This window comes from Podarcis vaucheri (assembly GCF_965113315.1).
Source record: "Podarcis vaucheri genome assembly, chromosome: 2".
Classification (NCBI taxonomy): domain Eukaryota; kingdom Metazoa; phylum Chordata; class Lepidosauria; order Squamata; family Lacertidae; genus Podarcis; species Podarcis vaucheri.
In genome coordinates, this window is record NC_138760.1 from 38,449,608 (window position 1) to 38,506,341 (window position 56,734).

At 44.9% G+C, this 56,734-nt stretch overlaps 2 protein-coding genes across 2 annotated transcripts; both read left to right on the forward strand.

Moving 5' to 3' along the window:
* The first annotated feature begins 2,016 nt into the window (after positions 1-2,016).
* LOC309525684 (5-hydroxytryptamine receptor 3A-like) lies at positions 2,017-16,873 on the forward strand. The gene is made up of 9 exons (XM_082211130.1): positions 2,017-2,377; positions 4,317-4,474; positions 4,791-4,835; positions 4,946-5,055; positions 6,492-6,658; positions 11,339-11,499; positions 13,465-13,675; positions 15,852-16,025; positions 16,595-16,873. Exons 1-9 carry the CDS (start codon positions 2,335-2,337, stop codon positions 16,861-16,863), a joined length of 1,338 nt encoding a protein of 445 aa, XP_082067256.1. The 5' UTR covers positions 2,017-2,334; the 3' UTR covers positions 16,864-16,873.
* Positions 16,874-19,110: 2,237 nt separating this feature from the next.
* LOC309527609 (uncharacterized protein) lies at positions 19,111-49,252 on the forward strand (the record flags this gene model as incomplete). Its single annotated transcript, XM_082214427.1, has 18 exons — positions 19,111-19,156; positions 20,015-20,172; positions 20,534-20,578; positions 20,672-20,781; positions 21,693-21,862; positions 23,076-23,236; positions 24,257-24,467; positions 26,299-26,472; positions 28,116-28,371; positions 36,212-36,297; positions 36,467-36,627; positions 36,826-36,870; positions 37,758-37,867; positions 40,412-40,581; positions 41,661-41,821; positions 43,437-43,647; positions 45,742-45,909; positions 48,913-49,252. 18 exons carry the CDS (start codon positions 19,111-19,113, stop codon positions 49,170-49,172), a joined length of 2,703 nt encoding a protein of 900 aa, XP_082070553.1. The 3' UTR covers positions 49,173-49,252.
* Between the last annotated feature and the right edge of the window lie 7,482 nt (positions 49,253-56,734).

A 56,734-nucleotide genomic window follows, 5' to 3' on the forward strand; every position in this document is an offset into this window, starting at 1 on the left:
ACAACGCGCTTATAAACGAGGAAAGGAACAACAAATGCTGTCCGATAATCGATCGCCTCTCCCTTTAAAAATTAAGTGAGCACCGCGGCTTTGCAGAATCCTAAACTGCTGACAATAATAAAAGAGTTTAGTAGCAGCAGGACTAAAATCTATAGATCCAATGCTCAAGGCCACGTGGGGCGAAATGTGCATTTCTGCACATGCTCAGAGGCACCGCGCTTTAAGGGTGGGGGGGGGAGAATCAACGCCGCAGCATTCAGCTTGGGGACCGACCCTACGCATAATCACAGACTGAAAATTCCTATAAATAAATAATTTCACTAACGGGGCGGTTGATTTCTAATGAGAAACTTTTCAGATCTTCCTTTGCTTCTCTTCTCCCGGGGTTCTTTTTTTTGCCTAAACGTGATGAGGGCCACTTTCCATTGGTCTGCACAAGAAGTACTCCCTTTATTCACGTTTTTTACACCCTGGCTCAGATGTTAAGCAGCTAACTGCCTGCAGAAGAAGGAGAAGAAAGAGATGACCTAAAAAAGTTAAAGGTTTCCTGGTTGAACCATTAAAAGCTGCAGCAAGAAACTCGCGAGCTAGGAGAGTTTCACCACCAGGCAATGCGGAAGGGAAAATGGAGGGCAGTAATAAACAGCGGGAGATGGCACGGAAATTAAAAGCAACCCGCCGTCGTCTCAGAAACATGTGAAGTTTAACTTCTTTTAAAAAGCCATCGTCTGCTACCTCCTGCTTTATACCTTCTGTTTACCAATACCGCCTTGTGTCTGCAAGTGACCGCGTGGCCTAATGGATAAGGCGTCTGACTTCGGATCAGAAGATTGAGGGTTCGAGTCCCTTCGTGGTCGATACGTTTTAGTGGTTCAATAATAATCCCGAGATATAGGACCAATAAATATCAGACGAAACAAACTGGAATTTAATTAGTTCCGTGTGCGAAACGTGCGCCCCAGTCCCACCCCGAAAGCGAGCTGCCCCTTCACGCGTGTTCATTCAATAGTCCAATCAGTTTTATGCCGAAACAAAACAGAAAATGATACACAGTCGCGGAAGGGGGCGAGTTCCATATTTACAGAGCACTAAACTAAAAAGACTTTCAGGTACAGTGGATCAGTGATTGCAAGCATTCCATATTTTTAAAACCGCTTTTCCCGCAGGTCTGTTTGCGCAAATAGCCTTCCTCTCTCGTAGGCTGAAATGAACTCAGAGCGCCTGCGAAGGACTACAACTCTGAAAATTAATTCTGCTCATCACATAAACAAAGATAGTATTTATTAGACAGTTGCTCTGCGAGATGAAGGAAATAATGAAGCATCTTGCAGCATAAAGCCCCAGTGGCCTAATGGATAAGGCACTGGCCTCCTAAGCCAGGGATTGTGGGTTCGAGTCCCATCTGGGGTGGGGAAGAATTAGAAATTTTGCTTTTTAGGGCAGCAGAGATCTTGACATCGTTCAGGACTCATCTCCCCTTTCTAAAGAGGTGGGGCAAGCTCACACTTCACTTTACCTGGAAGTCTCAGCTTCATATAAAAGCTTTCACATTAAATCATATTATGTCACGGTATACAAAAGGAGCAACACCATGTGTTTACAAATGTTTTATTTTTCAACCAATAAATAAGTTCCATTCTTTTATATTATAATATCTATATTTATTGTATCTATACCAAGAGAATTCTTTTCAAAGCAGCCATGCCGAGCTCCTCCTCAGGGCCAGTAACCACCCCTCACTTTTCGTTTACCTTCCATAGAATGGCAGCAACTGCTTTCCTTTCCTTTTTAAAGATGTACTTTATATTACATGCCAGTGTCTTGCAGTTGACTAGACTGGAATATACAATTGTACACAAGTCAATGTATTGCCATCTACCAGCAGTAGAAGAAACCAAGGAAGAATATGGTTAAATATCGCATTGCAATTCAGAAAAAGATCTGTACCAGGAAACAGTAGTAGGGGGAAAGTCTTGACAGACATTTGGCAGAATGAAACATTGCAGTGACAGTGGATTGACACTTTAAACCAAAAGTCCTCCCCCGCCAAAAACCCTCTTTTTTTTCTTCCTTATACTCACCAGCTAAAATCATTTGTCTTCTTACCACAGTTCTGCTGAAGCATCTCTCAGCTGCTGATATCCACTATCGCAACCCCTAAAGAAACCGCTTCAGGGTCCATGTGTGACTTAGCATGCTTGGGCCTTAATTCCGGCTTGTTCAGGTACTATAAGAAATTTGACTCATCACCAATATGGCAGGCAAGGTCTTCACCAATCACCTGACACAAGAAATGATGAGGTCGTATAAACCCAGATTCCAGGAAGTGTAAAAATGGAGGCTAACCTCAGGTCTTGGACTCTAATCATCTTCCAAGGTTGGAGTGTAGTACTGAGTCAGGAAAACCACATAACAACAACATACCTAACACTACAAGAGACCATATAACACCGATCCTGAAAGGCCTACATTGGCTTCCAGTATATTTCCGAGCACAATTCAAAGTGTTGGTGCTGACCCTTAAAGCCCCAAACAGCCTTAGCCCAGTATACCTGAAGGAGCCTCTCCACCCCCCATCATTCAGCCCAGACACTGAGGTCCAGCTCCGAGGGTCTTCTGCTGGTTCCCTCACTGCAAGAACTGAAGTTACAAGGAACCAGGCAGAGGGCCTTCTTTGTAGTGGCACCCTCCCTGTGAAACACCCTCCCATCAGATGTCAAGGAAATAAACAACTACAGTGGTACCTCGGGTTAAGTGCTTAATTCATTCCGGAGGTCCGTTCTTAACCTGAAACTGTTCTTAACCTGAAGCACCACTTTAGCTAATGGGGCCTCCCACTGCCGCTGCGCCGCCGGAGCACGATTTCTGTTCTCATCCTGAGGCAAAGTTCTTAACCTGAAGCACTATTTCTGGGTTAGCGGAGTCTGTAACCTGAAGCGTATGCAACCTGAAGCGTATGTAACCCGAGGTACCACTGTATCTGACTTCTAGAAGACATCTGAAGGCAATCCTGTATTGGGAAATTTTTAATGTCTAATGTTTTACAATTTTGTATGTGTTGTAAGCCACCCAGAGTAGCTGGGGAAACCCAGCCAGACAGGCGTGGTATAAATAATAAAATTACTAGTAGTAGTAGTAGTAGTAGTAGTACAGACTTATAATAAAAAATAATATTTCAATACTCTTGAAAATTCAAATAAAATAATGAGGGGAGTTGGATGGAAGTGCTGTGTGGGATTTTTATGTACAGTAATCTAGAAGGGGGCGTGTGTTTAAAAAGGATGAGACGTATGGCCTTAAACCAAGAGTGGCGCGAGTACCAGTAGCTCTGCAGATATTGTTGGACTTCAATTCCCATTAGCCCCAGGCAGCATGGCCAATGCTTAGGAATAATGGGAGTTGCAGTCCAGCAACATTTGGAGGGTCACAGGCTCCCCATTTGCACTATAAACTGTAGTTTTATGAAGTACGCAAAGCATCTGTCATAGAGTTTTGGCCATGCTGAGATGAAATGGATATATGTGGCCAGGGTGGACATACCCACAGGTTCTATTCTGCATTTCATCAAGACAAGCGCTTTGCATTTTCCAAGAGGCAGGTGCATGGTGCCTGATGTCTAATTACAATATTTGTCATCATAACAGTGTTTGCAAAGAGTGCATCAAAATAACATAATTATCTGGAAAGCAACATCCGGATCACAAAGGGGAAGAAGTAATGGACGCTAATGGGTAACCAGAACTTTAATTAAGCACAAAGATCAAGATGAAGAGAAAGAAAATGTTTTAGGGAATTTGTGTTCACTTCAGGCCAACAGGGAGGCATGGGCAGATGTGCAGAGCTGATAAAGTAAAGAGCAAATGCATGGAAATGACATTCAAAACCAGAGATGTGAAATACATTACCCCACAGCCACGGGAGGTTTCCATTTCATACAAGAAATACTGCTGCTCCTCATTTCAGTAAACCTAGCAGCCTAGAACATTTTTGATTCTACTATTAAAAAGCATTTGGACCTACTCAGAGAATGTGGAAAGCTGTTATGATGAGTTTTCTTCTCTCCTGGGTGCCAGGTAAGAGCATTTATTCTCTTCCCTCCAGCTCTACTAGCTGACAAATCAACTAAAATACATGATGGAATGTAGGATGGATGTTGGAATGAAGGACAGTAATTTCTCCAGTTCACTGGCTTTCGAAATGATGGTAGACAGCAAAGCAAGAGGAAAGGAAGGATACTGTGGGACTCTGCCTAGAACACAGACTTTTGAATCTTACCGTACTGAGACATTCATCTTCTCATTTTGTTCCTATTCCAGAAGCCACCCAGAAACAGATTTGTGGTTACTATGATGTGGCCAAGTACCTCAACATCTCTTCTAATAAGGATCTCTTCTCATACACCATCCCCAAGAGAAATTGGGAAGAATCTTTAGAAGTTGGTCTAGACTTCACCTTGGTGTCCATCCTTTCAGTGGTAAGAGAGAATAATCATTACATGTCTGGTCTCCAGTGATAAGACTAAGCAAAAATATTGAGGAGGGGGGAAAGAAAGGAAAGGGAAGTTGGAGCAGGGGAATAATTGTTGGGGTAGAATAACAAAACACTCATGTGCTAGTTTAGTAGCTGCAATTCCAGCAGGGCCACCAGCAGATCAGCCAGCAGGGGAGCAGGAATTTTAAAAGAGGGTCATCCATCTCCCTCCCACCCTCCGGTAGTGCTACTATCTGTCTTAATTTTCTAGGGCGAGAAGAAGAGAATATATTAATCTTTACCCTTTTGCTTCTTTGCAGCAAGAAAAATTGCAGGTGGTCACATTCTATTTCTGGCTTTATGTGGTAAGGTCCTCTTTCTTCTCTGCAAGTAACAAACAGATTCATCCTCCCATGAGAACCCAGAGGAGATTTAAAAAACAACAACAAACTAATATAATTTTTCCTTCCACTAGAGCTGGAAAAATGATTTCATCTCATGGGATCCCTTGGATTTCTGTAACATTACAAGGATCACTCTTCCTGTGAAACTATTTTGGACCCCAGACATTTACATAGATGAACGGTAATGCTGCTTTTAATCAATGTGGAATGTGGCATTTTGAGGGCAAATTTGCATGGTAGCCCTGAAACCACATTACAATTTCCATGCCCAGGCATCGAGAAGAAGGCTGCCTGCCATGATAGCTAGATGTTTAGCAGCACTGGGATAGAGAATGAGCACAAATGTGGGCAGCATTGCCAGGACTAAGCCAAGAGCTTGTGAATTTTGCATTGTGTGGCTGAGTTTAGGTTACCTTGGGTTTCCCTGGCACAGAGCTAAATGAAATATAATCTTCCCCAACCACCCATCTATCATGCAAAATAGCCACCATCCTACAAATGCTGTGGTAGATTGCTTGAAATACTTGGTTTTACTGGCTTAAATTCTTAAATGGTATTATTATTATTATTATTATTATTATTATTATTATTATTTAGTACTTGGGTTATTAAATAACATACCGCAAGTTCATTTTTCTCAGTTGTTTGAAATTGAATCTAACACCAGGATTTAAAGGTTTTATTTTTGTTCTGCCTTTCTTCCCCCACCTCTAGCTAAGGATGATATAATTTAGATGTCTGTGAAAAGAACCATAGATGGTTTCTGAGTGAGGGGGGGGGGTGCTAAGGGGGACACAGTGAGTGGAGCTTGGGTTCTGCAAGCCAATAGCATTTTGGAAGTGCTGACCACCTCTCTCTCTCGAGACCTGGTGTGGGAGCAGTGGACTTTGGAAGGTTTCAACCGTGCTATTTGTAAATAAACAGATATTACAAAATGCCACAAGCCTCCTTCTGGGGAAAAAAAAAACAGGTAGGGGCCACACACCTGGAACATCTCACCACTGAGAGAAGTGATGTGATCTAACATTATCATTACTGTTCCGATCCCCAGACATTTTTGTGACAGCTGCTGAATATTGCAAAATATTGGAAATATTTTGGTTGGAAAATTAAAAAATTACAGAATCCACCTGGGCTTTCCTATAAGGTGACATTGTTTATATGGGAACGTATTAATGTCTTATTTGTATATTATAAATGTTTTCATAACACCCTTTGGTTATATTTTATACTCTATTATTATATAATACATGCAGTCAATCTCTGTATGTATGTTTGTTTGGTTGTTGTATTGACAAAGAGGGTTTCAGTGTAGGAGCCAAACCTATAAATTGTCTCTTCCTTCTGCATCTCACATCCATCCTTTGAAGTACACCTCTTCAGGTTGTCCCCAGCATTCTCTCTTGTTTGCTTGCTGCATCCATGCAAACCCTGCTGTTAGTTTCAGATCATCCACCCATTGCATAGGTGGCTTTCCCCTTGGTCTTTTAAAATGGCAGGGTCTCCACACTACTACTCATCTCTTGCCACATGCCCTGCTTAAGTCCATTTTTACTAATGCAGGTTGACTAATATGTACAAAATGCTAAGCTTTCCTTACGATAACCGTATCTTTAGGGCCGATGAAGACAAGTTCACACTCAGCCCTATGGCATTTGTCACATCCGATGGCAACATTCATTTGCTTCAAACCTACCGACTCACTTCATCCTGCGGTCTGGATGTCCATGCATTTCCTTTCGATAAACAAAAGTGCAACTTAACCATGACCACAATATGTTCAGGTAACACAGCCAACCACAGCTGTATTTCTTTGAACTGTCATGATTGTTTGATTCTATCTCTCCATCCGTGTACTTCTGAATGCACACTCCCAATGGGTACCCCATATGCTCACTCTTCAACCTTCACAATTCACCCCTTTCCCACCTAGGTCTTGCTTGCCAAGCCTGCCAGACCTGCCACCCCTTGTTAAACCTTTACACCACTCCCGAATCAGCTTCCCAACACCCAACTCCTCTTAACTCCCCAACCCCCACGCCTCTTACAGCTTCCTAAATCTCCCAATTCTCCCACAGCTCACCCCACCCTTCCCTTTATACTGTTACAAATCTCTCCCTTTGCAACTCATCAACTTCACCACCACCACAAAGGGCAAAAAGACTTTCCTCTTCACCCCAACAGCAGTGGTGACAACAACAGGGTTAGCGTAGCTGTTGTTGTGTGAAGGAGAAACCCCTGCATTTCAAAATGCGGGCATTTTTCTCTCCTTCTCTGAGCAGCAATCATAGCAGAAACTTTGGGGTGGGGTAGATGTTGGAGAGACCTTTGCCCCTTTGCCCTCCCCACCCTCAATGACAGTGGAATCAGAGGTGGAATGTGGGGTAGAACTGTCCTTCCTGCTCCTTTGTGGCCTGATCACTCTACCCACTGCTCTCTCACTCTGCCTACCTGGCATATCCAACCTGCAGTTTGCATGGCTGCCTATTGGTGGCCATGAAAACTGCTACATGATGACAGCCTTACAATTTTATTATATAGAAAGATAAGATTAGGTTGCATCCAACTAAGACCTACTCAGAGTAGACCCGTTGAAATAATGGACCTCAGTTAGACTAGCACTGGGCACAAGGCAATAATAATAATAATAATAATAATAATAATAATAATAATTTATACCCCGCCCATCTGGCTGAGTTTGCCCAGCCACTCTGTGCGGCTCCCAATCAAGTGTACAGTACAGTACAGCAGTACAGCATTAAATATTAAAAACTTCCCTGAACAGGGCTGCCTTCAGATGTCTTTTAAAGATAGGATAGCTGCTTATTTCCTTCACATCTGAAGGGAGGGTGTTCCACAGGGTGGGCGCCACTACCGAGAAGGCCCTCTGTCTGGTTCCCTGTAACCTCACTTCTCGCAATGAGGGGACCGCCAGAAGGCCCTTGGCGCTGGATCTCAGTGTCTGGGCTGAACGATTGGGATGGAGACACTCCTTCAGGTATACAGGACCGAGGCCATTTAGGTAAATATAGTATGTTTACTAATAAATATATTTACTTAAATATGTTTAAGTAAATATAGTATTTACTTACTATATTTCTTATCTGCCCTTCACCAGGAGGTTAACACTGTACACTCAACTTGTGCCTTTCCAAATGTGCCTTATGTTTCCTGTTTTCCACATCTTTCTTCACTCTCTCCCTATTATCACTCTTTATTGTATGTTTGCTCCCCCTGCCAATGCCCCCAGGTCAAAGTCTTCTCTCAATTTTGAGAGTTGCTCCCATGGGAGGCTGACCATGTGTTTGCTATTGGTATATCACTACCAATTTGGGTGTGATGCCACACTGGGGCTTAATTCGCACACTGAGCAAGCTGTGGGACAAGATGGGACAATTATGGCACAACCTCAAAAGGAAAGCCTAAGAGGGGTGACAGACTTCACTACTGAAGTATATACACAGTCTGTGTTCCTAACGGGTTCATCAGCTTTATGTTTCATGTTGTGTGGGGATTGCACAAATCCAAACAACCAGTATTATTTCATATATATATATATATATATATGCAGGTTTTGGTGTCTTCGGGTGTCTTCCCGTGTAAGAGTCGGGGTGTCTGTGCGACGTTTCGACGAGGTCTCACTCGTCATCTTCAGGCTGGTGCTTTCGGCTTCTTGTTACTGGAACAGAGCAGAGTCTGGTGTTTGAGTTCCTATAAATACTGTTGAGGGGTGTGGTGTATAGCCTCCAACGTTCTGGGCAGAGAGGAAGTTCCTAGATTAGTGTGCCTTTTCTTCTTTTGTTCCTTAATTACTTGAGGGATATCTTGGGTGATTACATGAGTGATATTCTGAATACCACTGGGTGGGTCATTAAGTGTAGATTAGTTGCTAAAGCTTTCATGTCTTGACCTCTTGAGCTTGTGAAGAGTTTTTCTGAGAAGATGGCTGTGCTGCATTTAGTTGTGCTCTGGCTTGGCTTCGTGTATAGGGGCGAGCTGTGGTTTTGTGCCTTGTGCCAGCCAGATCTGTGTAGGGATTGCAGGGGGGTGCAGCATCCGGAGGTGCCACTATAGTTTGGCTACTGGATGGAGTCTGTAATATGTCTGTGGAGAGGGTCTGGGTTTGGGTCTGGTGTGGTTGATTGGTGACGACGTTCTGTGTGCCTCTGGTTCTGGTGTCGGTTTTTGTGGGGAGGGCTAATTTCCAGATGTCTGGCAGGCGGGACGTGTCGTCACGCTTGTTCATGTTGTGAGGGTGTTTCTCTATCTCGATGGCTTCCATGATTATTCTCTTGTGGTGATGTTCCATGTTAAAGAGCAATTTGGAATCTGCAAAATTAATTTCGTGTCCTGTTTCTTTCATGTGTTGGAAAAGAGAGGAAGTTTTTTCTTCTTTTTTGACGGCATTCTTGTGTTCTGCGATACGTGCATTTATTCGTCTGTTTGTTTGTCCAATGTACGTGGCTGGGCAGACTTTGCAGGGTATTTCATAGACCCCTTGGTTTTCCAGCTGGATTTTGTCTTTTGGGTTTCTGAGGATATTGGCTATTTTTTGGTTGGTGCAGAAGGCTGTTTTGATATTGTGTTTATGGAGGATTTTGCTGATTTTGTCTGTAGTGCCCTTGATATAAGGAAGGAGGGCCATGCCATTGTTTTCTTCTGTGTCTTGGTTTTTGGGGGGTGTTTCTTTTTGGATTAGCTTCGTAACCCTGTTTTTCTGGTATCCATTGGCGATTAACACATTTGAGAGATTCTGTAACTCAGTTGTCAAGTGGTCTTTGTCAGCCAGGCGTTTGGTTCTGGAGATGAGAGTCTTGGCTACGGAGTTTATTTGTGCAGGGTGGTGGTGTGATTGTGCATGTAAGTAGCGGTTGGTGTGTGTGTTTTTCCGGTAGATAGTGTGTCCTAGGGAGCCATCAGGTTTTTTGTAGATTAGGACGTCAAGAAAGGGGAGTTGGTTGTTGTCTTCTATTTCCATAGTGAATTGTATTTTGGGGTGTAGGCTGTTGAGATGTGTGAGGAAGCTATCTAGTTTTTCTTTCCCGTGTGGCCAAATTACAAAGGTGTCGTCAACATATCTGAGCCAAAGTTTGGGTTTGTGTTCTGACTTGTCTAAAGCATTGGTTTCAAAGTGTTCCATGTACAAATTTGCGATGACCGGTGAGAGGGGTGATCCCATAGGTGCTCCTTCTATCTGTTTGTATCTTTGTCCATTGTGGATGAAGTACGTGTTGGTTAGGCAGTGGTTGGTCAGGTCCAGGATGTATTTGGGGGGGTTGTATTTGTTTTGAATGGCTGTCAAGGCTTCATTAATGGGCACTTGAGTGAAGAGAGATACAACATCGAAGCTCACAAGTAGGTCATCGGGATGTAGGTATTGTTTCTTTATTGTTTCTATGAACTGGAAGGAGTTAGTAACGTGTGAAGCGATGGATTCTGCATAGGGCTGAAGTTGCTTAGCGAGAAATTTAGCGAGATTTTGTAGAGGTGAGCCTATGGAGCTGACTATTGGTCTGAGTGGTGTTCCTTCTTTGTGTATCTTGGGGAGACCGTAGAGTTTGGGGCATCTGGATGATTTTTCTCTGGGGATGATTCTTAGCTGGATTTCTTCACTGATAGGAGAGGCTTTTATTTTGGATTTGGTGGTTTTTTCCAGATAGGTGGTGGGATCTGTTTTTATAGGTTGGTAGGTAGGGTCTTGGAGTAGATTTGATAGTTTTGCTTGGTAGTCCGATGTGTTCATCACAACAGTGGCGTTGCCTTTGTCTGCTGGGAGAATGATTATGTTGTTGTCTTTCCTCAGGTTGGTGAGTGCTTTCTGTTCTTCTTTGTGTAAATTGCTTCTGGGTGGTTTGCTGGAGCAGAGGATGTTGGTGACTTCAAGTCTGATTTTATTGGCTTCATCTGGGTCGATTTTGGTCAGGCTAGCTTCGACTCCGCATATGATGTTTTCCGTGGGGATGCGTCTCGGGGCGACTGCAAAGTTGAAACCTTTGGAGAGTACTTTGGTTTCAGTTGGGGTGAGGATCCTGTCTGATATGTTATGTACTGTTTGTTTCATGGGTTGTTGTGGAGGGTGGCTGGGCTTCTGGCGTTTCTCTAGTTTGTAGAGTTTGTTGGTGTGTCTGTCTGTCTTATGTGAGGTCTCAGTTTCAGCTCTCCAGACGGCTAGTTGTTTGCATTTGTCCCAGAGTGCAGGGTGGATTTTGTTACATAGTTTGAGGTGAAGAGTGAGCAGATCTTTGTTGGTTTGGTTTAGTAGGTATCTTTTCTTATGTATTTCGTTTCTGATTAGGGATAGTTCAGTTCGTTTCAGGATCCTTTCGGTAGCTGGGGTTTTAGAGTGGAATTTAAAATCTACGAAAGCATATATATATATATATATATATATTACTGAGGATGTGATTGTGATTTTCTATACTGCCCTAAACTAACAACCTTCGTTTGTCTTCTGCTGAATCTAGATAAGGAAATAATATTGAAGAGCTCTAAGTCTTCCATGAAAGCAAACCAAGATAGTCACAAAAGTTTCTTGAGCAGTGGAGAATGGAAGTTTGAGGAACTGAGGATCATAGAGCACACCTTGGAATATGATATAAGCAACTTTAGTATTGTCACTTATGAGGTATTTGGTTTCTAATATATTTAGAAAACATGGGAACACTGAAAGATATCCCTATATATCTAGTGTTCGGTTTTATGCTTAAGACAGAGTTTGTGTTCGTTTTTATGCTTAAGCAAAATTTCAGGAATTCTGCTTAAATTTTTAGGGTAGTAAATTTACCTAGATGAAGGTCTACCAGGCTTGTATGTTGAGCACACTGCATTATGGGCAGCTTACAGGCATGAGGCGTGTTGCCTCAATGTCTTCCACATGCACTGCGTCAGGCAGATTTTGAGCCACACATGGCAGGACAGTGTCTCAAGCAAAGATGTGCTCTTGCAAGCCCACATTCTGAGCATGTCTACACTCCTGTCTCAGTCACATCTATGTGGGCAGCTTGGTCATGTCCACAGAATGGAATATGGCAGGACCCCCAAGGATGTGCTTTATGGGGAGCTGGCTTCAGGCACAAAGCCCATTGGCCGACCAACTCTGTGTTACAAAGATGAAGGCTGGCAACATCAACCCCACTGTGTGGAAATCCCATGCAGATAACTGCAGAGCCTGGAGACAAGCAGTCAGGTCATGCATCCACAGCTGTGACCAGAGAAGGAATGACTGCTGGGAGGAATGCAGAGAGAGGAAACGCCATGGTGCATCTGCAGCAGCACAGCTGGGTGCCTTCATCTGCCCCAGCTGCAACAAAACATGTCTCTCCCGTATTGATCTCTACAGCCTCAACAGCAGGCAATGTGCCTCTCCAACGGTTTGACTTCACTCCCCAAAGGCACATCCTTTACTGTCTCCTGAGACAGAAGGATGCCAACCAACCATTACTGGCTCATTTTCAAAAAGACAAATCAACTGTCCTTTGCAATATGTTGACAATGGACACTTTGATTTTAAGTAATCGTTCAAGCTGCAGCAATACAAACAGAATAGCATCCTGAGGTTGCAATCCTATGCACACTTATCTAGTAAGATCATTGAAGAAGCACCATATTTTTCGCTCTATAAGACGCACCAGACCGCAAGACGCACCTAGTTTTTGGAGGAGGAAAACAAGAAGAAAAAAATTCTGAATCTCAGAAGCCAGAACAGCAAGAGGGATCGCTGTGCAGTGAAAGCAGCAATCCCTCTTGCTGTTCTGGCTTCTGTGATAGCTACGCAGCCTGCATTCGCTCCATAAGACGCACACACATTTCCCCTTACTTTTTAGGAGGGAAAAAGTAAGTCTTATAGAGCAAAAAATATGGTAAGCATGCATTGGGTTAGTAGATGAGTTGCAGAAGCAAGCACAACCTGGGTTCTTCCAGATGACCTGTTTATTTAGTTTGTTTGTGGGCAGGTTAGATGTTGTCGTGTCAAATACAGTGTTATCCCACACTTTCCATGAAACATTTTAAAGGTAAAGGTAAAGGGATCCCTGATCATTAGGTCCAGTCATGGCCGACTCTGGGGTTGCGGTGCTCATCTCGCTTTATTGGCCGAGGGAGCCGGCGTACAGCTTCCGGGTCATGTGGCCAGCATGACTAAGCCGCTTCTGGCGAACCAGAGCAGTGCACGGAAATGCTGTTTACCTTCCCGCCGGAGCGGTACCTTTTTATCTACTTGCACTTTGACGTGCTTTTGGAAGAGAGAAAATAATGGTCTCACCTACTCTTTCCCCCCAATTTTTTTATTGATTTTCACATTTATCACAAAGAAAAAGAAAAACATTACAAAACACAAAACAAAGAAAAAAGACACAAAAAAGAATTATCACTTCATATCCCTAATTTCATTACATTGACAACTGACTTCCTCAAATCCCCTCTAACTGAATTTCATTATATCACCTGTTTAACAGTTCTCCAAATGGTCTCACCCACTCTTAGGCTGCTAACAATAAGGACCATGGGCAAATTGATGCTACTAGTGAGACTGAAAGGATAGTACCATTCTTTGCTGTAATCTTCATTCTTGTTTTGTCCTTTTTTGGGACAGGTTTCTATGAAGAGGCAATCCATTTTGTATGTGTTGGTTCTGATCCTGCCAACTTTTACTCTGTTCTTGCTGGATATGGCTATTTCTTATGCGTTTGCTTGCCCTGGAGAAAAGATTGCTTTCAAAGTGACACTAATCCTGCAAGTCTCACTCTTGTCATTGATTCTGAATGATATGCTCCCGTCAGCATCAGATGATCCACCAGTCATAGGTAACCACCTTTTACTGCACAGATTATTCAGCCCTGGCAGCCTTTGAACAGTTTGGGGAGCTGTCAAATAGTTTTGGTTGCTTTCATTGGACCTACTCACATTGTGGTCCAGCAAGCAGGTCCCTGAGTCAGTAACTGATTTTTAGCTGGAGATATTATTTTGTAAATCGTACTTACCTGGCATTGTACAGAACTAGAATAAAGATACTCCTTATCATTTGTTTAGTACATATTAAAGCACTTCAGTGACATGAACTTGCAGGTCTTACAACAGCTCTGCAAGGTATCTTGGTATTATTATCCATATATCTCCGATGTGGGGAAAGAATGAGAGAGTTTAGCTAGCCACCCTGAGAGATTTGTCCCAGGGAAGACATCTTGTTTTGCAGCTGCTATGCTATAGTAGCTTTTAGTTCAACACTGGCAGTACCCATTGACCTCCACATGAGATAGGGAAAGAAGGGTCTCTTTAACGCCTTCCTACCAATTGCGAATAGGGACGCGGGTGGCGCTGTGGGTAAAACCTCAGCGCCTAGGACTTGCCGATCGTCAGGTCGGCGGTTCGAATCCCCGCGGCGGGGTGTGCTCCCGTTGCTCAGTCCCAGCGCCTGCCAACCTAGCAGTTCAAAAGCACCCCCGGGTGCAAGTAGATAAATAGGGACTGCTTACCAGCGGGAAGGTAAACGGCGTTTCTGTGTGCTGTGCTGGCTCGCCAGATGCAGCTTGTCACGCTGGCCACGTGACCCGGAAGTGTCTTCGGACAGTGCTGGACCCTGGCCTCTTAAGTGAGATGGGCGCGCAACCCCAGAGTCGGACACGACTGGCCCGTATGGGCAGGGGTAACTTTACCTTTACCTTTTTACCAATTGCGAACAGCAGCAAAGGCCTGCAGTGTGCTATGCATCTCTGAGAAAGGTTTGCACAGCACAATCTTCTAGTGAACAACAGCATGAGTCTAACCATGCCCATCCATGAGTAAGTCCTATTGAAGTCAATGTGACTTACTCCCAGGAGTTAGGAGTGCACCCCAGTTGAGTTAAATCCTCAATGTTCTATGGATTGGAAGTTGGCACTCCTTCAAGGAAAAGGTGGGACAAAGGAACAGATGGCCAAAGCCACTTTAATCGCTGCCACAGCACTAGGATTTATAGAACCCAGGGTCCACAGAACCAGAGATGGGACAGGTGTTTCCACTTAGGCCTGAGGAACCCCAGTACATGGCCAGTCCAACAGCACAGGAATCACACCAAGTGGGAGGCCATGGGACCCAAGAGCAATGTCCATTTTCGGGCCAGAAGGTGGCCCTTTAAGGGAGTCTGGATTTCCAAAAGGCAGTTGTTCATATAAGAGTTGTGGACTGATAGTAGAGGCCTCAGTCCAGTTCCAACTCCAGTTTGAGCAACTTGTCCCCTAGGAACTCTCCGTGGTGCTGCAACAACTAACCAGTCTTGTCCTAGGGGTTCCTCTGCAGGAGAAGGGCAGGAAGACAGAAGTAGTCTTTTTAATGATGAATCTATTTGATTGGCCATGGAAATCCCTATTTCTCTCTATTTCACTATTATGCATTTCAGAGAGAAGGATTCCATGCTAGCCAAAGAGGGCAAGATGACTCGGTTTTGTGTTTCAATGCTTTGGTGTATTTTTGGATTTATCCTTATTTTATACCTTCTATAATCTACAAAGTGTGTGAGTTTTGGGGCATTTAATTCCCATAAAGGAGAACTAGAGCTTCTACAAGTTTCTGCAAGCAATCTGGCCCATTTGCCACTGTAGTTACACTGGTGATCGGATGCCCACAAAATCTAGTGGGGAGAAGAACCATCACCCATTGTCACTATCCCAGGCTCCATCTACAAACGCTGACACCACCATCACTACACTTCCCCCACATTCCTTTGGAGTTAGACCTAATTCCCACTCAAGTTATTTCAAGCTCCCCCAAAACGACCATCATCTTTACCATACATACATCCCATCACAGACAAAGCATCTACAGACATAGGAGCACCAAACCAGCAACCCGCAGGTTACTTGTGTGGTCCCTACAGCATATCTTCTCAGTGCCACAACACTCCCCATTTCTTTTCTGCCTCCTGCCAGGCCCCTCCCACTCTAGCGTAAAAGAACAGTCACCTGAAGGGCCAAATATTTACCATCCATTTCTTCTCCAACACAGCCATGTTTTTCACTGGGATATTTGTATTTATGGTCTTTGGTATCCTGGAGAATGCTTTCGTGCTCTATCTTAAACAGAAGAAACCAGAGTCCCCACCCTTCATGAGGAATAAATTTATGAATATAATTCTGAGAAAGAAGAAAAAGCAATCTGAGAAGCCTGTGGCTGATTTAGGTAAGCACTTTCCAAAATGTTTATTTATTTTTCTTACATAATGGAGAAAAAGATCAATAAAGAGGGAGAAGGGGGCAAATGTCAAGCACCATAATCCAGTGCTTTTAAAAAAACCCAAATCCTTTTCACAGTTCATTTTTAGGAGTACGTGAAGGATTGGCTATTTATTTAGTTTTTTATTTAGCTAATTTATGGGTCACTTCATGGCATAAAGTCATGGAGACAATGTCCAGTCCTTCCTGAATGTACAGCTGGAACAAGGCTGAGTTTATTTCTGTGTACTGTAATAAATGGACTTGAGGCACCAGGCTGTCCCCATTACTCCTCTGATGAAAGAGGTAAGAACATTGTCCAGGATCCATTGTCCAGGAATTGAGATAGTAGAAACCCATTGGACGACCTTCAGGATTTCTTAGGTTGCTTCAACAGGTGAACCAAATGCCAGAATTTAGAATCAAAGCAGCCAGTAGTTTTTTAACTCTCCATTTTTAATTCTCAAACAATGTCTGTTCCTACATAGGATTTTCTTAACATGTGAACATATACAGTCTTCATTTTCTTCCACGCAGGAGACAGGCTGCCCAAAGGGAGCCAGCTGGCAGGCAGATCATCCTTGTCAGAAAAGTGCCGTGAAGAAGAGAGTTTGGTGTTTCTGAAACATATTAATGCAGAATTGCAACAGATCAGGAAACATCTCTCCCTAGAAGAATGCCAGGATGACTCTGAATCAGTTGTGTGGGATAATATGATCCTCCTTGTGGAGAAAGGGCTTTATTTTACCCGCCTGATTTTCTCACTCATCTTTTTAACTTTTGTTGCAGTGCAGTGGACATGCTAAATTATATATTATTGGTATTTGTGGTAGACCAAGGAGTGCATGACCAATGCCTGTTGTACAAGTATCCTAACTTACCAATCTGTTATTTGTATAAAATCAGCAAATGAGACTTGATGAAATGCCTCAGCCAAGTGGTGTTTGCTGTTGGAAGTGTGCTTACTAAAGTCAAAGCCTTTCATGCTTGGAAATATGTAAAAACACTGCAAAATTTACGACTCAATCAAGCCTTGCAAAACCAATCATTCAGAAGTGCTGATTTTTCAAGGCTTCATTGAGTGGCAAGTTTTCTGGCCTGGCGTCAGTATGTGGCATCCTCAAGCAGTTGCCAGGGCCCCAGCGAGGTTCTCTGCTGACACCACATTCATGCACTCCTTTGAAAAACATGTCTGGGTCCAGGAGTTGCCATTTAAAATTCCCACAATTCCCCAGAGCAATGCCTCATTGGAGGCATTGTGGGAATTTTACACGGTAACTTCTGGAGACTGCTATCCAGGTACATCAGAGAAAAGCCATTGGTGTAAGATGGGGGCCTACGAGTAGACATTTTGCCAAGAGCTCCTTCAAAGCTTGAACCACCTCTGCACATTTTGTCTTGTTTCAACGTACTTCCCAGAATAATCAATACCTAAGGTTCAAAAACAGGAGTACTCTGATGAAGAGTTACCTGGCCGAAGAGGAAGATGAAGTAGAAGTGGTTCTGGCAAAAAAAAAGAAAAAAAGAAGGTGGTCGTTTTAATATGATGTGGGTGGTGTAAGTATGGAAAATGAGTTCATCTAAGTTGTGTATCTATCATCCCTGCCATTGCTTGTCTTTAAAATGCTTAATAAACACCCACACTTAGCATGTCTAGTTCCCCACCCCTGTTTTTCCAACTGCACAATCTTTTCCACATCTAATGTCCAGCTGCACATACAATAAAGAATTCCTGCCTTAAACTGAGGATGATTTCATATGTAATAGCGATAGCTTGTGGTAAGTTGAAAGTTCTCAAAGTTCATGAAAATGAACAGCACAAATAAACTAGCAACCGATTAACTCCACCATGCATGACAAGCTGCTGTGCTTCGTATATCATATGCCACACTGCTTGTGAGATAATTCTGAGCTACCTGTGCACTATTGATGACTTGCTGGTCATGTAATAAGCTGCATATAATCTCGCCTTCCCAAATAACACACTTCATACTTTTATATTTCAGTATGGTAGTTTCCCCTGCTAACTGTAGTTTCTTGAGGGTGTCGGAAATTGTAGTTCTCTGAGTTCAAGATTCTTTGGGAGGAAGCCAAAGATAGTATTTATAAATAAAAGGTGCAATATTCCAACACTTTTGAAAGTTCAAATAAAATAACTAGGGGAGCTAAGTTTGAAGAAGGGGTGGGGAATTTTTATGCTATCACAAAGAGAAGATGGGGTTTTTTAAAAAAAAAAAATAGGATGTGAAGCATGGCCTTAAGTCAAGGATGGAGAACTTGTGGTCCTACAGATGCTGCTGGACTTCAATTCCCATGAGCCCCAGCCAGCATGGCCAAAGGTTAGGGACAATGGGAGTTGCAGTTCAGCAACATCTGGAGGTCACAGGATTCCCTCTGTGCTATGAACTGTAGTTATGTCCAAGAACCATGGCTCTGTCACAGGAATTTTGGTAGCATCTATACCAAACCACAATTCCCGGGATTATTTGAAGACACCAATGATAATTAAACTGGGTTTAAACACTGTAGATATATGTGAGTAAGGTTGATATGCCTTCAGGCCCTACTGTGTATTTTACTAAGTGAAGTGTGTTGCATTTTCAAAGAGGCAGGAGTGTAGTGCCTGATATCTAATTACAATATTTGTCTTAACAACATTTGCAAAGAGTGCATTAAAAGAACTACTCATAATTGTCTGGAAAGAAACATCCGGACCTCAACGAGGAGTAAGTAATGCACACTAATGGGAAGCCAGATCCTTAATTAAACACAAATCTAGAGGAAGCGAAAGCAAATGTTTTAGTTGGGTGATTCCAACAGGGAGAAATATACAGATGCTAATGCAGAGCCAATAAAGTTACGAGAATATATCATTACGAGCAAATGCATGGAAATGAGATTCAAAACCAGAGATGTGAAATGCATTACCCCACAGCCAGGAGAGATCTCAATTTCACACAGAAATGTGGCTCTTCCTCACCGCTGCAAATTTAGCAGCCTAGCAGATTATTGCTTCTTCTCTTAAAGACACTTGGTTCTACTCTCAGAGAAGAATGTGGAGAGCTGTTATGATTAGTTTTCTACTCTCCTGGGTGCCAGGTAAAACCATTTCTTCTCCTCTCTCTAGCTTTAATAGCTGACAAATCAACTAAGAGACTTTATAGAAGGTAGGATGGATGCTAGAATGAAAGGCAGCAGTTTCTCGAGTTCACTGGCTTTCGAAATAATGGGATATAGCAAAGGAAGAGGAGAGAAAGGATACTGTCTGACTCTGCCTAGATGCACCTCTTTGCTGGGGCTTTTGACACTTGAGATGTCTCTTTTTAGCATCCGCCTTGTTTCCGTATTTTTGAGTTTCTTTAACCTGCTTTTAATGTTGTGTTTTCATATAATGTTGTGTTTTAATTGTAACTGGAAGGGAGAATAGCATTATAAAAGAATAAAGGGGAATTGAAATGTATGAGCAAGTGAAGGCTGGAATGTGAAGGTTGTGTTTGCAGGAGAACCATGCGAGAAGGATGTGTAGGAGCTATTGCTGTAACTGTTGAGGAAAAAGGAGGGAGGGTTAAACCAGTATAAGCTAGTAGAAAGACGTATTGCCATATAGGGACATAACAGCCCCTTTGCTTCCCTGTGCTTGTAATTGTATAAATGTGTATATTTCTTTCATACTTGGTGTGCCATCCATAACTACTTGCTGGTTGAGGCTGTGTGAAACCAGCCTTGCAATATCTAAATAAATGTCCTATTTGACTAACAATTGGTGTCCGGATTCTGTTGGCCATCCAGGCTGAACCCACAGGGTATTGGGTACTGAACTCCAATATTTCCCCAGCATAACCAAACCTGGAACATTAGGTTGAAGAGCAGGTAATAAGTTGTAAACAAGAACAGAACAAGGACTTTTGACTCTTACCATACTGACACATTCATCTTCTCATTTTGTCCCTACTCCAGAAGCCACCCAGAAACAGAATTGTAGGTATCACGATGTGGCTGAATACCTGAACATCTCGTCTAATAAGGATCTCTTCTTATACACCATACCTCTGAATGATTGGGAAAAGCCTATAGAAGTTCAACTAGACTTCACCCTGGTGTCCATCCTTTCAGTGGTAAGAGAGAATAATCATTGCATGTTTGGTCTCCAGTGACAGGGCTAAACACAGATACTGGGGAAGGGGGGGGGGAGGAAAGGTTTGTTGGGTGTGGGATGCTGCCTTACAAATGCAAACTGTTGGGGGAAATTGCAGAACAGTCGCTTACTGGATTCATAGCTTCAATTCTAGCTTATGTGTGACAAGCAGGGCCACCAGCAGTTCTGCCAGTGTGGGACGGGGTTTTTTTTTAAAGAGGGACATCCATCTCCCACCCACCCACCTTCCAGTTGTACCACCAATATATCTGTCTCTATGTTAATTCTCTAGGACAGGAGGAAGATAATGTGTTCATCTTTTTCCTTTTTGTTCCTTGCAGCAAGAAAAATTGCAGGTGGTCACATTCTATTTCTGGATGTATGTGGTGAGGCCCTCTTTCTTTTCTGTAAATAGCAAACAGATCTATGCTCACATGATTTTATTTTATTGTAAGTAATATATTTTTACTTTCCTCTAGTTCTGGGACAATGAATTTGTCTCATGGAATCCCTTGGATTTCTGTAACATTACGAATATCACTTTGCCTGTGAACCTTTTCTGGACCCCAGACCTCTATATAGATGAACGGTAATGCTGCTTTTATCCTATGGTGAATGTGTTTCCAAACTGCATTTTCAGGGCAAATTCACAGGGTTGCTTTTGGTGCAGCCATGTACTGAAACCACTTTACCATATCCGTTCCCAGGCATTGAGAAGGCTGCCTGCCATGATAGCCAGAGGTTTAACAGCACTGGGCTGGGGGCTGAGCACAAATGCAGACACCATTGCCAGGGCTAAGGCAAGAACCTGTGAATTTTGCGTTGTTTGACTGTGTTCAGGTTGCCTCGAGTCTTCTTGGCACAGAATTTGGTCTAAGGGCTCGTCCACATTCTGCTTGTTCTTCACCCCCAGTTTCCCGCTGATGAGATGGGAATAAATTAGAAAATTGTGCAAGTTTTGATTCATTATTTGTTTGTTATAAGTATTTTATATCATCATTCAGTCATATTTTATGTTTTATCATTGTCATGAAGTCACTGTCTACATGTTGACCCTTTAGATCAGGGGTGCTCAACCTTTTTATACCTACTGCCCACTAATGCATCTTTCTTGATGGTAAAATTTCCTTACTGCCCACCAGTGCTTGATGGAAGGAGGATTCAACTTTTGCCATAGAACCCCCGACCGCCCATCTAGAATCCTGAAACGCCCACTAGTGGGCGGTAGGGACCAGGCTGACAACCCCTGCTTTAGTTGGTTGTTCCAACAAATAGTTGGTAGACCATGAGACTCTTAATCTCAGGGTTGTGGGTTTGCGCCCCACGTTGAGCAAACAGGTTCCTTCATCGCAGGGGGTTGGACTAGATGACCCTTGGGGTCTCTTCCAACTTTACAGTTCTATGATTAACAATGAGGCTTCCCATGTAGGGGCCAGACTTAGGGGTTATCTAATCTGTGCAAAATGCAAAGCTTTCCTAATTACAATACAATATCTTTAGGGCAGATGAAGACAAGTTCACACAGAGCCCTTTTGCTTATGTATCAGCCGACGGTTCCATTCAAATGTTTCAAGCCTACCGGCTGACTTCATCCTGCAGTCTGGATGTCCATGCATTTCCTTTCGATCAACAAAAATGCAACATAAGCATAATGTCATCGATACATTCAGGTAAAACCATGTATTTCGTTGAACTGACATGATAGTTGGCTTCTGTCTCTTCATTTGTACCCTCTTGAATTCACACCCCCAATTTGCACCCCATAAACTCACTCTTATGTTGAACTCCAAACCACCACACTTCACCCCCTTTCCCACCTACCTCGGCAATTATTATAACCAGGGGCTGCAGCCAGCTTGCGTGGCTCACCAACCCCACTAAACCCTACGCAGCTTGCCAACTCCCCTCCGTTTACACCTCACCCAACCCCCAATCCCGCCACAGCTCTCCCAATGGCCCCAAGCCAACAAAGGGAGCATGGTTTCTGCTGTGGGAAGAGACAGGAATGGCTGCATTTTAAAATGCAGGTGTTTTTCGCACCTCAGAGCAGCAGCGTGGGGGTGGGGGGAACGGATGAAGAGGAGATTTTCTCCTGTTTGTTCCACCCCTCCCCGACATTTATGGCATGGCTGCAGATGTGGTAAGAAACGAAAAATGCCTGGATTTCCAATTGCAGCATGATGACAGCCTTACAACTATATTATGTTCTAAGATAAGATTGGGTTAGTCAAGTCCATTACAGTGGTACCTCAGGTTAAGAACGTAATTCATTCCGGAGGTCCGTTCTTAACCTGAAACTGTTCTTATCCTGAGGTACCACTTTAGTTAATGGGGCCTCCCACGCCGCCACACCGCACAATTTCTGCTCTCATCCTGAAGCAAAGCATCTGTAACCTGAGGTACCACTGTACTTTCAATGGGTCGATGCGAAGTAGGACTAGCATGGGGAACAAGCCATTATTATTTGTTCGCTGTATTTCTTATCCACCCTTCATCAGGAGGTCCCCAGTATACACTCAGCTTGTGTCTTTCCGAAGGTGCCCTATGTTCCTTGTTTTCTGCATCTTTCTTCACTCTCTCTCCATTATCACTCTTCCCTGCATAGTTGCTCCCCTTGCCAATGGTCAAAGTCGCCTCTCAAAATTAATTCAGAGTTGCTCCCATTGGAGGCTGACCATGTGTGTGCTACTGATACATCACTACCATTCATTTCTGGTGTGATGAAAAACCGGGGCTTAATTCACACACTGAGCAAACTGTGGGACAAGATGGAACTGTTATGACACAACCTTAAAAGGAAGACCTAATATGGATGTGACTGTGATTTTTTATACTGCCCTGAAGTAATAACCTTCCATATCATTTCTCTTCTACTGCCTCTAGATAAGGAAATGATAATAGTGAGCAACAAATCTTCCAAGAAGGCGAACCAAGATAGTCGCAAAAATTACTTGACCAGTGGGGAATGGAAGTTTGAGGAACTGAGGATCATTGAGCACATCATGGAATATGATATAATTAACTTCAGTGCTGTCACTTATGAGGTATTTGGTTTCTAATACATTTAAAAAAACATGGAAACAGGAAAAAAATCTCCCCCTATGTAGCTAGTGTTTGTTTTTCATACTTACGAGTTTTAATCCACACTTATTTTCAGAACTGCTGCTTAGATTTTTGGGTAAATTATAAAAGGGTAGTATGTTATTGGCTCATTTTCATTTCTTAAAAAAGAATGCAAGTGTTCTTTGAAATATGTTGATGATGGACACTTCGATTAAAAATAAAACATGGTTAAACCGACAGGGAAAACAATAAATCAGAAGTACATTTGGGAGGAATGCTTGCCTAAATAGGTATGTCTACAGGAGCCAGTGGAATGCCAACACTGATGGAGGCCTTTTGTATTTCAGCAAGGAGGGAGGTATTCCACAGCCCTGGTGCCATCAAGTTCTGATTACAGTCATACCTCGGGTTGAATATGCTTCATGTTGAGCGCGTTTGAGTTGTGCTCCGTGGCAACCCAGAAGTAACGGAGCACGTTACTTCTGGGTTTCGCTGCTCGCGCATGCGCACACGTTCAAAATGATGTCGCATGCATGCACAGAAGCGGCGAAAAGTGTGCCGTCGCTAGTTATGTTTGCTTCTGCATGCGAACGGGGCTCCGGAACGGATCCCGTTCGCATCCCGAGGTACCACTGTATTGAAATTTTGCCTGCCAGGCCATTACAGAGAAACCTTTGTTTTCCTTCAATGGTAAATCCCTCAGTGGTACAGGGACCCATTTCAGGGTTTCTGCAGCAGCTCTTTTGATCCCACTCCAGGTCCTGCCAGGAGCTCCACTGTTTCCTACAATTGTTATTGTTATCAATATTACATTTATTTCCCACTTTTCCTTCTGAAACATTTTTGGAAGAGGGAAGGTGGTGGTTCCACCCACCAATGGGTTGCTAAGAATAAGGAATATGAATGAATGTATGTATGCTACTAATGAGACTGAAAAGAGAGTTCCATTCTTTGCTGTAATCTTCATTTTTATTTATTCATTTCCCCCCCTTTTTGGACAGATTTCTATGAAGAGGCGCTCCATTTTGTATGTGTTGGTTCTGATCCTCCCAACTTTAACTCTTTTCTTGCTGGATATGGCTATTTCTTTTGCATCTGCCTCTCCTGGAGAAAAGATTGCCTTCAAAATGACACTGATCCTTCAAATCTCATTTTTGTCAATGATTCTTAATGATATGCTACCCGCAACATCGGATAATCCACCAGTCATAGGTAAACCACCTTTTATTGCCTGGCTTATTTCAGCGCCAGCAGCCTTTGAACACTTAAGGTAAAGGGACCCCTGACCATTAGGTCCAGTCGTGACCGACTCTCGCTTTATTGGCCAAGGGAGCCGGCATACAACTTCTGGGTCATGTGGACAGCATGACTAAGCCGCTTCTGGCAAAACCAGAGCAGTGCACAGAAACACCGTTTACCTTCCCACCGCAGCGGTACCTATTTATCTACTTGCACTTTGATGTGCTTTTGAACTGCTAGGTTGGCAGGAACAGGGACCTAGCAACAGGAGCTCAGCCCATTGCGGTGAACCACCGACCTTCTAATCAGCAAGCCCTAGGCTCTGTGGTTTAACCCACAGCGCCACCCGTGTCCCTTAGGGGCTGTCAAATAGTTTTGATTGCTTTCATTGGACTAATTCACATTGTGGTTTAGTTAGTGAGCAGGTCCCTGGGTCAGTAACTAACTTTTAGTTGGAGGTACATTTTGTGAATCATTATTATCTTGCATGGTACAAAAATAGATTAACAATACCCCCTTAGCAATTTGTTTAATATGGTCAAAGCACTTCAAATGTATTATCTTTCAAATCGTATAGCAACCCTGTAAGGTCGGTCAGTTTTATTATCCCTATCTTCCAGCTTGAAGGTGAATAATTATTATTTTATTATTATGTATTACATTTGTATGCCTCCCTTTACCTGTAGATCCCAAGGCAGTTCACAAAATAAAACACAATATATATATTTTTAAAACCAGAAAATACATAATAAAAACAAAAACAACCCAATAGTATCCCATCCCACAACACATTTTAAAAGGGCGAAATAAATTAAAAAATTGTCCAGTAGCACCTTAGAGACCAACTAAGTTTGTTCCGGGTATGAAGTTTTGTGTGCATGCACACTTCTTCAGATACACTGAAACAGAAGTCACCAGACCCTTATATATAGTGGGAGGGTGGGGTGTGGTTCTTTTCAGAATGGTAGTAGGAGATGGGTGATTGACTCAATGGGTATGGTAAAACTGTTGACAACAGTTAATGACCGCAATTAGTCCTACGAGAAAAAGCAAGGGATAGTATGCTGATGACCAAAAATAGTTATAGCATATGTAATGAGACAAGAATCCAATATCTCTATTCAGACTAGTTCTCTCCATAGTTTTCAGTTTAGACCAACACGGCTACCTACCTGAATTTTAAAAGGGCGTTAGACGTCAATCAGCCAAAGGCCTGGTTGAAGAGGAAAGGTCTACCTGGTGCTTAAAGGTGTATAATGAAGGTGTCAGGTGAACCTCCCTGGGGAGAGCATAACACAAACACGGAACCACTGCAGAAAAGGCCTGTTTTCTCATGTTGCACCCCTCCAGACCTTCCTTCTTACTAGGAGGGAGAGAAGGGGTTGGGAAGGAAAGGAAAGGAAAGGAGCTTGACGCAGTGCAAGTATACTAGCAGGAGTGCCAGACAGGCTCTGCTGATCCACTCACCCCACACTGCCCCTCTCTGTTGCCTCCCCTCTCTCCCTGACAGTAAGTGGTAAGTGATGTTGGAAAGCAAAAGAGGCAGCTCCACCATACTAGGCCACTTCTGAATTCAAGGACACACTCTAGCCAAGCAAACACCCAAGGAGAGGAAAGGGCAAATCTATTGATAAGGGCTTGGCCCATTGAGAGTTTCAAGCACTGGAAGAGTCCTTGGGTTCCCCATTCCCACATTAAAGAAAAGACCTCCAAGGGATGCTAGCTTTTCACCACCCCTGTTTCTTCTTCTTCTTCTTCTTCTTCTTCTTCTTCTTCTTCTTCTTCTTCTTCTTCTTCAATGCAGCCGCGTTTTTCACTGGGATGTTTGTATTTCTGGTCCTTGGTATCTTGGAGAATGCTTTTGTACTCTATCTCAAAGAGAAGAGACCAAAGTTGCCATCCTTCAAGGGGAATAAATTCATGAATAGAATCCTGAGGAAGAAGAAAGAGGAAAGCGAGAGCCCAGAGACCCATTTAGGTAAGCGTTTTCCAAAATGTAAACAATTTACCGTAAGGAGGTGGGGCACCTATAAAGCAGAAGAAGGGTGCAGATATCAAGCACCATCATCCATTACTATAAGAAATCTTTTCGCACAAGGGCATGCACAGGATTTAAGTACAGTGGTTCCTCAGGTTACAGACGCTTCAGGTTACAGACGCTTTAGGTTACAGACTCCGCTAACCCAGAAATATTACCTAGGGTTAAGAACTTTGCTTCAGGATGAGAACAGAAATTGGGCAGCGGCAACAGGAGGCCCCATTAGCTAAAGTGGTACCTCAGGTTAAGAGCAGTTTCAGGTTAAGAACGGACCTCCAGAACGAATTAAGTTCTTAACCAGAGGTACCACTGTATACACTCTTAAAAAGAAAAACAAATCATTGAGACGCACCCACTGGAGAGCTGGAATTTGTTTATTGGTTGATTTATTAAACAGATTTAGAATAAACAGATTCAGAATAAATTCATCAAGCAGTGTACTTCTCCCACCAGAATGGGCAGTTGGAACAAGCTTGTATTCCTTTCTGAGTAATGTGTGAAATGGACCTGAGGCGTCAGGCTGTCAGCATAGCTCAAATAAGTAAGTGTGGAAGGAAGCAATCCATATTAATCTAAGGTCTGGGCAATTTTCACAAGTTTCATTCATTCTGTTAAGCCTCAGATGTGTCACATTTGATCCCTTTCATGCAATATAGAAAGTGGAAATAAGCTTAAATCAGATACAAGCTCTTCTTCATTCATTACGTACTGGAAAATACTAATATTGCTCTTAGAGCCATTTAACCTGCATATCTTAAGGCTGAAACACTTATCTGGGTGAACATTCAACTAAACTTGATGGTGGAACTTAGCTCTCAGTAGGCATGTGTCAGGGAACTGCCATCAGTGTCCGAGGGAGAGAGCACGCTCCAAAGGGATCCCAGAGAGCGCCCCGGGAGTGGGAGAGGCAGCCCATCTTCTGGGGAAGGGAATCAGCGTCGCTCCAGTGGAGAAGGGGGGCAGATGGGGGAATTGGCGAGGCGGTCCCATGACTCCTTGCCTGGGACCAGTGGGGAGAGGAAGAGTCCTCCGCTGCCTACGCCCTCCTTGCGCAGAAGGCATCCGCGCAGGGAGAGTAGGAGGAGACTGGGCGTCAAAGAGCTTCTTTGCTAGAAGAAGTTTAAGAAACGCCCACTGACAGATTCAGCCAGCGATTGAGACAGCCACGGGTGAGTGGCTGCTCGGACAGGAAAGGTTCACTCAGGCAATCCAGCCAGGTGTTGGGACAAGCTTACGCACGAGCAACCCCTTGAACCATTACAGCATGCATAGAATTGCACTGCAAGAGCCTTCTTGATTTGCATGGTCTTCTCCAGCACTTTGAGTCTTGCAAGGAAAACCCAGGCCCTGTCTGGAATCAGATAACTGGCATTTGTTTTAATGAAGGTGGAGGTATGTTGCTTCACATTGCATTATAACAGATGCAAAATGTCCAACATGGCTTCCAGTGAACCATACGCCGGAATTTGGAATCAAAGAAGCAGTTCTTTAACTCTCCATTCCTTTATTCTCAAACAATGTCTGTTCCCAAACATAACAGATTAGCAGATTAACATATATCCTCCTTATTTCCATCTGTACAGGAGATAGGTGGCCCAAAGAGAACCAGCTGGCAGATGGATTTCCCTTGCCAGCAAAAGACAGTGAAGATGACAGCTTGGTGTTTCTGAAACATCTGAATATGGAACTGCAACAGATCAAGAAACATCTCTCTCTAGAAGAACGCCAGGATGACCCTGAATCAGTCGCGTGGGATAAAACAATGGCCCTTGTGGAGAAAGGGCTTTATTACACCCGCCTGATTTTATCTGTCATCTTTTTAGCTGTTATTATCATACAGTGGACGCGCTGAATTATAGATTACTGGCCTTTGGGGGGGGAAAGCATGGCATTTTTGTAGACTAGATCACATAATCGACGCATGTGATACAATTGCACTACATTACCACCAGTTAAGTTGCATAAGGTCAGGAAATGCTGTGGGACAGAATGTCTAATGCTGTTGGATATTAAATTACTAATGTCAAAGCAAATTATTCTTGGAAATATGTGAAAACAGGACAAAATTTGCCACTTAACTGAGCCTTGCAAAACCAATTATTCTGAAGTACTTCACTGAGTGGCATGTTTTCTGGCCTGGCATCAATGCATGCCATCCTTGGGCAGTTGCCAGGGCTTCAAGAGGGTTTATCAACTTCAAAAGGGTGTCTTTGTCCAGGAATAAATTACCTACAATGCTCCAGAGCAACAGTGGCATTGTGGGAACTTGAAATGGCAACAGCTGGAGCCAGTTGCCTAGGGCTGCCATCAGGTACTCCAGGAAAAGAACAAGTAGCGTAGAAGGGCTAAATTTTGGCAGGGATACCTTCTCCTGGCCTGATGCTGCTATGTTGGCAGAAGCAGCATCAGGCAAAGTCCTTCCTTCTGTGTAACTAGTAAAGGCTCAGAAGCTCCCTGTGCTCTGTTGTATTTGACAACTCCAGGAAAACAAAGTAAGCATTGTGGTAATGTGTGAAATTAGTCTAATTTATACATCTAGTTATGATCAGCAATATGAGTTTAGAGAGCAATATCAGTTTGGGCATGAGTAATTTAACTTGGCCAAATAAGAAACCGGGAGCGTTGTTCGCTTCACTTTCTGCGCACTGCTGCCAAAAATCTTATAACTGCATGAAATGAGTGATGCATAATAAAGAAGTGAATTGACAATATTGTTGCTTCATCTTGCCAGTAAGAAGATCCCTGGTGAATCAGGCCAAAGGCCCATTTAGTCCAGCATCCTGTTCTTGCAGTGAGATGCAGCATGCCTTGTGTTTATGGTTGTCCCTGAGGAGGACATTTTTGTTGAAATGTAGCTGGGAGGTGCATATACCAACCTGAAGTCTCAGGAGCATCATCTTGTTGCTGTTGGTATTCAGAGAGAGAGAGAGAGAGAGAGAGAATGGAGTTTCCCTGGGGGGTGGTCAAATCACTGTGTTAGCAGCACCAAAGCAACCTCCCTGGTGCAAAAGCCTGGGCAGTCTGTATGGGGGTCCTGGGCTGCCCAGATGACAAGACACCCCCCCCCTCAGTCTCGCTGATGTGGTCCAAAGGAAAGCAGAGCCCACAACCTACCTGCCTGCAAAATGTCTTGTCAGAGTGGTGCATGTTCTAGTTATCTCCCACTTGGACTACTGCAATGCGCTCTACGTGGGGCTACCTTTGAAGGTGACCACAACTAATCCAGAATGTGGCAGCTAGACTGGTGACTGGGGGTGGCCACCGAGACCACATAACACTGGTCTTGAAAGACCTACATTGGCTCCCAGTACGTTTCTGAGCACAATTCAAAGTGTTGGTGTTGACCTTTAAAGCCCTAAACGGCCTTGGCCCAGTATACCTGAAGGAGCATCTCCACCCCCATCATTCTGCCCGGACGCTGAGGTCCAGCGTCAAGGGCCTTCTGGTGGTTCCCTCACTGCGAGAAGCAAACCTACAGAGAACCAGGCAGAGGGCCTTCTCGGTAGTGGCACACACCCTGTGGAACGTCCTCCCATCAGATGTCAAAGAGATAAACAACTACCTGACATTTAGAAGACATCTGAAGGCAGCCCTGTTCAGGGAAGTTTTTAATGTGTGACACTTTAATGTATTTTTAATCTTTGTTGGAAGCCGCCCAGAGTGGCTGGGGAAACTCGGCCAGATGGACGGGGTACAAATAATTTTATTATTATTATTATTATTATTATTATTATTACTTTGGCACAAGCTTGGCAGCAGGAGTTAGTTGTCTGAAGGAGGCATACAAGGCTCCATCCACTCCCGATTTGTGTAGGGTTTATCCCTTAGCCTTTTCTTCTCCCAAATATATCCCACCAGGCAGCAGAGGTTTAGGATCAGAGTCTTCCTTCTCCTGAATGGGCCCCTTTCCCAGGTTGATGAGCCCCACCTGCCCCTCACTTCCCTCTGCAGCACATGCAGAAATCACCTTCTTGACCATTGGAACCACTAGCGGTCTTGCCTACTCAAACAGCCAGAGCCTGTCTTCACATGCAGGGGAAGTCCCTAACTCAACATGGGTTTGAGACCCATTGGCTACCCAGTGGGGGAGGAAGCCTCTCAGGCACTTGGGGCAGGGCGCCCAGGGATGGGGTGAACTGCCCATAGGGGAGGGGGGCGCGGCACGGCACGGCATGGCGTGGGATGGGATGGACAGAGGCGGAGCTAGTGGCAGCGGCGCATGTCCCAAAGGGGTGCGCCAGTGGCGGGGAGTTGCGGGGGGGCACCTCCCAAGGCGATGTCACCCCCCCTTAGGGATGACACCTGGGGTGGACCACCCCCACCCTGCTCCACCTCTACAGCTACCCTCACCTGGTTTAGCCAGCCAGTCGAAGCCATTCCCAGGATGTGCCTGCTGTTACATGCTGACAGCTTCTAGGAGCCACAAGTGAGAGCTGAGTGCAGGGTGGAGACCAAAAGTGGACAAACTACTGCAGAACGAGCACAATGTGTCTCCACACCAGAGGTACTGCCCCTCCCCTAGCACCTCATACACCCCGAGAATCATCTACATCTCCTTTTAACAAGATCTCTGCATTTTTTAAATTACTCGGTATAATTATACGGTATTTACCCAGAACTCACTCCTCTTCACCACAAGCTATAAAGCACTCTCTCTCACATTATCTGTTGCTTGTAAGTGAATGCAGTAATCAGCAGTCGAGTTTGCTAGCTAAACCAAAGGATACTTGGGCTGAGCATGAGTAACAGACTGGGGGTTACATTCCAGGGATTGCGTCTAAAGCCCAAATCGTGGGTGAGATTGCCAAAGTCTTTTTTTCCATATGCCCAACCACCTTCCGCCCCTTTTAAATTAATTTACTTATTTCGCAGCATACATAAATCTGAATGCACACAAGTAAAATGTCCGTAAATTGCAGGCTAACTGTACTTCAGGCAGGCTGCTGCTGCGGCTCATATTTATTGGTTGTTTGCTGTACTGCTGCAGCAAAAGCAACAAAGAATGTGTCCTGGTAAGACTGAGGACCCCTCCAGATGGCCTATTTAAAAAATGGTCATTTATCCTGAGTTGCTTGCACAAACCTTAAGGAGAGATTAGACTGTGCCCAGTGTTTACTGAGCATTTATTCTGATTGATTTGCAGCGAGGTGATATGGCATTCATGCTTGCTTGCTTTCTTGCTTGCTTGTTGTATGTTTTCCTCATAGCCATTCGTTCATCAACACTTTTCAGCATATTTCCCTGTAACTTTCCTAAACGCAGAAAGTATTTGTTGTTGTTTTTTAAGTGGATTTGTTGTCCTTGGGCAATGGAGTGTGTTTTAAGCCACTTTAACTGCTGAAAGGCTTTCTGAAACTCAGTCCACCAAAATGCCCCCCCCTCCTGAATTTATCCTGTTCCTTTACCTGCTGTGTTTATTATAAGTACAGTGGTACCTCGGGTTAAGAACTTAATTCGTTCTGGAGGTCCGTTCTTAACCTGAAACTGTTCTTAACCTGAGGTACCACTTTAGCTAATGGGTCCTCCCGCTGTTGCCACTGCCGCATAATTTCTGTTCTCATCCTGAAGCAAAGTTTTTAACCCGAGGTATTATTTCTGGGTTAGAGGAGTCTGTAACCTGAAGTGTCTGTAACCTGGTGTGTCTGTAACCCGAGGTACCACTGTACATTGCAAAAATGTACAAGACACATGGAGAGGATGATCCTTCACAGCATTATATCTCCAGAGTGTCTGTCCTCGCTTCTCTCATAGCTTCAGCCAGCTTGAGTTCAGAACAGGCAGGCATATATTCCCCAGCCTCTCCAGTCAGCAGCCAAGATGGATCTGCCTTTGTTCCCCTCTGCTCCTTGCGAAACAACACTCTTTCCCTGTCACCTCACACACATCCCATCATCTTGCCAGCCTGCTCATTCTCCTGTCTCTGTCCACTCCTCAGAGCTGGGGGTAAGGACAAGTTCTTTTGCATTGCCAATGGCCTGGTATTGTTTCCCAAGGGCTCCGCATTTAACTAACCTGACACAGTCCCGCAGCTAGCATTTTCCCTCCCTGTCCCAAATATCAGCTAGATTCTGACATTCATTAATTTCTCTGAGGTTCCTCTCCTCCCCTCAGAAAACAACCTATAACATCGTGAACTGTTATAACGTCATGAGAACACAGATCAAAAACACAGCACTGGAAGCCCAGTAAACACCAGAGCACCAGGCCCGCCACACATAACATGACGTCACATGCATATGATATCACATACATGCGACACCATACTGCAGCATCAGCACACCGGGCACCTCAGAGGGTGATGCCAGAGTGCAGAAGTTTCAGTCCTTCAGCACAACCTTGCTGACAAACTCAGCACCCCTTGGATCCTCATAATACAGTGGTACCTCAGGTTAAGAACTTAATTCGTTCTGGAGGTCTGTTCTTAACCTGAAACTGTTCTTAACCTGAGGTACCACTTTAGCTAATGGGGCCTCCTGCTGCTGCTGCGCCGCCGGAGCACGATTTCTGTTCTCATCCTGAAGCAAAGTTCTTAACCCGAGGTACTATTTCTGGGTTAGCTGAGTCTGTAACCTGAAGCATATGTAACCTGAAGTGTATGTAACCTGAGGTACCACTGTAGTTCTGGAGGTCCGTTCTTAACCTGAAACTGTTATTAACCTGAGGTACGACTTTAACTAATGGGGCCTCCCGCTGCAACCTGAAGCGTCTGTAACCTGAGGACCACTGTACATGCAACTGGAGAAGGCTGATGGCCGAGAAGGCCAACCATTGACAGGAAGCTGAGTGAGGAGCCCCACTCCACACTTGCCCTCTTCCACCCACTGGCGGAGGAAGAGAGGGGAGAGGGGATGGCGCACACACACACACACACCGTGCTGAGCGCCACACCCCCACAGGTGATGTGCCACGTCCCCAGGATGCGCACCAGCCACGCCACACCTGCTCTCCACCCCCCGTGCTGGAGCATGAAGCTCTGCCACTGCTTCCACCCACTCAACATTCAGGGGACTGGCCCCTTGCCCCCAGATACTGAGGGGCCAAAGACCCCCTCAGCCCCCTGCGGTTGGTGCATCTGGTGAGTACGGTATGAGAATACCACTGGAAAAGGCAAAGAAGCAGCTTGCAAATTCCATGTAATTGAACAGGATGTAACCATACAAAGGAACTTCTCTGATCCCTTCAAATTGAGGCCGCTGCTTTGAAGCAATTAACATTAAGTAACCCATCACAGACATCTGTCCAGTACAGCATTTTGGCTATGTTCCTTCTTCTCCATTATCTGCCACCCTGAAAGCCCCAGGGATCCATTTTCAATATGCCTATGAAATGTGCAGTTGTCTTTCAATAACCGCAGCATCAGAAGAGATCTTCAACTTTCCATTAAGGAGATGGGTCCTTGCCACTGTCTTCAGTTGTTGGCTTTTTCCTAATCATCCCCCACCCACCCCAAGTTTAGTTTTATTGGAAAGTGAACCAATAAAAATAGGTGGAGCAGAAAGGGCAGAAGCTGCTCGCCTTACAGATCACTCTTCTTTCCCTGAAATGAAACTGTTGGTTGAGAATTGAGGTCAAAGGACTTAGGGTGCTTCCAGACTGTCGCTCTTTTTCCAGTGGGGGTCAATCACATATGGGGAAATTCAGGTTGTGCACTTAAAAACACAATAAGATCCTGAAAGATCAGGCCAATTGCCCATCTGATAACATTCTGTTCTCACAGGGGCCAGCCAGGCGCCTGTCGAAAAATTGCAAGTATAACAACAACAACAACAACAACAACAACAACAACTACAATCTGAGCACCCCTCCTGTGGTTTCAAACAACTGGTATTCAGAAACATTACATCCTCCGGGGTGTATATGGTGTTAGAGGAGGGGTGATACCTCTGCTGGGGGACATGTTGTGTGCCTTCTGGGGTAGTTTGGCCACCTTTGATCACCACCCTGAACTCAGCTCTCACCTGTGGCTCCTAGAAGCTGTCAGCATGTGACACCCCAGAAATGGCTTCAACTGGTTGGCTAAACCACGTGAGGGTAGCCAATGGGTCTCAAACCCATTGGTGAGTCAGGGACTTCCCCTGCATGTGAAGATATATTCTGGTGAGTTGAGCAGACAAGACCAAGAGTGGTTCCATTGGTCAAGAAGGCGGTTTCTGCATGTGCTGTAGGGGGAAGTGAGGGGCGGATGAGGCTCATCAATCTGGGAAGGCAGCCCATCTAGGAGTAGGAAAACTCTGATCCCAAACCTCCACTGCTTTGCTCATTCAAGAGAAAGGCTTCGAAAGTAAACCTGGAGGAAAAATCTGTACCCACTGCCTTGAGGGACTATCTTTGGGAGAAGAGAAGGCTAAAGAGTAAACCCTACACAAATCTGGAGTGGAGTCCCTAAGGCGGTTGGATGGCGCATTGTAAACCTCCTTCCAGCAACTCCTGCAGCCAAGCTGGTGCCAAACATATTGATCTGCTTTCCTTTGGACCACATCAGTGAGGCTGAGAGTGGGGTCATGTCATCTGGGCAGCCCAGGACTCCCATACACACTGCCCAGGTTTGCGCCCAGGGAGGCCACTTTGGTGCTGCTAATGCAGTAAAAACAACACAGGAGGCAGCAGTTATGAGTTACTGGTCTCTGCGGCCACAGCAGGCGCTGTGATTCTCAAGTGATTTTACTTCACCCACGAATGTGCACTCCATTACCTCTCAGTGGAGTCCAACAACTGCCTCCAACCATGGAGGCAGAACTTTAGATTGGGTTAGATGGTCTTGTACAACAGACCCCCCTCTCCAAAAGGCCAGACTTTTTGCAATAAGGATAGGGAACAGAGAAACGCACTGGAAAGTATGGGATAGAGCTCGCTTTGACGCAACGTCATCTAACCTCCATGCCAACAGATCAGAATGAATGCTCATTAAACAGCCAACATGGTCTAACCACCCAGAAAATAGATCAGGGTGAATGCTCAAAAAATAGGATGTTGGGAACCGCCTCAATAATGGAAAACAAGTGGGACCAACAGCTCACATTGCCCTGTGAAATGCTGCTCTTCAGAACTGGAAATACTCTGTTCCCTCAGTACAGTGGTACCTCGGGTTACAGATGCTTCAGGTTACAGACGCTTCAGGTTACAGACTCGGCTAACCCAGAAATAGTACCTCGGGTTAAGAACTTTGCTTCAGGATGAGAACAGAAATCGCACAACGGTGGCACGGAGGCCGCAGGAGGCCCCATTAGCTAAAGTGGTACCTCAGGTTAAGAACAGTTTCAGGTTAAGAACAGACCTCCAGAACGAATTAAGTTCTTAACCCAAGGTACCACTGTATTACATCCAGCGTTCTCTGCTCACTGAACACACTCAGTCCTCATTGGGCTGGTGCCTTCCTCTTGGGCATGGGTGGCACACTTTTGGTTCCCTAAGCAATGGCCCTCATAAAAACTTTAGGGAAGTTTTTAACATTTGATGTTTCATCGTGTTATCAATATTCTGTTGGGAGCCGCCCAGAGTGGCTACCTTGGTGTGAGAAAAGTGCTCTTCCTGTTTACAGGAAATAAAGTATTAATAATTTCAAAGAAGCTCGCTCCCAAGAGGGCTTTCCTGCGAGACTTTGACCAAAGTTTATAGTGTGCACTTCATCCCTGCAAGGTTTAAAATTCATTGATGCCTCCTCATTCGGCTCCTTGCACAGCCTCCGCAGTCTGTTGCCATCTCTCAGGTGCAGAAGAAGAATGTGGAAATCATTTGTCTGTTGTGCCCTTTTTGCTCTGTTCCCAGGTAAGACTCTCTTTCCTATGATGACGGTCCAAGGGATGAATTAGTGTCTGAATTAGGAACAGTGATTTTGCTCTCATATGTTGCCATCCGTAATAGGCAGTTAGTGAGAAAGGCTGTTCCTGGTTTGAGTGGTGGTTAGGAATAAGAAAACTTTTCATTCCATTTGCAGTAGGAATTGCCTTCACATGGAACTGTTCACATCACAGTGTGGTTGAATATCTGAATATTTCTAATGACAACAAGCTCCTCCTGTATACCAGACCCAAGAAGGACTGGAGAGAACCTTTGACTGTCAAGTTGGATTTTACTCTTGTCTCTATCCTGGCAGTGGTAAGACGGCAAAATCTCCGGCAAGCTTCATACTTCAAACAAGCAAGGAGGAGGGAATTTTATAATTTGGGGGTGATCCAGACAAAGTGAAGCATTTTAATGTTCCACTGATTTCAAGTTAAAGAGTTAAGCCCGTCAATTTCGGAAGGTGCATCACTGTGGGTGGGTTGTGCCCCTTCTGTTTTTGTTTCTTTACAGGTAGAGAAGTTGCAAGTGATTACAACTTACTTCTGGCTGTTTGTGGTAAGGCTCTCCTTTTTTATCATATTGTACTAGCCCATGGTTTGTCCAGCTGAGCTTGAATCTTGGTAAGGAAAAGGAATGGGGCTGAGTGCTTCCCATTTCCAAGAAATGGACCAGTTGCCTGACCTAGAAAGGGTCTCACTCCTTTTGGAGGAGCAATCTTAGGGTCTCCTGGATCCAATTTTGTTGCTGAAGGCCCAGATGAATATTGTGTCTAGGATAACCTTTTGCCAACTTGAGCTGGTACAGCAGCTATGGCCATTCCTGGACCGAGATAGCTTGACCCATAGCAGACCCATAACTTCACAACTGAATGACTGCAATGCACTCTTTGTGGGGCTCCCCTGATGGTTGGTCTGGAAACTGCAGGTAGTGCAGAACGGTGCAGCACGATTGCTAACACGAGTGAAATCCTGGACCACATTATACTTCTGCTTCAAGATCTGCAGTAGCCGCCGGATTGCTGAGTGGGCCAAATTCAACATTTTACTATTAGTATATAAAGCCATTAAGAATTTGGAAACTATTTACTTGAGAGAGCACCTTGACCCATACATACCTATTTGACCACTTTGATCTGCAGAACTTGCACAGTTACAAATGCTATATTATGTTTGTTCCACATTTGTGAGAAGTCAGTATTTCAATGTGACAGCAAGCACCTTCATTATACTGATTTAGCTGCCTACTAAAACATTTTTATTTCTACAAGCGTATTTGCACATATCTTTTACTTGATTGCTGGGTTTTTTAATGCTGATCTTCTCTGGCTGTTATTAATAGTCATTGCTTTATGTTCACTGCTCAGAGATTTTATCAATTCTCCTAAATAAGCAAACAGAGATGTTGCACACTAATCTTTTTGCTCACTCAACTCTGTGATGTAGAAATGGAGAAATGACTTTGTGTCATGGAATTCCTCTGACTTCTGTGGCATTACCCATCTCACTCTCCCAGCGGATAAATTCTGGATCCCTGAAATCTCTATAGAAGAACAGTAAGGATCATTTATTCCATTGGCAACTTATTTAAAGCAATGCTTATGTTGATTTCTCCCCTTCCCTCCCCAAAAAGCTTTAGCAGCTCCAACCTTCTGAATACTAAATAAGTGTTGTTTGCAGATGAAATGATGGTTTAAGCCTTGGGAAACACCCACAAATAGTTAGATGAAGTTAGATAATCTAAAATTCGTGCTAGAGAGTAAACAAATGGCTCTATTGGTGGTAGCAATGGTGATAAGTTAATTAGACTTGTTAGTTACTAGTTACCCAAAGGTCTCCAAGTGACTTGCAACACATTTGAAAACATTAAAATAAATACATTATATCAGAGATTTTCAACCTTTTTGAGTCCACAGCTCCCTTAACCAACTACGTTCTTTCTGTGGCACCCCTGTGGGGCTCAGGAGCCCAGTTATGTCACACTTTGCCTGCAGAGCTGGCAGCCCCTCATCCCTTTTCAAACACCCTCCCTTGTGGAGTGTTCCTTCAGCCTCTTCTCACCTCTCCTTGGGAGTCCTCCGGGCAGCTGATCTCTGAGCTGCCCCCCACCCCACCCCAAAGAGAGGTGCCTCTTTGCTCTCTGTGCTTCTCCCACCCACCCACCACTGACCTGCTTATGCTTTTGTTGATGAAGAGAAAGGGAGTACATCGCAAGTGAGTCTCAGCTGCCATTTTGCACAGTACAAGCGCTGCTCCCTGCACTGAGCCACCTTCATGGGTGACTTGAGCTTGCAGTCTCCCTTTTCAATTCTTGAGGGAGTAGCAGTGTTAAAACTGTTGCCCTTGGACTAATCCATAAGGAAATGGCAGGAGGGAGAGGGAGAGACAGTCAGGCTGTGATTGGCAGGGAGGGAACTTAACCCATTCCTCTTGTGCAGTGTATTTTCAACACAAAAATAACCTCTCTTCAGATTTCAGCCTCAATGCATGACTGTTAGGGGTGCTGCTGACAGGGGGGAAGATGTGGCAGGCAACAGGGGGCCAGGACTCCACCCTGGGACTGTTATGTTGTAGGCAAGAATTACATGCCCTAAATTTACTATAGAAGTATTTAACTGGAGGTTACTACAAAGACTAGCTGATAGGATGAGATGAGGGGAATACTGTTGGGATCATAGGCGCCGACTCCATGGGGCTTGAGGGGGCTCGAGCCCCCTCAAAAAAATTTTTGGGGGGGCTCAGCCCCCCCAATAATCTCGGGCGGGCGCCCTTCCAGCAGAGCGCCGCTGCCGTCCCCCGCCTCCTCCTCACCTGCTCCTTCGCCAGCCAGCCAGCCGCGCGCCCTAATCGGAGGCACTGCCGGAAATCCCGCGAGAACAGGGGAATCCCGACTGGCCACACCTCCCAGCCAGCCAATCGGCTGGCTGGGGGGCGTGGCTTGCCCTATTTAGGGCCGGAGCCACTTTATTTGCATATTCATGAGCTTATTTATTATTCATGAGCTTTCCCGGGCCCCCCCAATATTTTTTCTAAGTCCGCGTCCCTGGTTGGGATACTGCCATGGAGACAAAAGCCATCATGCCCCATGCCGTCTCCGGACGATCCAGCGATCTCTCGTAGAAACGCAGTATCAGTTAATTAGCGACATGAGCCCCAGAAATAGCTTCCCACATTCCAGAGCTCTTGCTCTATCAGCAGAGTTCGCACAGCAAAAGATGCACGCAGGAGAGCATTATTTACAATTTTATTCAGCGTTGGTCAGAACAAAGAAAACATGACTGCCTGCATTGATGTCTCAGGCACAGAGAGAGAAACGAAAGCATAGACACAACAGAAACATCCTGTGAACAGGAAATACGCAGGCTGTGACACAAACATCCTGCTCCCTTTTTAAGGTGGAACGGAAATATCCTAACACACACACACACACACACACACACATATATATATATATATATATATATATATATATATATATATATATATTCCAGAACTGCCTGCCTTAACTTCACATTTTCAGTTCCTTGTTAATACTGTTTATGTTACGAGCACCTTATAAATTACTGTGCAACCTACTTGTAATATGCTTTAAATATTGCAGTCTTTAGGATTGAGGTCTCCTCCAGACTGGTGTTTTTTGCAGGTGTATTCTGTAACGTGTTATTAACATAATAATAGTGCCTCAGCGGTGGATTTCTATTCAACTGTCCACACATCTCTCAGCGTTATTGGTTGTTCTGTGATTTCCCCCCAATATTATTGCACTATTGCCGTCTGGAGGGGCACTCTTTTGCTATAGCGTAAGGAAACCAAGACAAAACAAAAAAGGAACATCTAATGGTGCAAAAAGTCGCAGGATTCCAGCGGGAAGCCACAGGACATGCACTGATTAGAAATAAAGCAGCCCAGGAACTTTTGCATGTGCAAATAGTATTAAAAACATATAACCAACCCAATACCAAATAATCAAAAATGCAGAGAGAGAGAAAAGGACAATAGGATGGCGAGGGCAGGGAAAGCTGTGAAAGGGTTACCTGAACTAAAACAAGCGATTCCAAGCCTGTTGCTTCATCTCTTGGTCCTTAATGGCAATGTTTCAGGGCCAATGAAGAGAAGTCCAGAACCAGCCCATTCCTTCGCGTTTCTTCCAGTGGAGACATGATGCAGCACCAGGCTTTTCACCTGACATCATCTTGCAGTCTGCACATCTTCACCTTTCCTTTTGATAAGCAGGCTTGCAACATAACTGTGCTCTCCCCCATGCATTCAGGTAAGCCGTAAACAGCATATTATTCTCTCGAGTATGATTGCTGCTTGACACTGGCGCCAACTTGAACAAAATATTGGGGGGCGCCCCCACCCCCACCAGCACAGCCTCCCAAACAAACGTTGCTTCCCCTTGACGCCACCTGTTTTGATGACAGGTGCAAAAGAAAAGGGGGAGGGGAAAGTAAGACACCACACCATGGTTGAGGGGAGGGGTTTTGTTGCACAGTAGCCCCTAATCTGCTTTAATTGCACAATCAGAATTTGCTGGTATGAAAATTGATCCCACCCACAAAATGGCAGAAGTCTGGAAGTGGCCATGGTAGGAGCACGTGTTAGCCCGTAAGGGCACAAGAAGAGTCCTAATGGGTCTGACCAAAGGCCTAACTGGCCCAGAATCCCATTTCCCACAGTATCCAATCAGATGCTGAAGGGAAGCCTGTAAGCAGGACATGAGGAAACAGCACTAAGCAACCAGCATGGCTTTTCCTGTCCTCATTGCAGTTCTATTATACAGTGGTACCTCAGGTTACAGATGCTTCAGGTTACAGATGCTTCAGGTTACAGACTCTCCTAACCCAGAAATAGTACCTTGGGTTAAGAACTTTGCTTCAGGATGAGAACAGAAATCGTGCAGCAGCGGCGTGGCAGCAGCGGGAGGCCCCATTAGCTAAAGTGGTACCTCAGGTTAAGAACAGTTTCAGGTTAAGAACGGACCTCCAGAATGAATTAACTTCTTAACCCGAGGTACCACTGTACAACACACACACACACTGCTGTTAGCAACCGAGGAAAACATATAAGTCATTGGGGTTTCTTAGGCACCTGCAACATTTCCTGCCAAAAAAGGAGGGGAATGTAATTTACCACATATAGTACCAGAAAATAGGAACTGTCCCTGATAAATATGAAGAGTTGGCGAATATGAGTTAGCATTGCTGAATTATTACTATATCGCGCAAAGCATTTAAAGAGTTTAGGTCTCCTTTGTTTGGATGGTGGAGCGGGGAGGTTATGTAGAGGCTACAAGGAAAACAGAACCCCATCTTAAGCTGCTGTCCCTTTGTTTTTTTCTCGCTCCAGATAAGGAAGTGAAAATGTCGGACAAAACGTTTTCCACTAAATTGGATGCCAAAGATCGCAACCTATACTTAACCAACGGGGAGTGGAAGTACAACAACATCATTGTTTCCCGTGATACCATGACTGGTCTTGAGATGAACTATAGTACGGTGACTTACCAGGTATATAAGACTGATGAGTTGCTCATCAGGGCTTTGACTTCCATTGTTTAACAGGAAACATTCTGCAGATTGCATTGTTTCAATGAAATTTTGTTGTCGCTACGGAGGATTCTTCTTCAAGAAATACCGTTAAGTCACTGGTGGTCACAACATGTGGCATAACAGACCAGAAACAGAATACTGATCGCCTCGGGGACTCACTACCCCCAATTATGTATTACCCATTTCATTTTAGATCCTATGGAAGAGACAGGTTGCGAAGTAAAATAATACCCTCCAATTTTCCAAAGGTGGTCCCAGAATTACGAAAGCCATCCCAGCTTCTGATTTGATCCCAGAATGTCTCTATTCCCCTGCCAGCACTGCCAGCACCGAGCTTGGGGGGAGAGGGGAGAATGTTCCAAGTGACAATTCTGGTGGCAGTGGTGGCTGTGAGGGAGCCTCCCATTGCCTCTCTATAGCCACTGCTGCTGGCCTCCTCCTTTGGGCAGCTCATAGTAGCTCCTGGAGAGCAGGTGAGGAGAAGAGGCTCAGTGTGGTGTAGTGGTTACGAACTGTAGACTCGTAATCTGGTGAACTGGGTTCGCTTCCCCGCTCCTCCAGATGCAGCTGCTGGGTGACCTTGAGCTAGTCACACTTCTTTGAAGTCTCTCAGCCCCACTCACCTCACAGAGTGTTGTGGGGGAGGAAGGGAAAGGAGATTTGTTAGCTGCTTTGAGACTCCTTCAGGTAGTGATAAAGTGGCATATCAAATCCAAAGTCTTCTTCTTCTTCTTCTTCTTCAGCCCCATATGACATATCAGCTGTGAGGGGCAGGCAAAGGACAGGGCTGCCCTGGGTGGGCAGATAGGCAGAGCAGAACACAAGGAATCTTGATTATTATTTTTTAATGCTTTGTGTCCATGCCCCTTTCTAAAATTTATTTATTGCTGTTTTTCTTTTGCTAAATCTACCAAAGAATAAAATAAAATAAAATTGGGATTACAGAATATTCTCTGCAGGGTGGGGGGGGGTCTGTGTGCTGTGTCCCTTTTGTGTAGTGGTGGCACTTGCCCTCCTTCTGACAGGAAATGCTCTGCGGGGGGACACCACAAAATGGGGTGTCGAGGAGGGTAAATTGGGGGGAATGAGAAATGACCCTATTTTCATCTGAGTAATGTTGGAGGGTATGAGTAAAATGCCTATCAGATTCCTGGCCCACAGTCTGGAGAAGGGAATGGCCTTTATTCTAAGAAAGCATGGGATTTCTTGGATGTTTATAAGCTGGGCTTCCTTAATAAGAAGATGGTGTTGTTATGCAGAGGTGTTCTTTGTGCAGGAAGTGGGGAGGTGGCTGAGCACACAACCTGAAACATGACTCAGCATCTTCTGCAATGCATGATAGATCCTTGACAGAAAAGTCAATGCAGAAGGATTGTCTGAAGGAGAAAGTTGGAAGAGCCCCTAGCCTCAGTGACCCACTGGAACACCTGTTTCGGTTCAATGGGAGGGGGGGATAAACAACCCCTAGCTGTCAAGTTTTGAAATTTAGGGGATGGCTCCTTGTTGCAATCAAATCCCACTTGCGTTTGTTGCTGTCTTCAAGCAGTTTGATGTGTTTTTAATCTCTCAACAGATTTTTATGCAGAGGCGTCCTATTCTATATGTGCTGAATCTGATCATCCCAACCGCTGTTCTCTTCTTCCTGGATATGGCTGTTTCCTTCACTTCTGCCAGTGATTCAGAAAAGATCAGCGTCAAGATCACATTGATCCTAGAAGTCTCTTTTTTGTCACTAATTCTAAATAGTATTCTGCCAGCATCCTCAGATGACCCCCCTATAATAGGTAAGCAACAGTAATTTCAAGTGGACGTATAATCAACTCGTGCTGCCAGGAAACAAAGTATATTATATATGAGCTATATTATAGAATACTCTCTTGTCCAGAGGAACCTTCACAGCGCAATCCTATGCATGTCTACTCAGAAGCAACTACTAAGTTCAGTGGGCTTACTCCCAGATAAATAGGTATAGGATTAAAAGGTAAAGGTAAAGGTACCCCTGCCCGTACAGGCCAGTCTTGACAGGCTCTAGGGTTGTGCGCTCATCTCACTCTATAGGCTGGGAGCCAGCGCTGTCCGCAGGCACTTTCGGGTCACGTGGCCAGCGTGACAAGCTGCATCTGGCGAGCCAGCGCAGCACACGGAACGCCGTTTACCTTCCCACTGGTAAGCGGTCCCTATTTATCTACTTGCACCCGGGGGTGCTTTCAAACTGCTAGGTTGGCAGGCGCTGGGACCGAACGATGGGAGTGCACCCCACCGCGGGGATTCGACCCGCCGACCATGCGATCAGCAAGTCTTAGGCGCTGAGGTTTTACCCACAGCGCCACCCGCGGATTACAACCTCGGATATCCTTCTAGCAAAACTTTGCACAAAGCAAATCTAGCTAGAAGACATGGGCTGATTTTTTTGCAATCAGTACTGTGGCTGGGTACACACCAGGGGCACCAGATCCTGGGAGCCGAGCTCTTTTGGGCCCCCTGAATATTTTTGTGGTGGAGTCTACCGTTCGTAGACTCGTAGACTCGTTCTGTGAAAAGGGTGGAGGCGAAGCGCGGAGCAAAATGCAGCATGGTGCCAGTTGCCGGCTCCTTCTCCTCCTGCTGATGCTTTGGAGGGGAAGGAGGGTCAAAGCAGCCTCCCATCAGTGGTGGCACCAGTAGAAGGCAGAGGAGGAGCTATCGGCCACTGAAGCTGTTGGACCGCCATATTTGACTCTACCCCGGCTCCTCCCAACATCCCATGTGTGTAACACTGGCTCTCCAATTGCCCTCGCAAGCGGGCGCCTCTGGTATACACCATGCCTTTAAACCACATTGAAACAAATGCTTTCCTTCTAAGAATTTTAGGCAATGTAAGTTAGCCCTCACTGAGTTACCATTCCCAGCAGCCTTTAGCAAACTACAATGCCCAGAATTCTTTGAAAGAAAGTATGTGCTTTAAATATATAGTATATATACATCCCAAGTGAACTGATCGTGTAAATTAAACAGCGGCTTTTCTTTGCCTAAGTTAGGGTTGTCATATTTCAAGAAGTGAAAATCCGGTTTTAAAGCTTTTTTTTTTTTTTTTTTTGCTTTTTTTCCAGAAATTCACCAAAAAATCAACACTTCTGACACGGGTTGCCATACACTTGGGTTATCCCAGACATTTTAACTGGCTTGCAAAAATTCCGCCCAGACGCCATTTTTGACGAACAAATCCTGTTTATTCCCAGAAAATTCTGAATGTATGGCAGCCCTACCTAAGTGCATTCTTGATTTAAAAGCGTCCTAATAAGAAGGTTCCAACATAAATCAACTTCCTGCTTCTTAATGCTTCTTTGGGTTGTACCCAGCTAAATCACTCTGTGCATGGAGCAGCTTCCGTGAGCACAATGGAACTTGTCCTCCCTCTCCTACCCCTGCCCCAAATCTGCTAATGGGGTTCCTCCTACCCTTATGCCTTGTAGAAATTTCAAATAACCAGATGAAATCACTTTGAGACTGAGACACAAAGGTCTTATTGGAGTGGATCTAGTTACTGGCATGTCTCGGCTGGGAATGCAAGGTTATAGAATGCCACCATCTATTTTTGGGCACTTCCATACTAGGTGTTTAGTGTGGAATAGCCAAGCTGTGTTCATTCACTGTTTTCAGGGCACGCATAGGATGCCATTGTCCAATCACAGTTGCCCTGTATTTCCGCATCTATTCCCCAGCAGCTACATCATGCCCAGTGTGATGTGAACAGAACTTAGGAGGTACAAATAGAAAAAGTGAAATGCTCCTAACACTGTTGGGAAAAGTCAAGAGTCCTTCTACTTGCAGCTTATAATTGAAAAGTAATTCTTTGATAGCGCTAGGAAAGATCCATCTAACATCCTTTCATTTTGCAGCGAAATTTTTCATGGGAGTTTTCCTGCTGATGGTTGTCAGCCTCCTTGAGAATTATGTGACAAGGTCTCTGAAGGAGATGAAACCTCCCCGTTGGTTCCTCAAATGCGAGAGACTCATTTCCTCCAGGAGAAAGAAGAAAACATCTGAAAAATACGTTCCTTATCCTGGTCAGTATTCATAAGAAATTAATACTTTGATTGAACAGCCCCAAACCCATGAATTGCAGCACAGCAGGTCAGTGTTTCATGGCATCCAAGATCAGATCAACCTGTGAATGGTCTGTTTCCTTTGCATTTCTGAGCACAAAACCTGACAACATTTACACACACACACACACTTAAAATTGTACAAGTTGAGAGAGAATAGTGAACAGCAGCCAGCACAGAGAGAGGGAGGGAAGGTGTAAATCATATACAGTGGTACCTCAGGTTACATACTGTCAGGGGTTCAGAGACAGAGGCACAGGTGAGGGAGGAGACGGAGAGCGACGAGGAAGAATCCCAGGACAGTGAGAAAGAGGATGACAATGACTTGAGATCTTCCATGAGTCTCTCAAGTGAATCGGAGGATTCTCAGGAGGGGGCGCCCCTAGTCAGGACAAGGGGGGTCACAGGGGGAACCTGCCAGGAGCAGGGAAGCAGCAGGGAAACCCCGAGCGGGAGTGGGAGATCGGGGCCGGCTTCCCAGCAGGAACGAAGGGAAGAGAGGGGGGTTCCCAGTGTGACACACGGAGCGGAGCAGGAAAGAGACAGGGGAAGGAGATCGGGGGAGAACGTCCTGCCGGAAGAGGCGGAGAGTAGTACAGGGAGTAGTGTAAGTGTCAAAAGGAAGGTCAGGGGTAGCGAGCGCGCGCCAAGTTCAAATGTGGAGGCGCGCGGAAATGGAGAAAGCCCGGAGGAGGAGCCCAGCCCCAAAGCACGAAGGAGGGGGGAGCAGGCATCTGAGGGATCCGCTTCAGGAGAGAGCAGGAGGGAAGGAACCCAGGGGGGCAGAAAGACCCTGCGGAAAAGGAAAGACAGGAAGAGGTGGTCTAGCACAAGCCTCTTAAGCTGGTGTAGAGGCGGGACTGATTCAGAGGGGACTTCAAATGTCTGACGTTAGAGACTAGGGGCTGCGCGCCTCGGTTGTGGAACCAATAATGAACTGCAATAAACATCCTTGTATATAAGAAGAGCTTGGCGTTGGTCTTTTGTGAGCTGAGACCTGAGGCAGCCGCTGACACATACGCTTCAGGTTACATACGCTTCAGGTTACACACTCCGCTAACCCGGAAATAGTGCTTCAGGTTAAGAACTTTGCTTCAGGATGAGAACAGAAATCGCACAGTGGCTGCAGCAGGAGGCCCCATTAGCTAAAGTGGTGCTTTAGGTTAAAAACAGTTTCAGGTTAAGAACGGACCTCCGGAACGAATTAAGTACCACTTTATGCCAAAATATGCAGAAGGGACTCCTGTGTTAGGTCTCAAAGGTTTACAATGACCACTGTGAAGACTGAAGACCCCTGCGACAGACAGCCCATAATTCATTTTTCAAAAAGTAAATGCAAAAGGAGGAGGGGAAAGGGAGGACACATTATGGAAAATTGTTTACTATGGATTTTGAATGTGAGCCCACTATACCCCAGTATCGTTTGCATGTGAAAGTACCTGGAGTATTTCCTGACAGGATGTGCTATTTGTCTAAAGCTATCCGAGCTCAGGCTCGGGTGTCAGCCTAGCATTTATAAATCTGTGGTTTATTTATTTAGGTACACCTCTAAATAAATACCCAGGCCTTTGACACCTGGGATGTGTGTTTTCAAGGCCTGCCCTATCCCTGTGCTTGTAATCTGTTTTGGCTGTTTTTAATTTGGATTTTTAAACTGTTGTAACCTGCGCTGGGACCTGCAGGTGAAGGGTAATACAGGTGGTGCTGATGATGCTGATGCTAGGTTTATGTAAGATTTGGTTGAATGATCCTCAAGGCACCTTATAACAAATTATTGCAAAACACACACTGGACAAATGACCAGAGTCTGCTGCCTTCCAGCTCCACTGTCTGAAATAAAATGTTATTACTTTTAAAATTATTATTATTATTAATTAAATTTATATACTGCCCTTCATTGCAAGATCACAGAATAAAATACAGGATAAAAATACAAGTAAATAATTAAAACAAAACAATAACCCCCCACAGACACATTTAAAACACTACAATTAATATGGGGAGCTTTGGCCCCTTTCTGATACAAACTGCCCTCTCCTGGGGGTACTTTGCAAGGGACAGGGAACTCATTAGAATTATATTCTATGCAGGTTCAGTGCAGTGTGCTCTTTGTCCCAGCCCAAGCCAAGCTCAATGGGCTCAGAGAGAGGAGGAGTTTATAGTGTGTAAAAAAAACCTTTGAAAAACTCATTTTAGAACTTCTAAAAATGACTGATAGAAGGCCAGGGCAACCCTCATTATTACAAGTGATACACAAACCAGGTTTGAGTAGTGGGGAAGAGCCAGAGGTCCCCAGAGCAGAAAATATTAGACAGTTTATTAACAACAACAACAAGAGCAACGTATGTCTGATATGCAGAGTTTAAGAAATGATTGGAATAAAGAATTGGAATGTTCACTATTACCTAGACAGTGGGAAAATGTTGTGGCTTCAGTATTAGATGTATCAGTAGAACTTAAACTAAGACTTATACAACAGAAAATACTATTTGGAATCTATTGAGCTCCCTTACATTTGTATAAGAAAGGACTATCTAATGTAGCTCTTTGTTGGAGACGTAATATGGGCAATATGTCTTGGAAACATATACTTTTACTGTAGAATCCATTTTCACTGTCCGGTTGTGAATTTTGATACAACAGGTATATAGTTTAAGAGCATATTCACCTTTGGAAATCTTAATTTTTTTCCGTTTATAAACAAGACACTATATATAGTCCAGCACTTTCTCCCAAAACTTAGTCAGTTTGGTGCACAGTAAAATATTGCACAGCTGATTCTATATGACACTGGATGTCACCTGTGCAGTGTTTGGTCCTCAAATATCATGGAAAGCCTTATGAAGGCATAAGTTGCCATCTGTTGCTGAGCCATAATGTCATCATCGCCTCTGGCCCAGGACTTCCTGTGATAGAGCTCCAACTTAGCTAAGGATTTGCTACGTGTGCTTCTTTATATTTCAGATGAGCAGAAAGAGCCCTGTGATCACGCCCTGGCAGGCAAAGAAGATGCAGAAGCAGAGGCTTACATCTTTCTCAGAAGTATCTATTCAGAGGTGAAACAGATGAGGGAACAGCTGTTTCCCGAGAAGAACCAAATGGCTACCAATGCAGAATGGAACAGGATCATGGGTATTACTGAGAGCCTGTTTTTCTATGCTCGGCTGATTTTCTCAGTATTGTTTATAGCATACATTATTCTGAAATGGAGGAGTGAAATGTGACCACGTGGTTAGCTGTTACATAATAATTAAAGAAAATGTTATGCATTTATCCCATCTTTTCTTCCAGAAAGTTCAAGGTGGCATATAAGAGATCTGAGAGGAGGTATATGCATCATACATTTTAAAGCACATTCCTTACAAACAAAGAATAATGGAATTGTAGCTTACCTCTCACAAGGTCCACCCTAAAAGCCCAGACATGAAATGGTGCTCGAAGCACCTAATCTGCAACAACCTGCTTTCCAGAAGGCTTGTCCAATTGTATTCCCTTTATATATTCAGTCATTCTATCATTTATTACAATATGAATATTGCACGTCTCTGGTTGCAAAAACATTTGAGGATGAGGATGAGGATGATATGACACCTGACAAACCCAACGTAAAGAAATCCCAAAAACCAAAACAGGCACAGAAGTCTAACCAAAAGCAAACTCTTAAAAATAAGGTTTGCAAGCAGAGCCTCGGTCCTTATAAGGCTTTAGAGGTTTAAAAGCATGACTTATTTATATTAATGCAGTTTAAGAACTACAGAAATCAACTGGCTTCTCTTGATATTCTCTGTATGTAATACACGCACAAACACCCAGACACGGTCAGCACTTTCCTTCTATACTCCCCGCCGAGAAAGAAAGAAAAAAATATCAGCAACTTTCTTCACAGATAACAAACGCCAACCACGAAGGGACTCGAACCCTCAATCTTCTGATCCGAAGTCAGACGCCTTATCCATTAGGCCACGTGGTCATCCATGAGGATGCTCTGCAAGAAATCTTCCTTACCTGGTTCATTTCCTGATTCGGGCATTATGTATAAATGGTCTTGCTGAAAACTGCGGACAAAGTCCGCGGCTTATTTCTACCTAGTGCTTAAACTCTCGAAGGCGGCGACAAACATCCCATAGAACAAAGGCATACATCGGAACATCAGCTTCCAAAATAATATAAAATATAAAATAGGGGCAGGGTGACGAGAGCCTGGCAAACAAGCAAGAAAACCAACCGAAGTGAGTGGGCATGTTTGCATGATGCTCTGATTGAGCTCCCCTCTTGGATCGTGCCCATTCGACACTCCCCTGGGGTGCTCAGTGCGCGCCTTTACGCTGCAAAGCTTTTCCGCGTCTCCGTTACATCCTGCCCGCATCTCCCCTTGCCTCCCAGAATTTAGACGCGCAGCAGCATCAGGAGCACGCATGCACACGACCAGGCAGCCTGGACTCGGCTGAATGAATGCACGTGTGCGATTTTTATCCCGGCAACAGCAAACGGACGTCTCCCTGTCCGGATCATCACGCTTGTTCATCCACATGATGCGGATCGTGAAGTGTTAAGCCAGGGATGGACACATAGGCGCCGACTCCATGGGGCTTGAGGGGGCCCGAGCCCCCTCAAAAATTCGTTTGGGGGGGCTCAGCCCCCCCAATAATCTCGGGCGGCGGTGGGCGCGTCCGCGGCTTTTATAGGGCGCCCGGCGCGCACCAGCTCGATAACGGGCACCGGCGCGGCGGGGGGCGCCGGGCCGGGGGAGGAGGGCGGCCGGCCTGTCTCCTTGGCAACCCCATTGAGCAGCGCCGGCTCCCCCGGGAGGACCATCCCCCCGCGCCGCCGATCGCCAACACCGCCGACGCTGTGGCTGCCCGAGCCCGAGCCTGAGCCCGACCCGGAGCCCGAGCCCGAGCCTGAGCCCGAGCCCGAGCCCGACCCGGAGCCTGAGCCCGAGCCCAAGCCCGTCAGTCAGTCAGTCAGGAAGGAAGGAGAGAGAAATGGGGAGGGAGACGAGGGAGGAAAATTGCGCGCAGTGTGAAGAAAGGAGAAGGGCGAACGAGACGAGCTTCCAACCCAAAAAAGGGCTGGAAGACTGGGAGGATGCAGGATCGGGAAAGAAAGCGACGCCTTCCCCGCCCACGACGTCGCCCGCTTGTCATTGGCAGCGCAGCGGGCGCCCAGAGGGGCTGGGCACTGGCACAGGGCCGCTCCGCAGCCGCGGAGGACAGCTGCGCGGCTAGCAAGGTGTGCCGCGTAGAGCGCGGCCCTTGTGTGGCCCGGTGGCCAGGCAAGCTTGGGCGGGGACCCCCATGCAAATCTAAGACGGGAGAAGAGGGCAGAGCAAAGGGGGTCCCTTCCCCAACCTCCGGCTCTGAGGCTTCCCTGAGCCCCAGAAAAGTGAAAGGATTTTCTCTTCTTCTTTTTTTATAAATATTTTATTAAGGTTTCAAATACAAAGTTAGAAACATACACTGAAGAAAAAAGTAAAAGAACAAGAAAAAGAAAAAAAGAAAAAGAAGAAAAGAAAACCAACCATTCAACACATTTTTTATATAACTAACTGGACTTCCTCGCATCTCCCTTACCCTGCATTCTTTATAATAAAGATATCAGCAAATTATTACCTTGTTTCGTACCTTATTTTGTACTTTTCAAATACTATACCTCTAAATTTAACATACTTTTCATCAGTTACTTATATCTTAAATTAAACATAGTATTACCTTAGATTTTGACCTTTTCTTACTTAAAATATAATTTCCTGTTTCCCAAATCTAATTGCTGAAGCTATAGTTTCCGAATCGTGTAAATTTTTAACATTCATACAACTTATATTGTTTTTGTAAATAGTCCTTAAATTTTTCCCAGTCCTCTTCCGTTGTTTCTTCTCCCAAATCTCGGATTCTGCCAGTCATTTCAGCCAGTTCCATGTAGTCCATCAATTGCGTCTGCCACTCTTCCAGTGTGGGCAAATCTTGTGTCTTCCAATATTTTGCGATAAGTATTCTTGCTGCTGTAGTTGCATACATAAAGAAAGTTCTATCCTTCTTTAACACTTTCTGGCCAACAATGCCCAAGAGGAAGGCCTCTGGTTTCTTGGGAAAGGTATACTTAAATACCTTTTTAAACTCATTATAGATCATTTCCCAGAAGGCCTTCACTTTTGGACAAGTCCACCAGAGGTGAAAGAATGTCCCTTCAGCCTCCTTACATTTCCAACATTTATTATCAGACAGGTGATATATTTTTGCAAGCTTGACTGGGGTCATGTACCACCTATAAATCATTTTCATAATATTTTCCTTCAAGGCATTACATGCCGTGAATTTCATTCCGGTGGTCCATAACCTTTCCCAGTCCTCAAACATGATGTTATACCCAATATCCTGAGCCCATTTTATCATGGCTGATTTGACTGTCTCATCCTGAGTGATTTTCTCTTCAACCTGCCCTCCATCCTCTTGCAGAAAACTCTTTGCCTGCCCTGCCCGTATCTCGTTTTTGCTTTTTAATTCCACACACGCACCCTTCGGACTTCGTGGCAATCGGGCGCGCGGGTGCGTTTCCTAAGAGAGTGAGGACCCCCGCCTCCTCCCCACCTGCTCCCTCGCCAGCCAGCCAGCCGCGCGCCCTAGCCGGAGAGCCCCGGCCGTCCCCGTCGCGCAATCGGCTGGATCTCCCTTCAGCAGGCCGTGCTCACAACTCGGCCCAGGGACCCCCCAGCAGTGGATCTCCGGCCCAGCTGAAGAATCCGGCAACAAGCCCCCTCCTCCCCAATCGCTCCGCCGAAATACGCTCCAAAACCCCCCAGATAGGCCGCCGGCCGCCAAGTCTAGTGGCGCCCTGAGCGAGGGTCTCTCCCCAACACCGCCACCTCGAACTGCGTTCTCCCGGCTACCCGAGCGAACCAGCGGCAGGACCCCGGTATGGGCCCCCCCAATATTTTTTATAAGTCGGCGACCCTGGATGGACAAAAACTTCTCTCCTGGCCAAACACAGCAGGGGGAGGGCAGCACATGGCGGTGGGCGCGGCCAAGGCAGAAACTGGGTGGGCCCACCTTTCTTTCTTCCCTTAATTTATCCATTCTCTCTTCACCCTCACTCATACACACATCCATTCACAGGCATAGCCACACTCTTTCCCTTTAGGTTTTCCCCCCAAAATCATTGGCTCAGGCCATTTGTGGTTATTATATTAGAATATGCAGATTAGGGTGCAATCCTCTGTACACTTACCTGGGACTAAGCTCAATTGTACTTGGTGGTAATTACTTCCAGGTAGATTAAGTTAAAATGTAAAAGACCCCTGACAGTTAAGTCCAGTCGCAAATGACTCTGGAGTTGTGGCGCTCATCTCGCTTTACTGGCCGAGGGAGCTGACGTTTGTCCACAGACAGTAGATTACAGGTAAATTACTTCCACGTATGTGATGGTACTGTCAGTGGGATTTTTCCAAATTGCTTGCCGGTGTATGTTCCACCGAGTAGGGTAAGGAATATGGTGTTGAATCTTTTCCTCTGTGCCTTATTTGTGGCATTCAGCTTGTTTAATATTTTTAAACATGTCAGTCATTACAAGGCAATGCTTCCATTCCCCCTATATTTAGAATTTGTTCTGAAAATGATATCTTTGTGCCTCAGGCCAGACCGTGACTGAAAAGAATGTCATTTATATGTGGTATTAACAACAAAAAATAAAAATGGAGTATTAAATTATAAAACCAAATATCTGGTATTTTAGGTTAGTATCTTCTTTTATCGCTGATAAAGTTTCTATGCCTTTCATAGATTCATGGGCATCAGTAATTCAACAATTGCTATCCTCCTTATCACTACCTCTCCATGCTGGGGAAAAACCTGGCATTGCTACCACTAGTGCATAAACACAGAACTGGAAGGGGGGGCAGGGGTTGCCAAGTCATTTCAGAACTTCCACTGAGAAGATGGCTTATATTTCCTGTCTTTCATCAGGTAAACCCTATTCTCCACAATTTGTAATCCATCAAGCTGAACTCTGCCCACCATCTATAGACTATGCCCTGCTAAGTGCTCTTGATGACCAGAAACATGGCCACCCAACCTGTTTTTCATAGGCAGCAAAAGCAGGATTATCATGTGAATCGATCTGACTAGCATTTGGCTCTGTGACTCATGAGTTGCGTAGCACTGGTCTGATCGCAGTTGCACTGATCAAAGCCACAATATTGCTCTATGGCATTGTTAAGGCTTACAAGACTTTTACAGTGGCAATTTCGCTTATAGGCCAATTTAAAGATTTATACTTTTATAGCAAAAAGTTTTCAAACAGTTCTTATTGGCAAAGGCCACAAATCTCTCAAAGCTACTGCATTGGTGGCTTGCCAGGTGAACAGTATATCCAGAATGCCACTCCTGGAAAACTCTTGATACTTCTGTGTTTTAGCACTACGGTCAAAAATCCACTCAAAGACAGGCTCAGATATATTAGTCTTTGCTACGTTAATTTTTTTAAAAAGCACCCCGGATAAACATTTTGAAGAACCATTCAGAAAGTTTATTGAGAGTACAGTGTGTGTGTATATATATATATATATATATATATATATATATATATATATATATATATATATATATATTTGCTTTCGTAGATTTTCACGGGTACAGGAATGCAGGTTTTGGTGTCTTCGGGTGTCTTCCCGTGTAAGAGTCGGGGTGTCTGTGCGACGTTTCGACGAGGTCTCACTCGTCATCTTCAGGCTGGTGCTTTCGGCTTCTTGTTACTGGCTCTGTTCCAGTAACAAGAAGCCGAAAGCACCAGCCTGAAGATGACGAGTGAGACCTCGTCGAAACGTCGCACAGACACCCCGACTCTTACACGGGAAGACACCCGAAGACACCAAAACCTGCATATATATATATATATATATGCTTTCGTAGATTTTCACGGGTACAGGAATGCAGGTTTTGGTGTCTTCGGGTGTCTTCCTGTGTAAGAGTCGGGGTGTCTGGGCGACGTTTCGACGAGGTCTCACTCGTCATCTTCAGGCTGGTGCTTTCGGCTTCTTGTTACTGGAACAGAGCAGAATCTGGTGTTTGAGTTCCTATAAATACTGTTGAGGGGTGTGGTGTATAGCCTCCAACGTTCTGGGCAGAGAGGAAGTTCCTAGATTAGTGTGCCTTTTCTTCTTTTGTTCCTTAATTACTTGAGGGATATCTTGAGTGATTTCATGAGTGATATTCTGAATACCACTGGGTGGGTCATTAAGTGTAGATTAGTTGCTAAAGCTTTCGTGTCTTGACCTCTTGAGCTTGTGAAGAGTTTTTCTGAGAAGATGGCTGTGCTGCATTTAGTTGTGCTCTGGCTTGGCTTCGTGTATAGGGGCGAGCTGTGATTTTGTGCCTTGTGCCAGCCAGATCTGTGTAGGGATTGCAGGGGGGTGCAGCATCCGGAGGTGCCACTATAGTTTGGCTACTGGATGGAGTCTGTAATATGTCTGTGGAGAGGGTCTGGGTTTGGGTCTGGTGTGGTTGATTGGTGACGGCGTTCTGTGTGCCTCTGGTTCTGGTGTCGGTTTTTGTGGGGAGGGCTAATTTCCAGATGTCTGGCAGGCGGGACGTGTCGTCACGCTTGTTCATGTTGTGAGGGTGTTTCTCTATCTCGATGGCTTCCATGATTATTCTCTTGTGGTGATGTTCCATGTTAAAGAGCAATTTGGAATCTGCAAAATTAATTTCGTGTCCTGTTTCTTTCATGTGTTGGAAAAGAGAGGAAGTTTTTTCTTCTTTTTTGACGGCATTCTTGTGTTCTGCGATACGTGCATTTATTCGTCTGTTTGTTTGTCCAATGTACGTGGCTGGGCAGACTTTGCAGGGTATTTCAACAGTATTTATAGGAACTCAAACACCAGATTCTGCTCTGTTCCAGTAACAAGAAGCCGAAAGCACCAGCCTGAAGATGACGAGTGAGACCTCGTCGAAACGTCGCACAGACACCCCGACTCTTACACGGGAAGACACCCGAAGACACCAAAACCTCCATATATATATATATGCTTTCGTAGATTTTCACGGGTACAGGAATGCAGGTTTTGGTGTCTTCGGGTGTCTTCCCGTGTAAGAGTCGGGGTGTCTGTGCGACGTTTCGACGAGGTCTCACTCGTCATCTTCAGGCTGGTGCTTTCGGCTTCTTGTTACTGGAACAGAGCAGAATCTGGTGTTTGAGTTCCTATAAATACTGTTGAGGGGTGTGGTGTATAGCCTCCAACGTTCTGGGCAGAGAGGAAGTTCCTAGATTAGTCTGCCTTTTCTTCTTTTGTTCCTTAATTACTTGAGGGATATCTTGAGTGATTTCATGAGTGATATTCTGAATACCACTGGGTGGGTCATTAAGTGTAGATTAGTTGCTAAAGCTTTTGTGTCTTGACCTCCTGAGCTTGTGAAGAGTTTTTCTGAGAAGATGGCTGTGCTGCATTTAGTTGTGCTCTGGCTTGGCTTCGTGTATAGGGGCGAGCTGTGGTTTTGTGCCTTGTGCCAGCCAGATCTGTGTAGGGATTGCAGGGGGGTGCAGCATCCGGAGGTGCCACTATAGTTTGGCTACTGGATGGAGTCTGTAATATGTCTGTGGAGAGGGTCTGGGTTTGGGTCTGGTGTGGTTGATTGGTGACGGCGTTCTGTGTGCCTCTGGTTCTGGTGTCGGTTTTTGTGTGGAGGGCTATTTTCCAGATGTCTGGCAGGCGGGACGTGTCGTCACGCTTGTTCATGTTGTGAGGGTGTTTCTCTATCTCGATGGCTTCCATGATTATTCTCTTGTGGTGATGTTC

What these genes read in the sequence shown, in the direction of transcription:
- LOC309525684 (XM_082211130.1), top strand. Translation starts at nt 2,335, where the DNA reads ATGGAGGCTAACCTCAGGTCTTGGACTCTAATCATCTTCCAAG. An exon ending in CATGACCACAATATGTTCAG is followed by an intron (nt 6,659 to 11,338) that starts GTAACACAGCCA and finishes TGCTGAATCTAG; the next exon opens with ATAAGGAAATAATATTGAAG. An exon ending in AGATGATCCACCAGTCATAG is followed by an intron (nt 13,676 to 15,851) that starts GTAACCACCTTT and finishes TCTCCAACACAG; the next exon opens with CCATGTTTTTCACTGGGATA.